Genomic DNA, 60,948 nt, shown 5'->3' with positions numbered 1-60,948 from the left:
CTGGGCCAGTTGTGCGCCGCCATATGGGACTCCCAATCACAGACGGTTGTGATACATCCTGGATTCAACCCAGGGTGTCTGTAGTGATGCCTCTAGCACAGAGATGCGGTGTCTTAGAACGCAGCGCCATTCGGGAGCACTTAGTGGGACTATCATTTGTTTTTTGGCCGGTGTAGGCCGCCATTCTAAATAACAGCATTGCTTGCTGTTTGGGGTTTTAGGCTGGGTTTCTGTACAGAACTTTGAGAAATCAGCTGATGCAAGAAGGGCTATATAAATAAATTTGATTTTTCAACAGAACAATGACCCAACACACCTCTAGGCTGTGTAAGGACTATTTGACCAAGAAGGAGAGCAATGAGTGCTGCATCAGATGACTTGGCCTCTACAATCACCTGACCTCAAGACAATTGAGATGGTTTGGGATGAGTTGGACCGCAGAGTGAAGGAAAAGCAGCCAGTATTTGTGGGAACTCCTTCAAGACTGTTGGAAAATCATTCCAGGTGAAGCTGGTTGAGAGAATGCCAAGCGTGTGCAAAGCTGTCATCAAGGCAAAGGGTGTCTACTTTGAAGAATCTAGAATATATTTAGATTTGTTTAACACATTTTTGGTTACTACATGATTCCATGTGTTATTTCATAGTTTTGATGTCTTCACTCTTATTATACAATGTAGAAAATAGTAAAATAAAGAAAAACCCTTGAATGACTAGGTGTAACTTTTGACTGCTACTGTATATATATATATATATATATATATATATACATATATATATATATATACACATATATACATATATACACATATATATATATACACACACACAAATATAATACACATAAAATAGTATAGTATGCTTTTCCTTCACTCTGCCTAGTTAAATAAAGGTAAAATAAAAATAAATGGGGAAATTGACTAGAGTTTTCAAGTTCAAGTATTTTTATTTATTTCAAACAACCAGATGAGGATGCTTCAAAAGAGCTATTATTGTTACTCATAACCATTATTGCTTTTTTCTGTTATTACTACTGACATCACATCCAGCTACGTAGTCATTAGAGGCATATTATGATTGTTATGTCAAATGAAACCAGTGACACTCAACACATTGGCACACAACCATCAAATTAATAATAAAAATATATATAAAAAAAACAACAACAAGAGTCCAAACCACTAACCACTAGGGGTACCCCAGAAATAAAGAGCCAAAAAATATATAATACTCTTATTATCATCAATAATACACCATCATCTCTAAAACAATAAATGGCAACAAAAAAAGCGAGCGGGAATTCAGTTCATGTTATTGCCTTTAGGGAGCAGTGAAAACCAAGAGGAAGTAAGAAGCGCTTGTAGTTCCCATTGGAGCGGTGATGGCAGATAGCGAGTCAAGCAGAATAGTTCATGTTTGAAGACGCAGCATTTTCTAAACTATGGCGGGCAGTTTGAAAGAGAGAAGCCGTTTTGGGTTGAAGGGAGTAAAGCAAGTGTGTGTGAACGTCAAGATTGCGCGTCTTAAGCAAAAATTTCCAGTCAGTTTTTAGTATCATCAAACACAAAATAAACTCCACACCGTCTCTACCTCTTTTTGTCAAACCCATTTCATTTGTCCTGTAACTAGAAGGCAATAGAGGTTTCAAAACCTTGTCTCTTTCCCTATATTGCTCAGTCGGTCTCCTTTTAAGAAGGACTATACTGGTTAGGAAGAGAATTGATCAGCTTGTTACATTCTATTACACATTGTGATTTATTTCTCTGTGTTACCCAACATCGCCCCTCCCCACCTCTATCGCTGAAGGCACTGTTAAACGAATGTCTCACTTGTCCTCTCTTGCTCCCTCCCTCTACACCCCTCCCAGCGTTACACCCCTCCCTGTCTGTTCCCGTGTCCGCCTTTTAAATTCGGTCTTTCCCCTGGCTCTTTGGCCCCATTTAAAAATGTTTTATAAGAGTGCACAGCGTTTCTTGGGCTTGGTCTCTGGCGGCTCCAGTGCCGCCAGGATGGCCTCATCAAACACGTTCTTCAGACCTCGCTGAGAGAGAGAGAGAGAAAAAAGAGAGAAAAAGAGAGGAATAAGTTAGTGAATTTACTTATTGACCCACTAGCCTAGTTTCACAATGGCCACAGTTGCACAAGATGGCACTATGAAATGCTGTCAACAGTAGCCATCATCCGGTATTAGTTTGAAGTGAGTAAGTATGACATCCAACAACACGAAGGAGAACAGAGTGAGAGGAAGTTAGAGGAAGTTACTTTTCAGAAACCACACAAGCCACTTACACCCACCATTTCCTGTTTCCCTGAATGAGGGCCAGACTTAGGAGATAGAGATTGTGTCTCTCACACACACAGACACGCACCTGGGTGAGGGCGGAGCACTCCACATATTTGACGGCCCGGAGGTCCCGGGCCAGCTTGTCTCCGCTCTCGGGGGCCAGGGGCCGCTGCTTGTTCTTAGCCAGCTTCTCCACTGTGTTGCTGTCGTCCCTCAGGTCCATCTGGGTTCCCACCAGCAGGAAGGGTGTACGAGGACAATGGTGGGAGATCTCTGGGACCCACTGTGGGAGAGGAAGGTGGGGGGCATATTAGGTTCTGATCCTGCATTATATTATGTCCATAGAGTATGGGAGGGTTTCATGTTGTAAATAATGTTATGCAGGTGTGAGTAATGGAGAGAGGGAGGGGAGAGAAAGAACACTAGAATCACAGGTGTAAAGACATGGGCTAGAAAACACTAGTCCCACGTGTGTGTGTGTGTGTGTGTGTATCTGGGGGTGTTGTGAAAGGCAGATGACTCATACGTTCCAGCCAATGGACACTAAAGTTATATTCCACACACACACACCTTCTCGCGGACGTTCTCAAAGGAGGAGGGCGATACGACAGAGAAACACACAAGGAAGACGTCTGTCTGGGGGTAGCTGAGTGGTCGCAGTCTGTCATAGTCCTCCTGACCTGGGGAGGGCGACAGAGAGAGACAGCAAACATTTGAGGAGTGTTCATCAAGGCTACCTTTCATATGCAAGAACAAGCCTAAATAAGACAACTACACAATGGGCTCTACATTATCTTGCGAATAATTGAGCTCAGTGGACTAACACACTAGTAGACTAACTCACAAACACAAAAACACGTTTAGACACCATGGTAAATCCTATCACTACATAGGCCAGTGCACAAGGTGAGTTACCCATGCAATGTTCAAACGCTTAGATGGCTGGAGAGAAACACAATCCATAATCCCAATGTAAGCACCATGTGAAAGTAATACAGGCAGACCATGGTGAGTGAGAAGAAGGTATTGCAAGTCGATGCTCAAGACACTGTAGTTAAGAAGAGCTCATGTAGTGGGGAGCGGCCATTTTGTTTTACCTGCTGTATCGAACAGCCCCAGAGTGTAGGGCTCCCCTCCGATCATCACGGTCACCGCATAGTTATCAAACACCTGAGAAAGAGAGAGAGAAGGAGAGAAATATAATAAATCATTAGGGATTTCAATGTAAAATGTTGAGTTTTGATTGATTTTATTTGACAGTCACTTATTTTTTTTAAATTCACATAACAAAAAAAAGATAAATTTCCAATGTAGCCCCCCAAAAAAAGTAATTGAAAAGTCTGACGGAGATTGAATAGTCCCTAGTAGAAGGTTCCAGGTGATGGGAAGGGAGTTGAGGCAGTGGGCTGGAAAGGCAGTATAGCTTGAGTGGTGGGGGCATTGATGATACAGCCAGGGAGAAACAAATGCAGTCTGACGAACAGGCCAGGAGCTCTTCATCAGGACACCACATCCGTTTCTGGCGTTCAGTTCCGCCACAGAAGCTGCTCCCCAGCAGGTATTGGTCTTGATGAAAATGTGGCACCCACCTGCATGATGCCATGGCTGCCGAAAAAGCTCTCAAAAACAACCACATGTCGAGAGTGGTTAGGAAACAGACCCTTAGCCTTCACTGCCATCACATACAGTTGTCATTCGCAGCAGATTTAAATCCAAATAGCCAGAAAACAAGCTGTCAAGCCAAACAAGTAGACTTTTAATCTCAGACCTGCAACTTTGTGAGTCATGACAACCAGATGTCAGTGAAAAAACCCCAGAGCAATCAAAACCCCCCAAATATATTTTTTTAATGTAACAAAACATGGATATTCTTTTAATAACAAAACATATACAATGGGTGTGTTTGTAAATTCACTCTGGAGTGCCACAGTGCACTTTGGGCGTCAAATTGTCCATTCGCAAATTCTAAGCGTTTCACTCTCGGAGCGTTCAGAGCGCACACTGTGGTCCTCGGCCAGAGCGTCCAAAGGCAGTCAAGCACCCAAGCTAACTGGCTAAAGGTGGCTAGCTTGCTAGCTACTTCCAGACACAAATGAGAGAACACCTCACTCTGGCAATTTTACTCGCCCTAGCAGAGCTGGTTAGGCTGTTTACATGTTATCTAGAACAGTGGTTCCCAAACTTCTTATAGTCCCGTACCCCTTCAAACATTCAAACTCCAGCTGCGTACCCCTTCTAGCACCAGGGTCAGCGCACTCTCAAATGTTGTTTTTTTGCCATCCACACACACACACACACACACACACACACACACACACACACACACACACACACACACACACATACTATATGATACATTTATTAAACATAAGAATGAGTGTGAGTTTGTCACAACCCGGCTCGTGGGAAGTGACAAAGAGCTCTTATAGGACCAGGGCACAAATAACAATAATCAATTATTTTGCTCTTTATTTAGCCATCTTACATATAAAACCTTATTTATTTGTTCATCATTAATTGTGAATAACCCACCACAGGTTAATGAGAAGGGTGTGCTTGAAAGGATGCACTTAACTCTGCAATGTTGGGTTGTATTGCAGATAGTCTCAGTCTTAAATAAGGCAAGAAGGCAAAAATAAAGCAAGAAACTTTGAGCGCAGCCCTATCCAGAAATCTGGCAGTGGCTTCTGATTAAATAAATATGTCACAGAATTACTATTTGCAATTTTGATGAGGCTCTCTTGTTCAGATATCAGTAAGTGGACTGGAGGCAGGGCATGAAAGGGATAACGAATCCAGTTGTTTGTGTCGTCCGTTTTGGGAAAGTACCTGCGTAATTACGCACCCAGCTCACTCAGGTGCTTCGCTATATCACATTTGATATTGCCCGTAAGCTGGAATTCATTTGCACACAAAAAAAATACAATGATGGAAAGACCTGTGTGTCGTCCTTGTTAATCCAGACAGAAAAGAGCTCCAACTTCTTAATCATAGCCTCAATTTTGTCCCGCACATTGAATATAGTTGAGGAGAGTCCCTGTAATCGTAGAATCAGATCATTCAGGCGAGAAAAAACATCACCCAGATAGGCCAGTCGAGTGAGAAACTCATCATCTTGCAAGTGGTCAGACAAGTGAAAATGATGGTCAGTAAAGAAAACTTTAAGCTCGTCTCTCAGTTAAAAGAAATGTGTCAATACTTTGATAACCAGCGCACTTCTGTATGTTGTAAAATCGTTACATGGTCGCTGCCCATATCATTGTAGAATTCAGAAAATACACGAGAGTTTAGGGGCCTTGCTTTAACCAAGTTCAAAACGTCTTTCAAGCTGTCAGGCAGTCCCTTGGCAGCAAGAACCTCTCGGTGGATGCTGCAGTATACCCAAGTGGCATTGGGAGCAACTACTTACACGCGTGTTACCACTCCACTATGTCTCCCTGTCAAGGCTTTTGCACCATCAGTACAGATACCAACACATCTTATGCCACAAAGCTGTCCAGTACTTTAAAAATATCCTCTCATGATATCCTGGTTTCAACTGGTTTGCAGAAGAGGATGTCTTCCTTAATTGACCCCCCATAAGCATAACGGACATATACCAGGAGCTGTGCCAGGCCCGCCACGTCTGTTGACTCATCCAGCTGTAACGCATATAATTCACTGGCTTGTATGCGAAGCAGTAATTGTTTCAAAACATCTCCTGCGCTGTCACCGATGTGCCGTGAAACAGTGTTGTTTGATGAAGACATTGTCTGTATAGTTTTTTTGGCCTTTCCCCCAGCCATATCCGCAGCAGCAGGAAGAATTAAGTCCTCCACAATAGTATGGGGCTTGCCTGTCCTAGCCACTCGGTAGCTCACCATATAAGATGCTTCTAGCCCCTTCTTATTAATGGTATCGGTTGCTTTTGTAACCGATGTGAAATGGCTAGCTAGTTAGCGGGGAGCGCGCTAATAGCATTTCAACCGGTGACGTCACTCGCTCTGAGACCTTGAAGTAGTTGTTCCCCTTGCTCTGCAAGGGCCGCGGCTTTTGTGGAGCGATGGGTAACGATGCTTCGAGGGTGGCTGTTGTCGATGTGTGCAGAGGGTCCCTGGTTCAAGCAAAGGAGAGGGACGGAAGCTATACTGTTACACTTTTATACATGTCTTACTTCTCGCTCAAAAAACTCCTGCGGCTTATTTTTCAAAATTGTCATGGTTCATTTCTAAGTGTCTGCGCAAGAGTGAAGGTTTCCCGTGAGAGTGTAACGGTCAATGTGTTTGTGCTATTTCGCTGAACACTAGATGGTTTCATTTTTATTTTTGGCAGTGAAATGAGGCTACTCAGGAGAGAAATAAACATCACCCAAATGTATAGCCCCGTTGGAAAATATAAATGTACTGTTTGAAAATGTGTTTATTTTTTTATACAAAAATTATAAAACATTTTTTAAATGTGAATCACATTTTTATTTGGTGTACCCCCGACAGCATTGCGCATACCTCTGGGGGTACGCATACCCCAGTTTGGGAATACTTGATCTGGAGCATTGGTGACTAACTATGCTGCTGGCAAGAATTGATTTACGTTTTTTTGCAGATGTTTACTGACACCGGTCATATTCAATAGCTGTTGCACGTTCGGAAATTCCTCAGTTATTCTGCGCTCTGGCACACCCCGATGAGAGTGCTCTGAAATTTGAGTAGATAGCCAGAGTGAATTTTCTAACAACCCTCAGACAAGTGTGTGCTGAGATCGGGAGTAGATGGCCAGCATGAATTTACAAACTCAATCAATATTTACAGAACTCTCTGCCTAGGCTACCTTCCATGGCAACCATGGAACTGTCTGATGAACATGGAGGCAGTGCTTAAAAGTTAAAAGCCAAAAGTTACTCAATATTTTGATGTTCCTATACTGTTGTCAGTGTTAAGTGTGCTCATTCCCTATTAGATATCAGATGAGTGAGTGACTGGTTGCCTCGTTCCAAACCTCTGGAAAGTCTTGTACTATACAGTAGAACAGGGTTCACCAACTGGCGGCCATGGGCCATGATTTCATTTGTCCCCCCAAGTTTTCGGGGGCAATTTTTTTTTGTATTTTTAATTGTTGGACATAAGAATAAGAAACCAGAAAATCTGCTCCAAGTCATTCTAATTTGGGATATCTGTTCCAAAGTATTCCCACGCATTATAGAGAGATACATTTGTGTATATATAATATAGTGTAAGCAAAGTTTGAAATTATTATGTTTTGGGATTCTTGCGTTCAATTTGCAGTAATTATGTACCGCCGGCCCCCTGATCATCCGCTCAAGAAAAAAAATACATAAATAAATAAAAATGTAAGAAATGGCCAGCGGATGAATCTAGTTGATGATCTCTGCAACAGAAAGTATTGTACTATACAGTAGAGCTGCGCGATATGGCCAAAAATTGATATCGGGAACTATTTTGCTCGATAACAACAAATACATACACACACACATATATATATATACACACATACATACCTTTAAAATATTTAAGGGACATATACTTTACATTAGCAAGCAGGGCTCTACACAGTTGTTTTCCGGTGCCAAGTAAGACAACTGAGAGGGTAGCCTATGATTCAAGCTGTTTCATCCAACATATCCAGGAAATGCATCACTGATATTTTGATGTGCAACCTGGCAAAATTGGATCCAGAATTATCAGATTTATTGTGGGCTATTCAGAGAATTTGCCGGCATCTTTGTGCACATTGGCCTATATTATTCACCACCTGAGGAAGTGGACACTCTTCGCTAGATTGCCAACGCTAAATATGATTTTGTTGCTAGATAGATTAATCTATTAGCCTACATGGCTATCAGTAAATATAGGCTAATGTCCTACAAAAACTTTACAGCGCTAGGCTAGCCTATTCATTCCAAATCAAAACGAACTATAGTCTACTCCGGTTGTAAAGTGGTGCCATGAACCCAATATTAAGGGGTGAGAAATACATCATATACTCTCAGATATCTGTGACTCTCCTCTATGGAACTAGAACAACAGTAGTTGCTTTGAAAACTCTTTTCCACGCAATAGCCTTTTTTTAAGCAACTTTCATATGCTTGTGCTTCTCAGAATGCAACGCTCTCTCATCCGTGAGCACAGTGGGGAGAGGGAATAAGAGTCAGCACCCGACAGTGAAACAGGGAAAATAAGATACTTTCATAGCAGGAATCAAAATAATGCATAGGCTATTACTGTTGGCCAAATCATTGTTTTAGAACAATTGAAATGAACTGGACTCTTCTGGAGTCTTTCCACAGAGCGAGTTTACAGTTGGCCTACATCATACCTGGTACACGTGTGGATACAGGAATACTAGGCCGATATTCCATCATACTGAACACATGGAAATCCCTTTTTTTGGGTTCCCTCCACAGAACGGTCTATGACACAGAGTGGTAGTTGGTCAAAGGGATCCATGTTGTCAACTAAGTAAGCCTTGATTTAAAACATGTGGAAGACCTACAATTAGCTACGTATTGCATAGGGACACTACATAGATGTGTGGCGCCCCGCCATTCATAACTTGACACAAGTTCTTGTGTTGTGTACGTAGGGTATCGTTTAGGTCGGAGACCGAATGTTTCACAGTGTTCTTGTTTCTCTTTAAGGTGCCTCCCACTAGAGGCAATGAAACAACCGACTGTTCAGTAAGAATAAGAAACAGTCTGACTCAGCTCATTTATATGTGCTGAAGAAACCACTATGCCTTGTCCCAAATGCTGCTGAATGGCATCGCCATTTCTCATGTTTCGTCTCCGTCGCACAATGCTGGTTGACTCCCATAGGGCAGGTTCATGGGCAGTATAATTTCCAAGCTTATCTTTAGGTCAGCAAACTTAAGGACAATTCTAATCCTGTGCTCCAAACACACTCTCTTTAGCCCAACCAGTGTTTCTCCTACCATTACTACCATTGGGGCTCCCGAGTGGCGCGGCGGTCTAAGGCACTGCATCTCAGTGCTAGAGTCATCCCTACAGACACCCGTCCCTACAGACACCCAGGCTGTATCACAACCGGCTGTAATTGGGTGGCGCACAATTGGACCGTCGTCGTCCGGGTTTGGCCGGTGTAGGCAGTCATTGTAAATAAACATTTGTTATTAACTTCTTTAGGATAGGGGGCAGCATTTTCACTTTTGGATGAATAGCGTGCCCAGAGTGAACTGCCTCCTACTCAGTCCCAGATGCTAATATACGCATATTATTATTGCTATTGGATAGAAAACACTCTGAAGTTTCTAAAAATGTTTGAATGATGTCTGTGAGTATAACAGAACTCATATGGCAGGCAAAAACCTGAGAAAAAAATCCAAACAGGAAGTGGGAAATATGAGGTTTGTAGTTTTTGAACTCACCCCTATCGAATACACAGTGGGATATGGGTTATTTTGCACTTCCTAAGGTTTCCACTAGATGTCATCCGTCTTTAGAACTTTGTTTCAGGCTTCTCATGTGAAGGGGGGCCGGATGGGACTATTCAGACTATTTCACATGAGAGGTAGCTCTTGTTCCATTGCTTTTCTACAGACAATGGAATTCTCTGGTTGGAATATTATTGAACATTTATGATAAAAACATCCTAAAGATTGATTCTATACTTAGTTTGACAAGTTTCTTCGACCTGTAATATAACTTTTTGAACTTTTCGTTCAACTGGACCAGATCGCACTTTTGGATTTGTTTACCAAAACGCCCTAACAAAAGAAGCTATTGGGCATAAATGATGGACATTATCGAACAAAACAAGCATTTATTGTGGAACTGTGATTCCTGGGAGTGCATTCTGATGAAGATCAAAGGTAAGTGAATATTTATAATGCTATTTATGAATAATGTTGACTACACAACATGGCGGATATGTATTGTGTAACATGAAGTCCTATGAGTGTCATCTGATGAAGATCAAAGGTTAGTGATTAATTTTATCTCTATTTGTGCTTTTTGTTACTCCTCTCTTTGGCTGGAAAAATGGCTGGGTTTTTCTGTGAGTTGGTGGTGACCAAACACAATAGTTTGTGGAGCTTTCAATGTAAAGCTTTTAATTTTTTAAAATCAGACACTGTGGCTGGATTAACGAGAATTTTATCTTTAAAATGGTGTTTAATACTTGTATGTTTGAGAAATTTGATTTATGAGATTTCTGTTGATTTGTATTTGGCGCTAGCAGAACCCCAGTCCTAGACAGGTTTAACTGACTTGCCTTAGCTTCTTGGATATAGGGGGCGCTCTTTTAATTTATGGATAAAAAAACGTTCCCATTTTAAACAAGATATTTTGTCACGAAAAGATGCTCGACTATGCATATAATTGACAGCTTTGGAAAGAAAACACTCTGACGTTTCCAAAACTGCAAAGATATTGTCTGTGAGTACCACCGAACTAATGCTACAGGCGAAACCAAGATGAAATTTCATACAGGAAGTGCCCCAGATTTTGAATGCGCTGTGTTCCAATGTCTCCTTATATGGCTGTGTATGGGTCACGAATGAGCTTAGACTTTCTGTCATTTCCCCAAGGTGTCGACAGCATTGTGACGTATTTGTAGGCAAATCATTGGAAGATTGACCTTAAGAGACTACATCTACCAGGTGGCCGCTTGGTGTCCTCAGTTGCAATTATTGCGTAATCTCCAGCTGCGTGTATTTTTCGTTTGCTTCGAGGAGAAACACAGCTGCCACGAATGATTTATCATCGAATAGATATGTGAAAAACACCTTGAGGATTGATTCTAAACAAGGTTTGCCATGTTTCTGTAGATATTATGGAGTTAATTTGGTAAAAAGTTCGGCGTTGTAGAGACTGCATTTTCTGATTTTTTTCTTAGCCAAACGTGATGAACAAAACAGAGCGATTTCTCCTACACAAATAATCTTTTTGGAAAAACGGAACATTTGCTATCTAACTGAGAGTCTCCTCATTGAAAACATCCGAAGTTCTTCAAAGGTAAATTATTTTATTTGAATGCTTTTTGTGAAAATGTTGCCTGCTGAATGCTAGGCTTAATGCTATGCTAGCTATCAATACTCTTACACAAATGCTTGTGTAGCTATGGTTGAAAAGCATATTTTGAAAATCTGAGATGACAGTGTTGTTAACAAAAGGCTAAGCTTGTGAGTGAATATATTTCTTTCATTTCATTTGCGATTTTCATGAATAGTTAACGTTGCGTTATGGTAATGAGCTTGAGGCTATAATTATGCTCCCGGATACGGGATTGCTCGACGCTAGAGGTTAAATAAAATAAATAAAAATGTTACTTAGGTGGGGTGCGAACAAGTGACTAAAAATGGTGTATCCAGTTAACGTTGCTTTGGAAAATGTTGATTAGTGTTAAACACTCGGTATTCTATTTAAAAAAAGAGTCTTATCGCTGTCACCTGGAAATGAGTAACAGTGTTAACTTCTATTACTTTAGTGGACATGTTTGTCTTTGTAATGTGGAAGTAATGTGGAACATGAGGGACATTCCTTCAATTTGGGTGGGAGATTCCAGACAACATTCCAGCCTTGTAAAGTCACTAAACCACCAATTTACCTTCTTCCCTGGCTGTCCACTACCTGTTTCACTTTAGTTTGAGTCAACTGCCATTTTTCTTTTAAGGGATCGCACCTGGACGACAAGGAGAGGAAGCCATTTCAGACTATTGAGATGCACCCACAAGTCATGCTTGCTAGAGTTGGGGTGCATCTCAATGGTCTAAAATGTCTTCCTCTCCTTGTCACCTTTCCTTTAATTGCACTGAATATTATTGAATACTAGTGTTGCATGGTACTTTTTCAATACTAGAACATGAAAAAAAGTTTGGTACTAGAAGCTGTTACTTTCGGTCCTTCTATCAATATCAAAATGTGTCTCACGTCGTCTACTGATTGAGAGATGATCAAGCCCGTCTATCAACACAGTTGATTTTCCCTTTTAGCGCTGTACAGAAGCGCTAACATGCTGTACAGAAGTTAACACATTTGAATAATGCAACACAGCATGTAGAAATGTTGCAACTGCTAATTACTGTTCGCAAAACAATGTCCATTTCAGGCTAGAACACTTTACAATGCAAGAGGCTACCGATAGCTTCCAGCTTTGTAGGCTAACTGTCCTTGCTAGTATACAGCTGAAGCTAAACATCAATTCACAACCCTAGTATTTTGTTTGTGATAATATTCAAATCATAAAGCAAAATATGCTGATTTCAAAGCTTATTGTCACCATTCAATCATTTCCAACACTACTGATCACCGTCTGAATATGAAAAAACTGGAGAGGTGATAGCAATTTCCCAGGAAGTAGTCTGCCTATCATAGGCCTATTTCTTTCATCTCTCATACGTGTTTACACATCAGTGCAGAAAGATGAACGCGAGGAGGCGAGGTAGACACTTTCAACTATTAAGATGCAACCATGCACTTCAGTCTTGTACACACCCGTGGTCAGCTAATCGGTTATCTGATCCAGAGGGAGAACAGTCTGCCTCTATTGGGTTGAGAAACCATGGGAGGCAGGGCTTCTTAGGGCAGTTCAAGTTCAGACATAAAAAGAGTGAGGCGTTGGGGCACGTAGCGGAAAGGCGAGGCACGGCAGACCGAACACATTGAAGAGCAACCAAGCAAAGTAAAAAAAAAAAAAACACATCTCTGACCGTCATGACAATAATGTGTTTGGACAGAGCTAGGCCTAATGCCACAGAGAATGGTGGGTAAAAAAATAAAAAACCTGCCTCTACAATTGTGACTGTACACACTACACCAATATTCAGATGGTTCAACTCCCAAATGCAGTAGTACAAGGACTGTATTCACCAATAAATGAAATGTTATAAGAATGCACTACATACATCTAATATAAGAATACATTAGGCTGTTGTAGGTTCTCAGCCTACTTCTGTACATGTATGACGTGTAAGACTATTTCAATACCTACCAAATCAACCAGTAGCATTGTTTCTGAGGATTTTGAGAGTAATCTGCTTAGAATCAAATTGCCACGTGATTCTTATGAGAAGAGTGCACTGTTGAACTGCACAGACAGACAGAGAAACGTCATGGAGAAAGTTGGGTCTGTTTTTATGGGCCAACAACATGAACACACCCAGTTGAGCCTGACTGGGCAGAGGACAGAGGGCTGAGTCGACACACTCTCCCTGTCAGTCTCTGGTACAGCACAGTGCTGATTACTGCCAGAGACGGGACTGATAGAAACAGCTACTCATCACACACCATCTGCAGCACCCCATTGCTGTGCTGAGTCCCAATGCTACCTCATGGATGTGCACCTGGATAACACCCCCTCAGGGGGAACTCAGTTCAGGGTCTCAACTTGGTAGATTACACAAGGTGCAATTTCTAAATGTGGTTGTGCATCAGCAGTTTTTCTCCTGTTATGTCAGTTAATTAGCCAATATCAGCTAAACATGTTTAGATTGCTAAGTTAGCCGGCCGCTAAACTACCTAAACGTGTTACCATCCATTTCTCATCCACTTATATGCAGATGATTAATACTCCCCTGGATTGGGGGAGTATATGCAAATGTCTTATACTCCCCTGGATTGGCCCCTGCCCGGATCTTGTGTTAAACGCTCTACAACAAAGCTTTCTTAGTGTCCAACAAGCTTTCTCTGCCCTTAACCTTGTTCTGAACACCTCCAAAACAAAGATCATGTGGTTTGGTAAGAAGAATGCCCCTCTCCCCCCAGGTGTGATTACTACCTCTGAGGGGTTTGAGCTTGAGGTAGTCACCTCACACAAGTACTTGGGAGTATGGCTAGATGGTACACTGTCCGTATCTCAAAACATATCAAAGCTGCAGGCTAAGGTTAAATCTAAGACTTCGTTTCCTCTATCGTAATCGCTCCTCTTTCACCCCAGCTGCCAAACTAACCCTGATTCATATGACCCTCCTACCCATGCTAGATTACGGAGACACAATAAATAGATTGGCAGGTAAGGGTGTTCTCGAGTGGCTAGATGTTCTTTACCATTTGGTCATCAGATTTGCCACCAATGCTCCTTATAGGACACATCATTTCACTCTATACTCCTCTGTAAACTGGTCATCTCTGTATATCTGTCACAAGACCCACTGATTGATGCTTATTTATAAAATTATCTTAGGCCTCACTCCCCCCTATCTGATATCTACTGCAGCCTCCAGATACAGCACCCGTTTGGCCAGTCACATTCTGTTAAAGGTCCCCAAAGCACACACATTCCTGGGTCACTACTCTTTTCAGTTCGCTGCAGCTAGCGACTGGAACGAGCTGCAACGAGTTCTCAATCTCTTCATTCAAAGATTCCATCATGGACACTCTTACTGACAGTTGTGGCTGCTTTACGTGATGTATTGTTGTCTCTACCTTCTTGCCCTTTGTGCTGCTGTCTATGCCCAATAATGTTTGTACCATGTTTTGTGCTGCTACCATGTTGTGCTGCTGCCATGTGTTGCTACCATGCTGTGTTGTCATGTGTTGCTGCCATGCTGTTGTTGTCGTCTTCGGTCTCTCTTTATGTAGTGTTGCGTTGTCTCTTGTCGTGATGTGTGTTTTGTCCTATAATTTTATTTAATTTATGATTATTTTTAATCCCAGCCCCCATCCCCGCAGGAGGCCTTTTGGTAGGCTGTCATTGTAAATAAGAATTTGTTCTTAACAGACCAGCCTAGTTAAAAAAAGGTTAAATAAAAGGCATGGTTGTATTACCGTCCGGTGGGGGGCATTGATTTTGTTAGTCAGTTTCACTCAGATATATTAAAAACGGCAAATATTCCTCTCCACCCTAAGGCAAAATGTGTTATGTTGCAGGAAATTAGCTATAAAATGTTATGGCTGTGTGTACGCAGACCTGTGATCAAATGCTGCCCCTCATGATGAGTTCACATTTTTGTGGCCCCCACCCCCATTAAAGTTGCCCATCCCTGGTCTACCAACTGTATTGATTTATTTCAGTTGGACTGAGTTGTCTGTTCTCATCCCTATTTGTCAAATAGTATGAAACGGTGTGAAAAGCTGACTCATGCTCTTTGGTCCATAACCACTTCCATTCAAGTTTGGCTCTTCAAGGGGTTCCTCTTTTCAGTTCGAAAACAAATACCTTCTCTCAAAACCCATTCTATATTTGAGATTCTACACAAGCCAATGATTGGTAACTCCAGCCACGAAGAATTACAGACGGTGTGTGGAGGCTTTTGCTCATGCTCAGCACTAAACACACCTAATTCATCCAATGGTTGTTTCAAATGGATGAGTTGAATAAGAGATGTGATAGAAATGGTCTGGAACGAAGGGCGCAAAGTGCGGCGGCTCCTGTTGCATATCCCCTAGCCTAGACACTTGACAGACCCAGACACTCCGCCAAGTCCCGCTTGAGACCTTTCTCGACAACACTCCAGTGCCACTCACCGTGGGGACGTATTCAGAAGGGAACTTGTTGGTGGTGTAGGAGATCAACAGGCAAGTCTTTCCCACCGCACCGTCACCCACCACCACACACTTTATGGTCTGCATCTGGAGGGAAGGAGAGAGACAGACAGACAGACACACGGTTGAATATGCTGACGCAAGTGAATCTGCACTCTTTTGGCAGCTGTCTTCATAACTTATAGACAGACACGTCTTGTCGATCATCATCGGTTTATCACACTAGAGATTAGAGGTCGACCGATTAATCGGAATGGCCGGTTAAGTAGGGCCGATTTAAAGTTTTCATAACAATCGGAAATCTGTATTTTTGGGCGCCGATTTGCCGTTTTTTTTTTTTTTACACCTTTATTTAATCTTTATTTAACTAGGAAAGTCAGTTAAGAACAAATTCTTATTTTCAATGACGGCCTAGGAACAGTGGGTTAACTGCCTTGTTCAGGGGCAGAACGACAGATTTTCACCTTGTCAGCTCGGGGGATCCAATCTTGCAACCTTAACACGTCAACGCAATAACGACCTGCCTCTCTCTCGTTGCACTCCACAAGGAGTTACGCCAAGGTAAGTTGCTAGCTAGCATAAAACTTAGCTTATAAAAAACAATCAATCATAATCACTAGTTACTACACATGGTCATTATCTAGCGTGTCCTGCGTTGCATATAATCTGACTGAGCATACAAGTATCTGACTGAGCGGTGGTAGGCAGAAGCAGGCGCGTAAACATTCATTCAAACAGCACTTTCATGCGTTTTGCCAGCAGCTCTTCGTTGTGCATCAAGCATTGCGCTGTTTATGACTTCAAGCCTATCAACTCCCGAGATGAGGCTCGTGTAACCGAAGTGAAATGGCTAGCTAGTTAGCGCTAATTGTTGTTGTGTTGCTGGTTATAGCCCAGGGAGGAGCGAGGAGAGGGACGGAAGCTATACTGTTACACTGGCAATACTGAAATGCCTATAAGAACATCCAATAGTCAAAGGTTAATGAAATACAAATGGTATAGAGGGAAATAGTCCTATAATAACTACAACCTAAAACTTCTTACCTGGAATATTGAAGACTCATGTTAAAAGGAACCACCAGCTTTCATATGTTCTCATGTTCTGAGCAAGGAACTGAAACGTTAGCTTTCTTACATGGCACACACTTTACATGGAACATATTGCACTTTTACTTTCATCTCCAACACTTTGTTTTTGCATTATTTAAACCAAATTGAACATGTTTCATTATTTACTTGAGGCTAAATAGATTTTATTGATGTATTATATTAAGTTAAAATAAGTGTTCATTCAGTATTGTTGTAATTGTCATTATTACAAATAAAAAAATAAAATTTAAAATAAAAAACATTTATTTATTTAAATTGGCCAATTAATCGGTATCGGCTTTTATGGTCCTCAAATAATCGGTATAGGTGTTGAAAAATCATAATCGGTCAACCTCTACTAGAGATGAAAGATATTAAGAGGGAGAGAATTATTAATTTTTTAAACATCATGAGGGTAGGCACGAGAGTGAGAGCAGACACCACCATTGTATGACTCCTTGGCTACAGCTCCGACAGTGTGTATGTGAATAACAAGTGATAAGAATGCCACACATCTTAATAGCTCAAGTGCACACAATAGGCGGTCAGACAGTCCAAACACGGGTGGCTGTGTAATACACTGTTTACAGCACAAGGCCCTGTGAACAGTATGTTTCTCAGCAATACACATACCTGCTCATTTGGTAAAAAAAAAAACAATAGCAATGACAGGAAGAGGCTAAGTGAGAGGCTCCACTCCCGTCAAAATCTGTCCACACGAGATACAGCGATAAGCAGACAAAGTGGAGACTTTTTGTTTGGAGGTCTGTAGCTAGGTTTCCATCATATTGACGACAGATTTATGTGAATATCCAAGTACTGTAAATAAATAAATAAAATATGCGCATTCTCCCACCAAAGATGTTTCTCCATCAAGTTGACTTGTTACGGATAAAAGACTGTGCGTGATGACGTAGTGCACATAAAAATGACTTGAGGTTAAATTCCCATGTACCGAAAAAAAAAAGAAAATAAGTATTTTAAACTCTGCTGATCGTTTTGTCACAACAAATGTTGCAATATATAGTGAATGTGCCCACTCTGGTCTTGGCACGTGCGTGTTAGCCAACAACTCGCAGCTACAGTAAGGGTAGGCTACCTACACGATAAGGTTATTATGGAAAAGAGCGAGAGTCTTTTAAATTTGTCAAACGCTAGCCAAGCATCGATCATCATGTCACCAGAATAAGACCCTCAATATTTATTGGAGGGGAGCATCAAGTTCATTCCCGTGCACATTCGCCACCCTGTGAAGTTCATCATAAGTTGCTCTGGATACGAGCGTCTGCTCAATGACAAAGATATTAATGTAAATAACTTATTTCAGCCTTTTGTCCCCAGCACAAATTGTACTAATGATCATGCTGTTCAATCCTCTTAGAAAAATGCCACACCTGTCAGGTGGATGGATTATTTTGGAAAAATGCTCACCACCAGGGATGTAAACAAATGTGTGCACAACATTTGAAAGAAATAAGCTTTTTTTGCATATGGAACATTTCTGGAATCTTTTATTTTAGCTCACGAAACATGGGACCAACACTTTACATGTTGCGTTTATATTTTTGTTCAGTGTAATAGTAGTTTCGTAAGTAGTTTTCGTTGTTACGAATGACATAAGTGGACGCCCACGCAACTTTGAGGAAAAACTCATTTCGTAGTTGTGTTGGATGTTTACATGCGTATCTTCCCTCTCATTGGCTAGAATGTTCACAGCTGATCTTGCCTCCTCCCGAGTGCCGGAAGTGGATTATCAATCCTCGTAACCAGTGGTGATATGAAATATTAGCGATATTACTGTGCAATTTAGGACGTTTGTTCTCTCTCCAGAGATGGCAACAAAAAAAGCATTTACCGTCGGTTCCTGGTTTCAAACAGCAACAAATCGACACTAACCACGAGCCTCAGTGTTTCTACCACCACAGAAACATATCCTGGACCTGCACAACTCATCTCGTTTAACAAATAGGTAAAATCTTGCATAATTTGGTCAGATGCTCGAACTGCCCACAAGCGATAACAGGACCAACAAATTAACTTCGCAATTGGGACAGTGCTATCATGAGTTCGCTAACAGGTCAAGGTGTATTTTAGGACTGTGGCTTAGCTAGCTAACATAAATTGGTAACGCAACACCTCGCCACAACAAAATTTCCAAGGAAAGATTCCAGGGGGACGTCACTTTTGTCTGCTCTGTGATTGGACGACACAGACCGTAATGCTGTATGGGATGAGTAGTTTGTTTGCCCCCCCAACTCGGGTTCGCCCAGCAACGAGCCATTGTGTACAGATAGATGACTAGTTGCGGAAGTGGCGTCCTTGATCAACCAAATCTAAACTATTATATTTCACCAAAATAACATTTCCAGTCAACATTGGCATATCCAATATCTCGAGGAACAATACTTACGACTCACCAGGTTGAGTTTAAAAACGTTTAAATCCAGGTTTTTCCGCCTGTGGGCTGCCATTGTAGTACATTCTAGATCACGTAATCTACCACAGGCGAAAATGGGAGACCCTGGATATAAATCTGTTTTAAATGCTTATTTGATAGGCAAGGCCACATTGTAAGCATTGCTCCTAGAGATATTGGATGCCACTGACAACTATTTTGGTGAATCAAGGATGCCTGACTACGGAAGATTCCGCAGCAAGCCATCAGTCTAAACAATGGCTCGTTGCCGGACGAAGCAAGTATGTTCAGGGTATTGTACCCTCATAATATATCACCGTTTAATGCAATTTTTATATATATATATTTTTTATTAATGGTTCACACCGGAAATGTGTGTACCTATTTTACGTTAGAGAACTACGCGACCAGCATGTTTTTAAAATTGTATTCTTAACATGTGGGTGTGTCAGTCCTGGAGCCATAACCGCGGAAAGACGGGCCGCTTGGAGCCTTGTTTCGACAACGACTCCCATTGTTAGGGCAGAGACAATACCACCTAGTCATTATAGAGTATGTCTGGTTTACATCACATTTTCGTCAATGAGGGTCTTATGATTTTTTGGGGTGGGTTGTGGGCTTGGATAGGAGTAAGACAAAGATAAGTAATTAGCAATGCCAGTTCGAAATGTTGTTCAATAAAAACAGAACACATTCTGGCTTGCAGAGGTGCTGTGTGAGACCTGTTACCCCCTCAAAAGTATAAGGCATTTTATCACACTGAATAGCGCTATCACAGTAGTATTACAGGCTAGCCAACCACAAAAAAAATACATTTTCCTAAGAGTTGTCATTCACTATAACATACCGGCATGAATTGTATGGACACAATTAGAACTTACTAGCTAGTTAATTAAATTGTTAGCATTTTCCAACCTTGCTAGTTAGCCAACTACTGGCTGTCACTTCCGCATACAACGCGCGAGGTAATGACCGTAGCAAGCTAACATAAAGAAGAGAAAAAAACATGGAAAGTTAACCATACCAAATTTCAACTAGAGCTTGCCAACCCTACTAAAAATAGCGTTTTATATCTTGGCTATATCTCGTTAGGCTAACGTTACCTTGCTAGCTAAATTCCAGACACGGCCTGTAAAATCATTTCGGCACAATCATTTCAGTGTCATGTCTTTTTTTTTATCTCTCTCTATATAACTAAGCAAACAAAACAAAAACGAATACCATTTCCCCAATCTGCTATGACATTCTTAGGCACTTAGCTAGTTAAAAACAACAAACGAAAGCTAGCTAACGTTCTTAGCAGCTTGCTAGGGTTAGCTAGCTGTCAAGCTATTTTAAAATAAATACATACACTAAGTTCTTCCAAATGTAAAACTTAATGTAAAGCGTAAATGTGTATTATTTCAACATAACATACATTTAACGATTTATTTCATATGAATCACAGATTTAAGATTGCAAAAGCTTAACATTAGCTACCTTATCAGTCCACCACCAGGCGTTGTTAGATCTGGGGTTCGCTCGCGAGAGCTCACTGTAAAGGAGGCGTGTCATACAACCCAGCCCTCAGTATTCTTGATGTTCATCCAGCTGTGGCTGAACAATGGCATGTAGTTAGTATATACTACCTTTTTATCTACCCTCCCTCTTAGTTATTATATAACAACATCTAGAGCGTAAAAGAGAGACATCCTCTATGAAGACTACCTACATTGTCCTTGGCAAGTGGTGAGACCTTTGAATAGCTTTTAATAGAGCATGCAGGTGATCTTCAGTGGAGAGGGGTTGACATTGGTAACATGGCAACACCACGTTTTTCACTAAAATAATTTCAATCTGCAGTATTGCTTTACTGATCAGTGCACAGTGAGTCTGTACATGTTTAAGTTCAGAGCAAGCCTGGACCTGCCTGGTGGTGAGGCATGCCACAGGAGAGTTAGGTGAAGTGGGTACTGAATGCTATTCTAGCAGGAATAAGTAACACATTTTTACCAGCGTGCTACTTTGTGAGCATAGTGAATGAAGGAGAGGATAGCTTGCCTGGCTACCCAAAGTCCTTGCTCCTGCCAAACGCTAGCCAAGCTCAGACGTTCGTTTCCTCTCCACTATAGAGTACCACAGTATGAGTCATAATACCCATAAAACCTAGCGGTGAAACAAGGAAATGGTTTCAATCGTTTTTCCACCATTCATTTTTCCTATAGGGATTTTAGAAACACTTAAAATAAGGTCTGTGTTCCATGTAGGCTTACCCTGGTGTGACATTTTGATAACCGTGTAAATCTCGTTAGGACAAGGTGACTTATCAATATATTCACATGTATCCCCCCCCCCAAAAAAAAAATATACAAAATGAAATGCTAATTAGCTGCTAATGTGGCTATCATAAAGAACTACAAATGCCTTGACGATCTGGATGAGACTGCCGAATTGAGGCAAAGGTACGAATCTCTGGATGAGCTATCTAATGTTAGTTCAATTTAGTCATGAATAAGTTGGCTACATTTCTTTAAATTGACAATTCTGTGAACTTTCTTGTGCAACTTTTAATTGACACAATACCTGTTAGCAAAGGTATCAGCTAGAGATGAGGTGCAGGGATCTGTAGTCTTTCATAATGCCCATTTTGATGCCAATTAGCATTTTCGAATCTAAGAGTAAATAGAGACGAATATATTGATGAAAGTCACCTTGTCCGAGAGAGATTTTGAGAGAAAAAAAACACTTTATATCGGAGTGCCTATCTGCCCTCTCATTGGCTAGAATGGTCCCACCTGATCTTGCCTCCTCCCGACTGCCTTCCAGTTTTGAAGACATTTCAATTCATTGTTAGAGCGGCCATCTAGTCAATTTAATGGGTAATCTGCGCCTTCAATAAACATGAACATGAACACATTCGGGGCAGTCTGATTGGTCCAGAAACCAATGGGTTGGGCCACAGCCAGAACACACCTGTGTGAAGTGGTCATCACCAGTTACCACAGCCACAAAGCCTATTTCTACAATTTCTCTTCTTAAAGGTGCAATATGCAGAAATCACTCTGCCATTTCCTGGTTGCATAAAAATATATTTTTAGCTGTTTGAAGCTGGTGTAAAAGATGCAAAAACTTAAGAACTGGAAGCATAGAAATAGCGCACAAGAACAGCTTGCCCGCTTCTTGAACTTGCTTTCAATGAGAATGACAGATCTAAAAATCACATTTCTATGTTGATTTGGACAGGCCATCCAAAGAGTTACATATTGCAGCTTTAAAATGTGATTTAAACCTTACCTCACCACCCCTAACCTTAACCACACTGCTAACCTTTTTCCTAACTCCAACCTTAAATTAAGACCAAAAAGCATTTTTCCCCTATGAATATTTCAGAATATAGCCCATTTTGAGACTTTGTAGCTGTGCTATCTAGTGGGAACCGGGTAAAGCGGAGGTTTGAAAATTCGTCATTGGCTTTGATGCTGTGAGTGGTTAGAGATGATTCAATATCTGATTACCTTGTTTTGTACAACACCCCTTGTTCCCCTCCTCACCACAAACAACTTCAATGATGGCAGTCTCCGACTAAAGGATGTAGCAAGCAGCGGAAATAATTTAGTGTGAGTCGTCAAGCTAGAGGATAGCAGGGCTGTGGCATGAACCTCCATCTACAAGACAAGCCTGATACCTGTCCTGTACGTACCATAACATTCAGGCCCAAAAATACTTTTTTTTCTTTATGGGCCTTCAGAGTGGCGCAGCGGTCTAAGGCACTGCATCACAGTGCTAGGAGGCAGGCCTACAGACCCGGGTTCGATCCCAGGATGTGTCATGGGGAGACCCATGAGGCAGCGCAGAATTGGCCCAGCGTCGTCTGGATCAGGGGAGGTTTGGCTGGCCGGGATGTCCTTGTCCCATCGCGCTCTAGCAACTCCTTGTGGCGGGCCGGGCGCATGCATGCTGACTTCGGTCGCCAGTTGTACGGCGTTTCCTCTGACACATTGGTGCGGCTGGCTTCCGGGTTAAGCAAGCAGTGTGTCAAGAAGCAGTGCGGCTTGGCAAGGTCGTGTTTCGGAGGACCCATAGCTCTTGATCTTCGCCTCTCGATGGGAAAAGACTGTAACTTCATTAGAATCTAGTGCGTTATACCAATGCATTATTTCAAATAATGGCTATGAATACAATTTGTGTTTATTTGCGAATCTTTCTCTTTCCTTTGCTTTCTCTCTCCATCCATTGACACGGACGCACGCACGCTGCCCTAGGAGAGGAGTCCATGCAGACTCCCCTAGCTGTCACACTGGCTCTCTGTCCACTGGCCTCTCATATACCACTGTGCCTCCCCTGACATCTGCACCTCCTCTGGCTCCCTCTGTCCTCACAAATAACATAGATGCACACAGACACACACAAACATTCCAAGAGGAAATGAGAGGAAGGAGGATGGGACAGCAGCAGCTGCGTGGACTGAAACAGAGGTTGGAGAACCAGACGTGTGACCAGAGGGCGGACAAACTGTCAATCAACCATGATTAAAATAGCAGTTGGATAGAAGCACTTTCCCTGTACATCTCTCTCACTCCCTCTGCTCTTTGCCTCTCTCTCTCTCTCTCTCTCTCTCTCTCCTCTGTGTGTGTGTGAGATGGGTGTCAAGGACATTGTTTTCGTATTCCAAATATAATCCCATTAAACTTGGCCATTTAGTTATAGAATTTTAGATCTCTAACTCATCATCTGTCTAGGCATACCCCTTTAAACACATACACACATGGAATGTACACTATCCCTGACACACACATGCATGCATATACATCCACAGGAATGCACACACACATGCATGCATATACATCCACAGGAATGCACACACAGAAACACACACACACACACGTACATGCATGCTCAGGAATGAAACTTTCACTGGCACACACACGAATGCACATACACACAGAGGAATTCCCACACACGTGTGTGTGTGTGCACAAATGTGCACAGACACACACACACACACACTACTTCCACACTATTTCACCCTCACCTCCTGTCTATCTGTATAACCGTCAAGCGGACCAAAAACATTAAACCCCTCCAGTAATCAACAACTTGCCATTTTTAAGGGCATGACATTTCGTGGATGGTTTTGCATATGAGCAAAAACACATTTGAAATGTTTTAGTATTTCTGTGTCATTGTTCTCTTACAGCTTATATATTATATTTTTCAAACAAGATAATAGTAGTAATTTTGATGTATGCTATTCAATGGGGCATACAGTCAATGTTTCCAAATCCACTTTGATGCTCTAAAAGTGCAACGATGCTGTTCACGGTGCTTAGTGCCGACACAGTAAGTCATATCCACTCGGTGGCCAGTTTAGTAGGTACACCCATCTAGTACTGGGTTGGACCCCCTTTGCCTCCAGAACAGACTAAATTCTTTGGGGAATGGAAACATTGCTCACTTGGTATCAAAGGGCCTAACGTGCCAGGAAAACATACCCACACCATTACACCGCTGCCACCAGCCTGTACCGTTGACACCAGGCAGGATGGGTCATGCTGTTTACGCCAAATCCTGACTCCCATGATGCAACAGGAAGTGGGATTTGTTGGAACAGGCAATGTTTTTCCACTCCTCAATTGTCCAGTATTGATGATCGCGTCGCCACTGGAGCGGCTTCTTATTGTTTTAGGCTGATAGGAGGGGAACCCGGTGTGGTCATACCCGATCCGTGACAAGGATCGACGAGTTGTGCGTTCCAAGATGTGCATCCGAGATGCGCCGTTATTTGCCTGTTAGCTTGCATGATTCTTGCCATTGTCATTTGACCTCTCCACAACGAGCTGCTTTCGCCCACAGGGCTGCCTCTGACTGGATGTTTTTGTAAACACACTGTTGTGTGTGTGAAAATCCCGTCCGTTTCTGAGATACTGGAAGAGGCTCGCCTGGCACCGGCGATCATACCATGCTCAAAGTCTCATAGGTCACTCGTTTTGCTCATGCTAAAGTTCAATCGAACAGTAACTGAATGCCTCCATGCCCATCTGCCTGCTTTTATGTCTGTAGGAGCGATCCATTTTCTTGAACGGGTTGGTGTACGCAATAAACTGGCCATTGAGTGTATAAGAAATGTAGGTGCATCATTGCTGTGCCTGTGTTTAGTATAGATTATGTAATAGTGTATATAGATGGTGCCTTATATACCGACTACACTGCCTTTGCAGGATCATGAAAGAAAGAAAGATGACAGAGAGATGAGAGAGAGGAAAGAAATAGATACGAGAGAGATGAAGCTAGATGAGAGAGATGAAAAAAAAGAGATGAGATGAGAGAGAGAGAATTGAAGCTAGATGAGAGATGAGAGTTGAATCTAGATAAGAGAGAGAGATGAGAGAGAAGGGGGTAGACAGACCCTTTCCACTTCTTCCTTCCCCTCTCTATTTTTACAGCTGATTTGCAGTTCCAAATGCAGTACCCTGTCTTTTTCTCTCCGATCCACCTCTCCTCTGTCCCCCTTTCCGTCTAATTAGTCAATCCCCTTGACCTCCCCCCCTCTTCCCTCTCTCCTCTTTTCTCAGCATCTTATTGTGAGTCATCCCGTCATCCCCTCCCCCTTCTGTCACACATTTTACCCCCTCCCTGTTTTCCTCCTTTGCTCTCCCTCTCTCTCCGTTTCTCCCCCTCCCTCTGTTTCTCTCCCTCTCGCTCCCTCTCTCTCCAGTATTTTCTGGCTAGCCCTATTAGGCGGAACATACAGACGTCAGGTAACGATGGAAAATCCTCATTCTCTTCTCTTCCTCTCTATTTTCATTCTCCAGACTTTCTGTCATCCCCTGTTTTATTCCTGCATCTGGTATTGATTGCATCCCAGTAGCAGAGATGTTCTGTGTTGGAGTGGGTTGGGGTGATGCTGCTGCTTGCCTAGTTCTGTATGTGAGGTGTTACCGTTGTGTATGCTAACTAATGTGTCAGCCCTGGCACTGAGTTCTAGGTATTTTATTGTTTCACTGTGAATGTGTGTGTGTGTGTGTTTACTGTGTATACATGTGTGTCAGTTTCTATAAGAGCATTTTTGTATTGTCTGGGTTCTTTTGACGGTGCCTCTCTGTGTATGTGGAGAAAATGTGATTTGTGTTTGAACTAGCAGGTGTGTCTGAGGCAGGTAGAGGAAGGGAGAGCTCTACACGTCTCTGTGTGTGTGCGTGTTTGTGTGTTTTTGAGAGACAGTGAAGGGGATGAAGAGAGCCTTGAATGTCTGTATCACTATGTGTACGGATGCGTGTGTGTACAGTGCATGTGTGAGAGAGAAGAAGAGGGATAGTGTCAGCGTCTGCAAAAGTGTGTGTGTGTGTGCCGTGCGTTAGACTGCTATCCATGCGTCTGTGTCAGTGTGTGTCCAATCTGTGCCAATCCTGCGAAAATAAGCCTTCTGCTTCTCTTTCTCGCTCTCCCCCTGCTCTCCTTTTTACCACACCAACCTTCTCCTCCATCTCTGAATCTCCTCTGTTCTTCAGCCAAAAGGAGGGATTTAATTATTTATCTATTTTTCTCCCCATCACCCCAACCCCTTCCCTTCTCCCTCCCTCTATCTTGCTCTCTCTGGGTATTTGTGCTGAGTGCTGCAATCTACAGTAGGTTCGGTGTGGACATGGGTGTCCTCATAAGGCAAGCTGCTGGGCGGGGGGGGTTATATAACTTACGGCTGCATTCATATGAGTCCCGATAAGGGGGCTGATTGATGATGGGCTGAAAGTGGATAGGGATTTATGCATATTGTGGCACCATTAAATTACAAGCATTTACCTGAACAACATGTGGTTAAATACATTCATAGTGACTGAAAACATAGGGGCTGAAAGGAATGTATGATATATTTGTCCACCACAAAAATGTCTGTGGAAAACACACAGCGACGTTCATACGTTTATCGACAGCAATGCTCAGCTGCTGCAACATTTCAGTCTTTTTGTGAAAACAGAAGATTACGTAGCTGTGCAGTTCTGGAGGGATCCTTGTTATTTTGTTGATCCAAATAAACGACTATTAGGGGCTAATTACTATTAAGAAGGAAAATGATAATGACATCATATGGGTACACCATAGGGCAGGGATGGGCAACTTTGATGGTGGTGGAGGCCACACAAAAATCTGAGCTCATCTTGAGGGGCTGCAGTGGCTCGCGGGTCTGCGTACCCACATCCGTACCCACATCCATACGCACACATGCAGTCAGAGCCCAGCCCTGCATATTTTTATCTCTGCCCCATGGCAAAATGAGTAGAATTGCATGAAATGAGTTATAAAATTGCAAAACCTTCTTAACTGTGTATTTCTGGATAAAGCTTGTCAAGGTGGGCTAGGCGCTGATAGTCCGATCTTGACCAATGGCAGTGGCGGATTCCCTGTGTCTCATGGAGTCGTGAGCCAGGTGACTAGGAACGATATTGTCATTTGGCTTGAGTCACTCACCACCGATTCCACAACTCTCAGTCCTGATAGAGGAATAGTGTCTTGAGTGAGCAGTGTTTTTTTTTTTTTTTTCATGGATTCCATCTAACCTTCTGGCACACGACATTGTAAAATCAATTCAATTCCTACTGTTGGATGTCTTGCAACTTTACATGTTGGAATGCTCTCATAAACCATGACGGGTTTATAGCCATCGTAATGTCCCTCTCTCTGCACACTTGCTTTGCACTTTCATTATTCATTTCCTTACTGTATGCGCAAATGTAATGGTAAAAATAGATCTCTTCCCCCCTCTCGCTCTTTCTTTCTCTCCTTCCCTTCGCTCTCGCTTTCACAGGATGTCAATTGTGAGCATCATTGCGAGGGAGATCCTGGACTCCAGAGGAAACCCCACTGTGGAGGTGGACCTGTGCACAGAGAAAGGTGATCTCTCTCATGCCTGTCTGCAAAGCTGGGCATCACACCACACAAAGAGAGCTAAGACTAGCCAAAAGCTATGATAAATTCTATAGAGGACCTCCCTCACCTCTCTCTCTCTCTCTCTCTCTCTCAGGTCTTTTCAGGGCTGCAGTGCCCAGTGGAGCGTCCACAGGTATCTATGAGGCTCTAGAGCTGAGGGATGGAGACAAGAGCCGCTACAAGGGCAAAGGTTTGTTTGTGTTCTTGCGCTCGCGAGTCCACCTATATCTAATGCTGGAGCAAACAGATTTATGTTTGTCCCTCCTTCACCGTCTTCTCTCCTATCTGCCTTCTTTCTCTGCTCCTAGGTGTGCTCAAGGCAGTGGGCCACATCAATGACACTCTGGCTCCTGCCCTCATAGCAACGGTGAGTTGGGGACTGTGTTTTGCCAGCTAGGTGACAGTGCTCATGTTTTAGTGCGAGTACATATTGATCTGCAGATAACCATCACCTCCAGATGGACTTTTCAGGAAGCTGAGTGGATGTGATTGACCTATCCAGACAGGCGTAGATAAACGAATGTGTGAAGATGGACCAGGGACAGTGGAAGGAAAAAAAGAAAATGTGTTTTATGGTCACAAACACCAGATAGGTGCAGTGAAATGGGGATGTGTTGGTATGAGCGATTTAAGAGCACGGAGTAATTGTTCTCTGTGTGTATCTATGAATCAGACAGCTGCGCCACAGACAGAGAGAGAGATTTATGCCGAGGCAGATTTGAGGGGACAATAAATCTTAGGATGCAGTCAGCCAGTAAAAATGCATTGATGCAACGTACGAAAATCACATTGCCATTGTGCTGCACTTATAGAACGTAGGAATAGGATGCATGTAGAAATGAGACAAACATCTTAGAACTTAATGATGTTGTACTCTGATTCTTTACAAGACAATCTGATATAGCTATGATATGTGCAAGAGGTAATACTTTTGAGGGTTTGGCTCCTTGCTCAAAGGTGGCTGCAAATATGAGATCTTTTTTTGTGTGCAGTCGCCATATATGTTGCGGGTTATCCGTCCATTTTGTTGAAGAAGAGAATTGGTCCTCGATGACATATCAATTTAAATAACGTTTTAATATGCTTATAAATATATGTCCCATAGGGTATCAGTGTTGTGGAGCAGGAACAACTGGACAACACGATGATTGAAATGGACGGCACAGAGAACAAGTGTGAGTCTCCAGGTTCCTACCAGAGAAACAGATCGAATGTGTCAAGCTGTATCCCCTGATCAATTCAGGTCCACCATTAACTGAGAGAATGGGCTTTTGTCTGAACCTAGATTTTGGTAGCCCTTTTGGAATTGATCACATTTCCTTCATCGTCGACAGCTCAGTTTGGTGCTAATGCTATCCTGGGAGTCTCCCTGGCCATTTGCAAGGCTGGTGCAGCGGAGAAAGAGGTCCCCCTGTACCGTCACATCGCTGACCTGGCGGGAAACACCGAGCTGGTGCTGCCAGTTCCAGTGAGAGACACTACTTATATAACTGTCATATCAGAGGAGGAGGTGGTGTAGCATAATAACAATAATTAACACTGAAACATAATGGTATGTATGATAAAAGTAACAGATATGAAAAAAATATGGGAAATGTACTGCACCATACCTGCTGAACATGGGTATTGGCCGAACGGCTAATTCCCTTCTGTCTCCTCTCATCTCCTTTCCAGGCGTTCAACGTGATCAACGGCGGCTCCCACGCGGGCAACAAGCTAGCCATGCAGGAGTTCATGGTACTTCCTGTCGGGGCGGAGTCTTTCAGGGATGCGCTACGAGTGGGCTCGGAGCTGTACCACACGCTCAGGGGGGTGATCCAGGAGAAGTACGGCCAGGATGCTACCAACGTGGGGGACGAAGGGGGATTCGCCCCCAATATCCTGGAGAACAGTGAGGGTAAGTGTAGCAGAGTTGATTTAGAGAATCACAGTCCTGTGAGGGGCAGACCTGCCTGAGACCGATAAGCCCAATTGTCAACCTCGGACTACAGGGACTTTAATGATAAACTCAGCAAAAAAACAAACGTCCTCTCACTGTCAACTGCGTTTATTTTCAGCAAACGTAACGTGTAAATATTTGTATGAACATAACAAGATTCAACAACTGAGACATAAACGGAACAAGTTCCACAGACATGTAACTAACAGAAATGGAATAATGTGTCCCTGAACAAAGGGGGGGGTCAAAATCAAAAGTAACAGTCAGTATCTGGTGTGGCCACCAGCTGCATTAAGTACTGCAGTGCATCTCCTCTTCATGGACTGCACCAGATTTGCCAGTTCTTGCTGTGAGATGTTACCCCACTCTTCCACCAAGGCACCGCATTTCTGGGGGGAATGGCCCTAGCCCTCACCCTCCGATCTAACAGGTCCCAGACGTGCTCAATGGGATTGAGATCCAGGCTCTTCGCTGGCCATAGCAGAACACTGGCATTCCTGTCTTGCAGGAAATCACTCACAGAACGAGCAGTATGGCTGGTGGCATTGTCATGCTGGAGGGTCATGTCAGGATGAGCCTGAAGGGAGGGTACCACATGAGGGAGGAGGATGTCTTCCTTGTAACGCAATGACAACAAGCTCAGTCCGATGATGCTGTGGCACACCGCCCCAGACCATGACAGACCCTCCACCTCCAAATCGATCCTGCTCCAGAGTACAGGCCTCGGTATAACTCTCATTCCTTTGACGATAATCCCGACTCCGACTATCACCCCTGGTGAGACAAAACCGCGACTCGTCAGTGAAGAGCACTTTTTGCCAGTCCTATCTGGTCCAGCGACAGTGGGTTTGTGCCCATAGGCAACATTGTTGCTGATGATGTCTGGTGAGGACCTGTCTTACAACAGGCCTACAAGCCTTCAGTCCAGCCTCTCTCAGCCTATTGTGGACAGTCTGAGCACTGATGGAGGGATTGTGCGTTCCTGGTGTAACTTGGGCAGTTGTTGTTGCCATCCTGTACCTGTCCCGCAGGTGTGATGTTCGGATGTACCGATCCTGTGCAGATGTTGTTACACGTGGTCTGCCACTGCGAGGACGATCAGCTGTCCGTCCTGTCTCCTGTAGCGCTGTCTTAGGCGTCTCACAGTACGGACATTGGAATTTATTGCCCTGGCCACATCTGCAGTCCTCATGCCTCCTTGAGGCATGCCTTAAGCACGTTCACGCAGATGAGCAGGGACCCTGGTCATCTTTATTTTGGTGTAGAAAGGCCTCTTCAGTGTCTTTAGTTTTCATAACTGTGACCTTAATTGCCTACCGTCTGTAAGCTGTTAGTGTCTTAACGACATTTCCACAGGTGCATTTTCATTAATTGTTTATGGTTCATTGAACAAGCATGGGAAAACAGTGTTTAAACCCTTTACAATGAAGGTCTGAAGTTATTTGGATCTTTATGAATTATCTTTGAAAGACATGGTCCTGAAATGGGTCCGTTTCTTTTTTTTGCTGAGTTTATAATGGTTAAGCCGTTCGTTAGATTCCCGAGCGAGACATCCGCGGTACAAATCTGTTTTAAAAACATTTTGCTATGTGCTCCACTGAACACGACTCTGGTAACCCTTTGACCAGAGTTCAAATTATACATTCTCTTGGGGACTGTTTGAAAATAGTGGACTGTGCCAATGTTAATATACTATATGTGCATTTACCCCACTAGACAAAATCTTCTCACCCACAAACTACTCTACGCTACAGAAATTAAATCCTAAGGTAGTAATGAGTTTGCAACCTGCCTCTGTGACCGTGTCTGCTCATCTGTATGTTTGTCACGACGTGTTCTCATATTTCCCAACAAGCCAAGGCAATGTGTATCAGATGATCTTTGGACTGACACTGTGTGTGTGTGAGTGCTTAAGCTTGTACTTGAGCTTGCATTGGTGTGTGCATGTATGTGTGCGATAACACTGGGCCTTGGGCTAAGAATGATGCCGCTATCCCACTATTGAATAAGTAGCTAGGTGTGACAGGAAGTCAGAACCCTGGCAAGATCAAAAAAGAAGTGTGAAAAGCCTAAAGGAGTGTCAGCTGTAGCCTCTTAGAATATATTTTGGTCTGTAGTATCTCTCAAGCATCTAGAACAGAATCGTGTGTGTAGTCTTGCAACCTTTCTGCCTCACTCTCAACCCCACCCCAGCGTGGATACTTGACTATTTCTGCTTTCAGCAACACAGCAGCATCATCTCACCAAACAAACGACAAGACAAGTTGGCTAAAGCAGAAACGGAGTGGTTCAGATTTTTATTAGACCGATTATGATTTTTCAACGCCGATTCACCTTATCGGAGGACAAAAAAAGGCGATACCGATTTTTGAAAATGTATTTGTAAAAATGACAATTACAACAATACTGAATGAACAATTATTTGAACTTAATACAATACATCAATAAAATCAATTTAGCCTCAAATAAATAATGAAACATGTTAAATTTGGTTTAAATAATGCAAAAACAAAGTGTTGGAGAAGAAAGTAAAAGTGCAATATGTGCCATGTAAGAAAGCTAATGTTTAAGTTCCTTGCTCAAAACATGAGAAAATATGAAAGCTGGTGGTTCCTTTTAACATGAGTCTTCAATATTCCCAGGTAAGAAGTTTTAGGTTGTAGGTATTATAGGAATTATAGGACTATTTCTCTCTATACCATTTGTATTTCATATACCTTTGACTATTGGATGTTCTATATAGGCACTTTAGTATTGCCAGTGTAACAGTATAGCTTCCGTACCTCTCCTCGCTCCTACCTGGGCTCGAACCAGGAACACAACGACAACAGCCACCCTCGAAGCAGCGTTACCCATGCAGAGCAAGGGGAACAACTACTCCAAGTCTCAGAGCGAGTGACATTTTAAACGCTATTAGTGTGCACCCTGCTAACTAGCTAGCCATTTCACATCACATCGATACACCAGCCTAATCTCGGGAGTTGATAGGCTTGAAGTCATAAACAGCAGAGCTGCTGGAAAAACGCACAAAGGTGCTGTTTGAATGAATGCTTATGAGCCTGCTGGTGCGTACCATCGCTCAGTCAGACTGCTCTATCAAATCATAGACTTAATTATAACATAATAACACACAGAAATGCGAGCCTTAGGTCATTAATATGGTCGAATCCAGAAACTATCATCTCGAAAAAAACGACGTTTATTCTTTCAGTGAAATACTCCGTATATTATCTAACGGGTGGCATCCATCAATCTAAGTATTCCTGTTAGATTGCACAATCTTCAATGTTATGTCATAATTACGTAAAATTCTGGCAAATTAGTTCACAATGAGCCAGGCGGCCCAAACTGTTGCATATACCCTGACTCTGCGTGCAATGAACGCAAGAGAAGTGACACAATTTCACCTGGTTAATATTGCCTGCTAACCTGGATTTCTTTTAGCTAAATATGCAGGTTTAAAAATATATGCTTCTGTGTATTGATTTTAAGAAAGGCATTGGTGTTTATGGTTAGGTACACGTTGGAGCAACGACAGTCCTTTTTCGCGAATGTGCACTGCATTGATTATATGCAACGCAGGACACGCTAGATAAACTAGTAATATCATCAACCATGTGTAGTTATAACTAGTGATTATGATTGATTAAGTTTAATGCTAGCTAGCAACTTACCTTGACTTCTTACTGCATTCACATAACAGGCGGGCTCCTTGTGAGGCAGGTGGTTAGTGCGTTAGACTAGTTAACCGTAAGGTTGCAAGATTGAATCCCTGAGCTGACAAGGTAAAAATTTGTCGTTCTGCCCCTGAACAAGGCAGTTAACCCACCGTCATTGAAAATAAGAATGTGTTCTAAACTGACTTGCCTAGTTAAATAAAGATTAAATAAAGTTGTAAAAAATAAAATAAAATCGGCAAAATTGGCATCCAAAATGACCGATTTCCGATTGTTATGAAAACTTGAAATCGGCCATTCCGATTATTCGTTCGACCTCTAGTTCAGATGCTAGGTAGAGTCTACCCTTACACCCTTCCTCTCTCGTTCTTTATTTCCTTCCCTCCTTCTTATTTCTGTCTCTCCCTTCAGCATTGGAGCTGATAAAGACAGCCATCGAGAAAGCGGGCTTCACGGATAAGGTGGTGATTGGGATGGATGTGGCGGCGTCCGAGTTTTACCGCGAGGGGAAGTACGACCTGGACTTCAAGTCTCCTCCGGACGCTAACAGACACATCAGCGGAGAGGAGCTGTCAGACATCTACCAAAGCTTCGTTAACGACTACCCAGGTAGGCAGACGGTTATCTGACACCTACAAGATTGTTAATTCAATCGAACATGAATTTTATTTATTTATTTTATTTGAGAGTTAAACAAAAAAACACACACAGTGCATTATTTTTTAAAAACTAGACAGTGATAACACAATACCTTTGTCCCCTTTGTAGTGGTGTCCATCGAGGACCCATTTGACCAGGACGACTGGGCCGCCTGGTCCCGCCTAACCGCTTCCGTGGGCATCCAGGTTGTCGGGGACGACCTGACGGTGACCAATCCCAAGAGGATAGAGAAGGCTGCCGAGGAGCGGGCCTGCAACTGCCTGCTGCTCAAAGTCAACCAGATTGGCTCTGTCACTGAAGCCATCCAGGCGTAAGTGACCCCATGTCACATGACCCCACGTCACATGACCAGTCAATCAATCACGTTGATATACTTGTATATAGATGTCAATCTCTGTCACTTGGCCGGGCTAGGTTGTCCTTGAAAAAGAGATGAATTACCTAGTAATATATAGAAGGAACACTATGATGCTCTATAACAAGGTTATGTAGCTCTAATGATGTAGGTCCGTGGTTCCTCACTCTGGTCCTTGAGTAACCCCAACAATAGCATTTTTATTGTAGCCCAGGACAAGCAGCTGATTCAACTTGTCAACTAATTATCAGGCCCTTTAACGAGTTGAATCAGGTATGTTTGTTCAGGGCTACAACAAAAATGTGTGCTGTTAAGGGTACTGGAAGACAAGAGTTTGGGACCGCTGAGGTAGGTAATTCTGATAAAATGTCACGGTCTTGGTTGGATCTGATATGATTGTCACGGGTCTTGGTTATGTGTAATTATAACCGACTTGTCCGGAAGGACCCATACAGATCCGAACGCGACTGCTGCAGTAGTGAGAAAGAGAAATGTTGTAATTTATGCTGCTGCTCTTGTTGGCCAATCATGAGTCGTCAAAGAGGCAATAGTCTACAGTCATATAGAGCCTGGCTCTTTCTGCAAAAGTTAGACATCTAATCAATGGAAGATGGACGGAATGAAAAGTTAAAGGAGATGGATAGACTACAATGACCAAGAGCCAACAGATACTTAATATTCTGAATATAGAGTTGTTGTTATTTGTAACTGTAGGATTATAAAGTGAATGCAATGCAGCTAACGTTAGCTAGCTTAATTAGCCTCTCCCGGTTTGAAGCAGTCAAGACAGGTGCAACGTCATCCTATTTGATGATAAATAACCTAGATTTGGCAGCTATTGGTCTACTATAGCGCAAGTCGGCTGGTTGCTGTCTCTCGTCTCTCGCTCCCTCCTCCCGGTGTCACCCGCTCAGGGTACGGCCCCTCCCAGCTCCGGTTAATAAAGTAGCTTAAAAAATGACTTTACTGCTGCTTCCCTCACTTGGATCGGACCGGGTCTGGATCCGACTAGGTCTATACGGAACGGGTCTCTATATTTACAAAGCCCCAGGTCCATTTAGGAACGGATCCAAAATACCTTTAGTAGGTAAGGTTCAAGTAAAGTGTGATGTCATTCATACACATTTATGTAGCATCAATCATCACGTCTGTCTCTTGGCCAGGTTGGAAGTCCTTGAGCAAGAGATGTCAATGGTGGTTACATGCTCAAATAAAATATAATTTAATTAAGCAAATAATGAGCTTTTTTACATTCACATGATCATCAATCAGTCATATTTATATAGCCAATACTTCCATCTATATACCTGTCAAATGTTACAACACTCATAGCCATCAATCATTGACATTTTACAGCTATCCATCATCTATAACTGTTGTCATCAATCTTGACCATAAGTACAGCCAACGGTCATTGAAAGTTGTTCAATTAAAATGTATTAATATAGCCGTTAATCACTTAGAATCCTACATTCATTTAACTATCCTTTTTGGTACCCTCTCTGATAGTCTATCGCCCACACCCCACCTATCCTCGTCGTTGTCTCACGCTTATTCTACTCTCCATCTCTCTCTATCCCTCTCTCTTTATGTCTCTTGCTTACTCTCGGTTTCTCTATCTCTCTCTATATATATCTGCCTGACGCCTTCTCTCTCCCTCTCAGGTGTAAGCTAGCCCAAGCCAATGGCTGGGGAGTGATGGTCAGTCACCGTTCGGGAGAGACAGAGGACACTTTCATCGCTGACCTGGTGGTGGGGCTCTGCACTGGACAGGTACACACTCACTCAGAGAGATGCGGAACATTCCACACAGACACAGAAGTCCCTGATCATTATACAAATCTGACCACAAAATTGTATCGCTTTCACTAAATTTGTTCTAATTCTCCCGCTCTCTCTCTCGCTCTCTCTCTCTCTCGCTCTCTCTCTCTCTCGCTCTCTCTCTCAGATTAAGACAGGAGCCCCGTGTAGATCTGAGAGGCTGGCCAAGTACAACCAGCTCATGAGGTCAGTGGTCAAACATGATCGTCTTTAGCTATCCTGACAAATGCTATTCAGTGGCTTACATTGCTTCTTGATGGAATTTGCACCTCAAAACAATAAATCATTTTTACACTGTGTGTACAATTCATTAAGGAACACCTGCTCTTTCCATGACAACACCTGCTCTTTCCATGACAGGCTGACCAGGTGAATGATATGATCCCTTATTGATGTCACCTGTTAAATAAGGATTTGTAAGCCTTGAGACATGAGAATGTGTATTTGTGCCATTCAGAGGGTGAATGGACAAGACAAAATACACTGAACAAAACTATAAATGCAACATGTAAAGTGTTGGTCCCATGTTTCCTAAGCTGAAATAAAAAATCCCAGAAATGTTTTTTACGCACAAAAGTGTATTTCTCAGAAATGTTGTGCACACATTTGTTTATATCTCTGTTAGTGAGCATTTCTCCTTTACTAAAATAATCCATCCACCTGATAGGTGTGGCATATCAAGTTGCTGATTAAACAGCATGATCATTACACAGGTGCACCTTGCACTGGGGCCACTTTAAAATGTGCAGTTGTGTCACACAACACAATGCCACAGATTTTTGGAGAGTGTGCATTTAGCATGCTGACTGCAGGAATATCCACCAGAGTTGTTTCCAGAGAATTGAATGTTAATTTCTGTCTGTAATACAGCCCTTTTGTGGGGAAAAACTCAACTCATTCTGATTGGCTGGGCCTGGCTCCACAGTGGGTGGGGCCTATGCCCTCCCAGCCTACCCATGGCTGCACACCTGCCCAATCATGTGAAATCCATAGATTAGGGCCTAATGAATCTATTTCAATTGACTGGTTTCCTTATATGAACTGTAACTCAGTAAAATCGTTGAGATTGTTGCATGTTGCGTTTATATTTTAGTTCAGTATATTTAAGTGCTTTTGAACGGGGTATGGTAGTAGGTACCAGGCGCACCGGTTTGAGTGTGTCAAGAACTGCCAAGCTGCTGGGTTTTTCACGCTCAACAGTTTCCTGTGTGCATCAAGAATGGTCCACTACCCAATGGACATCCGGGACAACGGCAGAACAGGGGTCGAAAATGGCTCATTGATGAAAGAGGACAAAGGACACTGACACGAATTGTGCAGCATAACAGACGGGCTACAGTTTGTCAACTGACAGTCCAGTACAACATTGGTGCCCAAAGACCCATAAAATAATGCACAACTCGTCATACCTTGACACGAATGGGGTATGGCAGCCAACGATGTACAGAGTTCAACTTCTTTCCTCAAAAAACAAGAACAACCACAGTTTGCTAAGGAACAAAAACACTGGACACTGGGGAATTGGAAAAACATTGCTTGGTCTGATGAATCTCGGTTCCTAGTGGCAGGACTAGGGTATGGCGAAAACCACATAAGTACATGCATCCATCATGCCACGTGTCAACATTGCATGCTGGTGGTGGTGGTGTGGAGCGTTTTCATCCTTGATAAAAGTGGAGCAACGTTTGAATGCCGCAGGATATCTGAACATCATTGCCAATCAGGTGCATCCCTTCATGGTGTATCCATCTGCAAATATATTTTTTTCAGCAGGATAATGCCCCATGCCACAAGGCTAAGATTGTCCAGGAATGGTTCCATGAACATGACAGTGACTTCAGCTTACTGCAGTAGCACGCCCAGTCACCAGATCTCAATCCAATTGAGCATCTGTGGGATGAGATGGAACAAGCTATTCGGAGTAGAGATCCACTCCCAGCCAACTTGACACAACTGTGGGAAGCATTGGAGTCCACATGAGCCAGCATCCCTGTGGAACGCCTTCGACACTTTGCAGAGTCCATGCCCCAGTGAATTGAGGCTGTTCTGAGGGCGCAACGCAATATTAGGAAGGTGTTCCTAATGTTTTATACACTCCAGTGTATTTCCATAATAAACACTGCATCTCAAAGGAATAATAATACGCTTCTATTATTGCATGTAAGCATATACTAACATATACTGTGTAGAGACCGACAAGCTACTGTTACAGGTCAACAATCCCTCAAAGTAAGAATAGGAGTAGGACCACGTTGCCCCAAGACACTGATCGAACGTCCGTTTTACTTTCCACCTTGAATGGTTTACGGTCAGGTTAGTAGCATTCAGTTACTGTAAACTGACCCTAGACCTGTACCTGCATATAAGGCCAGCTTCCACCTTGAGTGTGACGAAGCGCAGCCCAGGAGCGCAGCCCAGGAGCGTATTCATACACATCCCACTCTAAAACAGCGTCGCTGAGCTAATTGCTGTGACACTCATGCTAACACGCCAATGTCACCCCATGAGAGCCAGTCAGAGTGCAGAAAGCACCTGGGATCCGCTCAGGGTAATCCCATTGGGCTCTTAGCAGGGCAGGGAGGGCCTCTTACCTAATCATAGCAGCATTAACCGATAACAGCCACTATAACACCCAGATCACTGGGTTAATGGTCCAGGTAGAAGTTGCACAGTTCTAGAATCTGATTGTATTACATTTACATTTAAGTCATTTAGCAGACGCTCTTATCCAGAGCGACTTACAAATTGGTGCGTTCACCTTAAGACATCCAGTGGAACAGCCACTTTACAATAGTGCATCTAAATCTTTTAAGGGGGGGTGAGAAGGATTACTTTATCCTATCCTAGGTATTCCTGAAAGAGGTGGGGTTTCAGGTGTCTCCGGAAGGTGGTGATTGACTCCGCTGTCCTGGCGTCGTGAGGGAGTTTGTTCCACCATTGGGGGCCAGAGCAGCGAACAGTTTTGACTGGGCTGCGCGGGAACTGTACTTCCTCAGTGGTAGGGAGGCGAGCAGGCCAGAGGTGGATGAACGCAGTGCCCTTGTTTGGGTGTAGGGCCTGATCAGAGCCTGGAGGTACTGAGGTGCCGTTCCCCTCACAGCTCCGTAGGCAAGCACCATGGTCTTGTAGCGGATGCGAGCTTCAACTGGAAGCCAGTGGAGAGAGCGGAGGAGCGGGGTGACGTGAGAGAACTTGGGAAGGTTGAACACCAGATGGGCTGCGGCGTTCTGGATGAGTTGTAGGGTTTTAATGGCACAGGCAGGGAGCCCAGCCAACAGCGAGTTGCAGTAATCCAGACGGGAGATGACAAGTGCCTGGATTAGGACCTGCGCTGCTTCCTGTGTGAGGCAGGGTCGTACTCTGCGGATGTTGTAGAGCATGAACCTACAAGAACGGGCCACCGCCTTGATGTTAGTTGAGAACGACAGGGTGTTGTCCAGGATCACGCCAAGGTTCTTAGCGCTCTGGGAGGAGGACACAATGGAGTTGTCAACCGTGATGGCGAGATCATGGAACGGGCAGTCCTTCCCCGGGAGGAAGAGCAGCTCCGTCTTGCCGAGGTTCAGCTTGAGGTGGTGATCCGTCATCCACACTGATATGTCTGCCAGACATGCAGAGATGCGATTCGCCACCTGGTCATCAGAAGGGGGAAAGGAGAAGATTAATTGTGTGTCGTCTGCATAGCAATGATAGGAGAGACCATGTGAGGTTATGACAGAGCCAAGTGACTTGGTGTATAGCGAGAATAGGAGAGGGCCTAGAACAGAGCCCTGGGGGACGCCAGTGGTGAGAGCGCGTGGTGAGGAGACAGATTCTCGCCACGTCACCTGGTAGGATATTGTATGACTCCTAATAATGATCACTGGGTTAATAGTTGCAGGTGGAGGTGTACAGTGCATTCAGACCCCTTGACTTTTCCCACGTTGTTATGCTACAGCCTTATTCTAACATTTTATTCAATAGTTTTTTCCCCTTCACCAATCTACACACAATACCCCATAATGACAAAGCAAAAACTGGTTTTGAGAAATGTTTGCAAATATATATATATATATTTTTTTAAACTGAAATATCACATTTACATAAGTATTCAGACCCTTTACTCAGTACTTTTGGTGAAGCACCTTTGGCAGTGATTACAGTCTTTTAGGAGATGACGCTACAAGCTTGGAACACCTTGTATTTGGGGAGTTTCTCCCATTCTTCTCTGCAGATCCTCTCAAGCTCTGTCAGGTTGGATGGGGAGCGTCGCTGCACAGCTATTTTCAGGTCTCTCCAGAGATGTTCGATCGGATTCAAGTCTGGGCTCTGGCTGAACCACTCAAGGACATTCAGAGACTTGTCCCAAAGCCGCTCATGCGTTGTCTTTGCTGTGTGTTTAGGGTCGTTGTCCTGTTGGAAGGTGAACCTTGGCCCCAGTCTGAGGTCCTGAGCACTCTGCAGCAGGTTTTCATCAAGGATCTTTCTGTACGTTGCTCCGTTCAGCTTTCCCTCAATCCTGACTAATCTCCCAGTCCCTCCCACTGAAAAACATCCCCACAGCATGATGCTGGCACCACCATGCTTCACCGTAGGGATGGTGCCAGATTTCCTCCAGACGTGGCGCTTGGCATTTAGGCCAAAGAGTTTAATCTTGGTTTCATCAGACCAGATGATTTAGTTTCTCATGATCTGAGAGTCCTTTAGGTCCTTTTGGCAAATTCAAGTGGGCTGCCAAGTGCCTTATACTGAGGAGTGGCTTCCGGCTGGCCACTCTCCCAAAAAGGCCTGATTGGTGGAGTGCTGCAGAGATGGTTGTCCTTCTGGAAGGTTCTCCCTGACCAAGGCCCTTCTCCCCCAATTGCTCAGTTTGGCCAGGCGGCCAGCTCTAGGAAGAGTCTTGGTGGTTCCAAACTTCTTCCATTTAAGAATGATGGAGGCCACTGTGTTCTTGGTGACCTTCAATGCTGCAGACATTTTTTGGTATCGTGCCTCGAGACAATCCTGTATCGAAGCTCCATAGACAATTCTTTCTACCCCATTTCTTGGTTTTTGCTCTGACATGCACTGTGGGACCTTATATAGACAGGTGTGTGCCTTTTTAAATCATGTCCATACAATTGAATTTACCACAGGTGGACTCCAAGTTAAGATAAGAATACCTCAAGGATGATCAATGGAAACAGGATGCACCTGAGCTCCATTTTGAGTCTCATAGCAAAGGTTCTGTAAATAAGATATTTCTGCCTTTTATTTTTAATAAATTTAAACATTTCTAGACACCTCTTTTTCGCTTTGTCATTATGGGATATTGTGTGTAGATTATTACATTACAGCCTTATTAAAAATAAAACAACGTGGAAAAAGTCAAGGGGTCTGAATACTTTCCAAATGCACTGTATGTAACCCCAGATCTAGGATCTGATTGCCCAATTACAGCAGCATTAACCAATAATGGCAACTATATTTCCCTGATCACGGGGTCAGCTGCAGGTTGCCCCCTAGCCTAGCCACAGATCTAAATTCAGATTGCCTGGGCTTTTACCTAGAGCATATGGATGTTGGATGCATTTACCTGTTGTATCACTGTTTTCTCGTTCTCTCTTTGTCCATTCTGTTGGTCTCTTTAGGATCGAGGAGGAGTTGGGGGATCAAGCTCGCTTTGCGGGCTATAACTTCAGAAACCCCACTGCCCTGTGAGACCAGACAGACCGACAGACCGACCGACACATCACCGCCGACTATACTCAGAGCCTCTAAACTACATGCACAGAAGAACTACAGGGTAACATTAAATATGTACAGTTAACTCTGATTTTGAGACACATAGACTGATAGACAAAAATGTAAAGAGACCGACTGACTGACCAACAGACACAAAGATGAAAATAGAGACACACAAGTGTAGAAATGAAGCCTGAGGCACACCTAAGCAAGACTGAGATGAGTGTCAAAGAAGAAAAAAAAAGAGAAAATGAAACACACACAAATAATTTGTAAAAAAAAGAAATACACACCGCTGTAAACAACAACAAAAAACACTGACCGATGGCCGACAAGGACAGACTAACTAGGCGGACTGAGGAGGAAAAAAAAAGAATACATATTGTATTGCACAGTTGTTTGCTTTTTCACCCATGATGACACAAACTGAACTCTCCCTCCTTCATCCCCCTCTCTTTTCTGGCTCTGCAGTCGTCCCTTGTTCTTGTTGTTGTTTCTTGGTTACCTCCACACTCCCTCTCCTGGTGTTGCTATGATTGCAGAAATGGGCCTGTTCCTCCATGCTTGAAGTCCCAATTTCCCCTTTCCCTACTTTCCATTGATTCCTCTGTCAAAATAATTGCTGTTGAAAGACAAAACTACTGTCATGAAAAAAATACATGTGAAATAAAATTATTGTAATTTACAGTTTCAACCACATTGGTGTCTTTTTTTCAATTTTATTAATATCAGTGTTGTACAAATCTAGATCAGTTTACCCTCCCCTAATCTTAATGTTACACAAAAATGACCCTAGATCAGCATATGGGGGCAATTTCTTCCTACATCATGTAAATGGAAAGGTTTGAATAGTGAGAAAAGTAAATGACTGAAATGTTAAAACCTTTTCTGGTTCTACAACCAATGCACATACATCGCTGTGCTCTACATGTAGTTCTCAATGTAAGACACTGGAGGGCAACAGAATGCTCCCACTGTCACACACAACTTTCCATGTAGTAGTCAAATAAATACACAGCAGATGACAAACACTTGATGTAACACTATTTTGTGTTTGGCAAGTGAATTGATTATATCACATTTGTTAACTGCTTGTAAATCCAATGTTAATTTTTAGCAGCGGACGGTGGCAGAGTCAGGGATATTTTTTGTTGTTGAACAACCGTGAGGTCACTTCTACACCAAAAAAACAAACATTTTTCTTAAAGGACATTCGATTCCAAAATGCATTAATATTTTTATATGTTCTACTCCTTTTTAAACTTGAGGAAAGGTATAAATTGTTGATCTCAATGGCATTGATCTCAATGGGATCACCAGACAATTCTATACTAACCTAAAAAAAAGGATTTAGCCAGTGTATCTTAGCTAACTATTATACACTGGGTGTCAAAACATTATGAATACCTGCTCTTTCCATGACAGACTGACCAGGAGAATCCAGGTAAAAGCTATGATCCCTTCAATCAGTGTAGACAAAGGGAAGGAGACAGGTTAAAGAAGGATGTTTATGCCTTGAGATATGGATTGTGTATGTGTGCAATTCCCGAAGGAGAATGGGGAAGAAAAAATATTTAAGGGCCTTTAAACAGGTTAGTGTTGAAGTTGCCAGGCGCACCGGTTTGTGTCAACAACTGCAATGCTGCTGGGTTTTCCCATGTGTATCAAGAATGGTCCACCACCTAAATAACATCCAGCCAACTTGACAGAAGTCATCATGGTCCAGCATCCCTGTGGAATGCTTTCGACACCTTGTACAGTCCATGCCCATACGAATTGAGGCTGTTCTGAGGGCAAAAGGGGGGTGCAATGCTCTTAATGTTTTGTTCAGTGAGTGTATATCTATTGAAGGTATACTTCAGGATTTTGGCAATGAGTGTATCTGACTACTCCCCTAGAGTCAGATACACTCCTGGATACAATTTGTATGTCTCTGTGTTCAGTATGAAGGAAGTTAAGCTGTGTTTACACAGGCAACCCCATTTTTATATTTTTCCACTAATTTGTCTTTTGAGCAACCCCATCAAATCTTTTCACACCAGATCCTTTTCAGAGCTGATCTGATTGGTCAAAAGATCAATTAGTTAAAAAAATATCAGACTTGCGCTCTTTGCATTCTCTCAACTAGCTTCACCTGGAATGCTTTCCCAACAGTCTTGGAGTTTCCACATATGCTGAGCACTTGTTGGCTGCTTTTTTCACTTTGCGGTCCAACTCATCCCAATCCATCTCAATTGGGTTCATCAATTGGGTCCTCATGAGCCTATTGCATCATAGCGCTTGGTTTTTGCACCTGCCCTTGAAGACATTTTCAAAGTTCTTAAATCTTCCAGATTGACTGCCCGTCTTGTCAAAGTCATGGACTGTTTTTCATTGCTTATTTGAGGTGTTCTTGCCATAATATGGACTTGATCTTTTACCAAATAGGGCAATCTACCTTGTCACAACACACATGATTGGCTCAAATGGATTGAGGAAAGAAATTCCACAAATGAATTTAAGGCACACCTGTTAATTCAAAGGCATTTCAGGTGACTACCTCATGAAGCTGGTTGAGAGAATGACAAGCATGTGCAAAGCTGTCTAAGGCAAAGGGTGGCTACTTTGAAGAATCTCAAATATTTTGATTTGTTTAACACTTTTGGTTACTACATAGTTGATGTCTTCTATTATTCTACAATATAGACAATATTAATAATGAAAAACCATTAGAGGTGTCCAAACTTGACTAGAACTTGTAACCGATTTTAAAAGCTGTTGCATCGCTGCTAAATGAATAGGGAAAACACTGAAATCATTATGTTTAATGGCAAGAAGTGGAGGGTGCATACAATAAGAAAAGGTTCTAATGAAGGCCATTGATCAAACTATAAACTTGATGTTTCAACTTAACAGATTTTTTTAATCGTTGAGCCTTTTCAGTCATTTTGAAAAGTTATCCAGCCTGCTTTGGGTGGGTGGATGGAAGGAGCCATATTTCTGCCTAACCGGAGACTTGCCGACTTTTAGAACCAACAGAAAGACAGACGCAAGTTCACAGCAGACTAAACCATTTATTCAAGTGGTCTTCAGCCTTGTGAGTCTGCCTTGACAGTCATTTGCTGGAAAACGTTACTGACATGATTCAACCAATAAGAGAGAAAGGCGGGACTAAACCAAGCGTGAGCATGACTGCTTCTAGTGACAATGGAACTTGTACAGTCACTAGCAATACACAAAGTACTGGTCCCCTTACAGTAATGACCACATATCCTATATGGAACATCATTAAGTGCAGTGCTTATTAATATATCAGGAATGTACATTTTTAGAATGCATGTAGTTAGGATCTTCGATCTAAAGAGACATTCCATAATAAAAATCCCACCCTCACACAGAATCCGTCAATCAATGGAGACTGACCTGTATTATCAATGTGGGACTTTTACTGTGGCCGGCCCCTAAACTATAGTGCATTTCAAAATTAGTCAAATCATCCCTTGTTAACACAAGCAGGTCATTCATTGTCACACAGAAACTCGGGGAAGAGATGCAGTCACAGGACACTACTAGCAGCAGGTTAGGTTGCTTGTGCGCTCTAGACACGTGCATTGATGATGTCAACAAACTCAGGCTTGAGGGAGGCTCCGCCCACCAGGAAGCCATCCACATCGTTTTGGGAGCCCAGCTCTTTGCAGTTGGCCCCCGTCACGGAGCCTGGAGAAGGGAGGGACTTTGGTAAAAACACTCAAGTGCGCATGTAATACATACAATAATTTTATCAAAGGTTTGGGAGCACATTCATATTCTTCCAAAAGACACAAAAATAATGTTACTCATGCTGTAAGCTCCATTTGATGTCAGTAATGTGTGTTTTTGACCCCCCCCCCCCCCAACTATTCAGCCCAATACATATGTTTAGATTTCCATTAGAAACAGTGGCTCTGGGGATTTTCTCGTTACTATTAGCAGCCTGAGTTCAGTGTGGTCCCTTACTGACCTCCATAGATAATGCGGACGGAGTCGGCCACGGCCTCAGAGACGTTGGCCCTCATCCACTCCCTCAGCTTCTCATGCACCTCCTGGGCCTGGGGCGAGACAAGTTCACACATAGTGTCTTGTACAGCCAACTTTGTGGGGACACACAATTCAGTTCCACTAACCCACACTCTTTCCCTAATTCTAACCTTAACCCTAAACTCCCTAGAAATCACACTTGACCTTGTGGGGACAAAAAAAAAGTCCCCAGTTGGTCAAATTTGTGTTTGATTTTAATTCAAAATGGTCAAAAATAAACAAATAGCTTCCTAGCGAAAGCAATTTCTCAAGCAATTTTGCTAGGACTGTCTGGGAGATGTCCGAGTGGGGAGGGAAAAACTGAAAACTAGCCGTTATTGGCAGGGAGGTTTAGAACTCACTCTTATCCGTCTATCACCTAATTTACCACCTGGTGAGGTCACCAGGCAGGCCAAAACTCCATCCCACCAAGGGCTGAAATTTCAAACCACTTACACAAAAAGGGCATTATCATTTTCACAGTATAATTCCAACCTCCATCTGGAAATGTATATAAAAACACAGGAAAAAATATATATACATTTTTTTTTAAAACACATTTGACTGCACTGGGCCTTCAAATAAATAAAAAACAGAAAATACACTCTTGCAGCAGAAACAAACTAGTGCTTAATATAACCACATTTAGCATAAACCACTAGGCTGTTTCTAACAATACAACAAAAAAAACTAAAACAATGGAACTATTGTTGAAGATTTACTTAAAAACATAGTGAGCTACAAAACTATTGGCACAGACATGTTGTTTTGGCTCTGTACTCCAGGACTTTTGATTTGAAATCAATGACAATGAAGTTAAAGTGCAGACTGTCAGCTTTAATTTGAGGGCGATTTCAACCACAGGTGAATCGTTTAGAAATTACAGCACTTTTTGTACATGGTGCCCCATTTTAGGGGACCAAAAGTATTGGGCCAAATTCACTTAAGTGTATTAAAGTAGTCAAAAGTTAAGTATTTAGTTCCATATTCATAGCTTGCGTTGACTACATATTTGTTGGATGCATTTGCTGTTTGTTTTGGTTGTGTTTCAGGTTATTTTGTTCCCAATAGATATGAATGGTAAGTAATGTATTGTCATTTTGGAGTCACTTTTATTGTAAATAAGTATAGAATGTTTATAAATACCTGTATATTCATGTGGATTCTACCATGATTACGTATAGTCCTGAATAAATCTTGAATGATGAGTGAGAAAGTTAGACGCACAAATACCGTAGCATATCTTGGGAGTATGATATTTGTGCGTCTAACTTTCTCAGTCATTCACATAGAATTTCCCCCACTGCTCCATAGTCAAAATGGCGGCAAGCTTTACATCACTCCAGCCGATGCCTGGCATTACGCATGGTGAGATTGCATGGCTGGCTGTGTGCTCGATTTTACACACCTGTCAGCAACATCTGTGGCTGGAAATAGCCAAATCCACTGATTTGAAGGGGTGTCCACCAGTGGAAGCTGCTGAGGGGAGGACCACTCATAGTAGATGGCTAGAATGGAGTCAAATCGAGTGGTATCAACCACATGGAAGCCACATGTTTGATGTGTCTGATACCACTCCATTCCACACATTATTCCATTCCATCCTCCCTCAGCAGCCTCCACTGGTGTCCACATACTTGTGTACATCCAACACGTTTCTAGAGTCACAAGCTTGATGCAAATCATTGTGCGCTAGGAATATAGGACTAAATACAAAAAAAAGTTGACTCATAACACACAAGTGAATTTGGGGGGGGGGGGGGGACACTACCTACAAAAAGTGTCAATTTCTAAACGGTCACATATGGATGAAAATACCCTCAAGCTAAAGCTGGCAATCTGCACTTTAACCTCAGTCATTGTAGCATCTCCCTAACAACAATGATAACAGTTTGTGTGAATGCAGGGGACTGTGAGCCCAGCATGCACAGTGCTCGTTTCTAGTGAGCGTACTGCAGGCCTAAACATGCAGTGGTCTATAAAGATTGGATGGAAGTGGGCCATCCCGAGAAGCCAACGGGTGCCTTCACGTAACAGAATCCCGCTCACTGCAGTCATGTATAGACAACTCTTGCTAACTTAAAAAAAAAAATGAAATGCATGCGATTAAGAAAACCAATATCCATTTCCCACAGATCTGTGTGTAACTTACAAAAAATATAGTAAAGTATGCATGTTGTAGGTAAGTAAATATTGTTATGACATGGCGATGAGTCGTACCTGTTCGGGTGAGGCTGTCTTGCCAGTACCGATGGCCCACACCGGCTCGTAAGCCAGCACCACTTTGCTCCAGTCCTTCACGTTGTCTACAACAACAACTTTACGTCACTGTATGTAGATCATGATACGTTGTGTTTGTCCTACCACTAATTGCCTTAAGATGTATAATACAACATGTGGTACGTAGACTAATGGAATGGACCCCAGAGTTCGTTTTTTTTAGGTCTCAGGCAAAGTTCTGAGAAAGTGTGATGTCATTGTTTGTTGAAATGTATGTAAATCGTAAGTTGTCTATTGTTTTTGTCTATGTATGTTTCAGTCAAAAAAATTTTTTTTTTAAGTAACATTTTCAACTTAAACCAAAATAATGGCTAAAATATTTTTGGAAGGAGTGCAACAGAACAGGTAGAATATATAAAATGAAGATTTCATGGACATTTTTAGTCAACTTTCCAAAATAGTTATTCAGGAGAGAAAAAAGGATCTAAATGTTTACACTGGTCATTTAGCAGAGACTCTTATCCAAAGCAACTTACTAGTGGGTGCATACATTTTCCTACTGGTCCCCTGTGGGAATCGAGCCACAACCCTGGTGTTGCAAGGGTTCAACGCTTGCATGATGAGAACGCTTTAGATGAGCAGACTAATACATTCCTGTGATACACAGCGAACATGGGGTTTGAACCTAGCGGTTACCTGCGATGGCCTGGGTCTGGGCGTACACCACCTCCTCTGTGGTTCCAGCCTCTCTCTCCTCCAGCTTCTCTCCGATGCAGGCGATCACCCCCAGGCCACTCTCCAGGGCGTGGGCCACCTTCTGACCAATCAGCTCGTCACTCTCCCCGAACACGTGGCGCCTCTCCGAGTGGCCCAGAATCACCCACTCCACACCACAGTCCTTGATCATCACAGGGCTGAGGGAGAGAGAAAGAGGGAGAGGGATTAGCAATACATCCACTAAATAGTAGATTTAATTGAAAATGGAAATATTTTTAGTATGTCAGATTATTCTGGCATTTCTCACAGAACCTTCATTAGGAGGAAAGATGTTAAAAATCATTTTTACATTTGTATCAAACTTCCAGAGTGGGCTCTGCTAATTATGAAGGTATGATATATTTTATGAGCACCAGCAACTCAGTGAATGGGAAAATGGGTTCAAAGGGTATCTGGCTAACCAGCCAAATAGGAAAGTAGCCAGCCAGGCCTCCCCGGCCACAACCTATATTTTGGTGGCCTCTGGTACAGTCTAATGTCTTGATTCCACCCGAAATACACAGCAAAATTATGACCGTACATACATACCCCAACCAAAAGCCATGGATTACAGGCAGCAACCACACTGAGCTAAAGGCTAGAGCTGCTGCTTTCAAGGAACGGGACTCTAACCCGGAAGCTTATAAGAAATCCCGCTATGTCTTCTGATGAACCATCAAACAGGCAAAGCCTCACAGGACTAAGACCGAATAGTAATATAACGGCTCTGACGCTCGTCGGATGTGGCAGGGCTTGCAAACCATTAGACTACAAGGGGAAGCACAGTCGAGAGCTGCCCAGTGACACGAGCCTACCAGACAAGCTAAACTACTTCTATGCTCGCGTCGAGGCAAATAACACTAAAACATGCATGAGAGCACCAGCTGTTACGGAAGACTGATCATGCGCTCCGCAGCCGATGTGAGTAAGCCCTTTAAAACAGGTCAACAGTCACAAGGCTGCAAGGCCGGACCAATTATCAGGACATGTACTGAGAGCATGAACTGACCAACTGGCAAGTGTCTCCCTGTCCGAGTCTGTAATTCCAACATGTTTTAAGCAGACCACCATAGTCCCTGTGCCCAAGAACACTAAGGTAACCTGCCTAAGTGACTACCAACCCGTAGCACTCATGTCTGTAGCTATGAAGTGCCTTGAAAGGCTGGTCATGGCCCACATCACACCATCATCCCAGAAACCCTAGACCCACTCCAATTTGCATACCACACCAACAGATCCACAGATGATGCACACTCCATTGAACTCCACACTTCCCTTTCGCACCTGGACAAAAAGGAACACCTATGTGAGAACGCTATTCAATGACTACAGCTCGGCATTCAACACCAGTGCCCTCAAAGCTCATCAATAAGATAAGGACCCTGGGACTAAACACCTCCCTCTGCAACTGGATCCTGGACTTCCTGACGGGCTGCCCCCAGGTGGTAAGGGTAGGTAACACATCCGCCACGCTGATTCTCAACACAGGGGCCCGTGCTCAGTCCCCTCCTCTACTCCCTGTTCACTCATGACTGCACGGCCAGGCACAACCCCAACACAATCATTACATTTGCAGATAAGTGGTAGGCCTGATCACCGACAACAATGAGACAGCCTATAGGAAGGAGGTCAGAGACCTGGCCGTGTGGTGCCAGGACAACAACCTCTCCCTCAACGTGATCAAGACAAACGAGATGATTGTGGACTATAGGAAAAAGAGGACCGAGCACGCCCCCATTCTCATCGACAGGGCTGCAGTGGAGAAGGCTGAGAGCGTCAAGTTCCTTGGTGTCCACGTCACCAACAAACTAACATGGTCCAAGCACACCAAGACAGTCATGAGGGCACGACAAAACCTCAGGAGATTGAAAAGGTTTGGCATGGGTCCTCAGATCCTCAAAAGGTTATTCAGCTGCACCATCAAGCGCATCACCAACTGGTTGCATCACTGCCTGGTATGGCAGCTGCTCGGCCTCTGACCGTAAGGCAATACAGAGAGTAGTGCGTACGGCCCAGTACATCACTGGGGCTAAGATTCCTGCCATCCAGGACCTCTACACCAGGCGGTGTCAGAGGAAGGCCCTAAAAATTGTGAAAGACTCCTGCCACCCTAGTCATAGACTTATCTCTGCTACCGCATGGCAAGCAGTACCGGAGCGCCAAGTCTTGGTTCAAGAGGCTTCTACCCCCAAGCCATAAGACTCCTGAACATCTAGTCAAATGGCTACCCAGACTATTTGCAGTGCACCCCTCAACCCCTCTTTACACCACTGCTACTCTATCAATGCATAGTAACCTTAATAGCTCTACCTACATGTACATACTACCGCAAACAGGTTCCCCCACACATTGATTTTGTATCAGTACCCCAGTATAGTCTCGCTGTTATTTCACTGCTGCTCTTTAATACTTGTTACTTTTATCACTTATTCTTCTGTATTTTTTGAAACTGCATTGTTGGTTAGGGGCTCTTAAGTAAGTATTTCACTGTAAGGTCTACACCCGTTGTATTCAGCACAGGTGACTAATACAATTTGATTTGAATACTTATTAAATTTACCTCCCAAATTGTAAAAATGACTTTACAATTTAAATGACTGAAATTGTTTGAAGAATTCAGTATATTGTTAGTTGTTTTGGATATCGTCTAGTCCTAGGCCTACACTGAGAGTATAAAACATTATGAACAAATTATGTCAAATCCACTTCAAAATCAGTGTAGATCAAGGGGAGGAGACAGGTTAAATAAGGAATTTTTAAGCCTTGAGAAATTTGAGACTGTGCCATTCAGAGGGTGAATAGGCAAGACAAAAGATTTAAGTGCTTTTGAACAGGGTATGGTAGTAGGTGCACCAGTTTGTCTTAAGAACTGCAACGTTGTTGGGGTTTTCCACACGGTTTCCCCGTGTGTAACAACCAAAGGACATCCAGCCAACTTGACAACTGTGGGAAGCATTGGAGTCAACATGGGTCAGCATCCCTGTGGAACGCTTTCAACATCTTGTAGAGTTCATGCCAGACAAATTGATGCTGTTCTGAGGGCAAAAGGGGGGGACAACATTAGGAAGTTGTTCTTAATGTTTTGTACACTCAGTGTATAAGATCAGGACTATGTTCTATGTGAAAGAACATCAATTAAACTCATCTTCTTTAGAGATTAAAGTAATTCAGTTTTACTGCAAGATATGAACTGCCACAATGTTTGTTCAAATTGCGCATTTTATTTAAAAAAATAACCCACATCTTGGAAAAATAAATCGAAGTTGACTACTATATGAAAGTCAAAAGAAAATAAATGAATGTGCCAGAAAACAAAAGGCTAAGTGGATTTTGACTCATCTTTACAACTTATGTTAAAACATGGGACATGCGAATTCAGGGCTCTAAAGCTGACATTTTGTACAAGGAGCACAATAAGCAGCACACAAAACTGTAGGAGTATAATGAAAGTATTTGAGAAAGCGTTATGATAAGAAATGACTAAAAGTTATTTGGATTGTTCCATGCTCAATAAAGTACAAATGTACACGCAAATATTTTAGTCACATGGGTGCAAGTGTACACCCGCAGCCCGCAATTCGGGGCAGGAATGATCCCCCTCGAGCAACCCATTGGTTCCTTCACGCCTGCTGTGTACTGGATAAAACAGTGCCTGACATCTGGACGAAGGACAGTCTACTGGTCGTCCCGCCTAACGCTTCGAACACACCGACTGCGTCATTGCATCACTGCTGCATAACATTTTGCGCAACTAACGCTGGAACAGCATGCGGAAGGCTGGGGCGACACAGTGTGCTAGCAAGCTAGTTAGCGACACTGTGCTAGCTTGCTAGCTCTCCAGCTAGAACAGTGTCGCCCCCTCCTGCGCAAGGACAGGTCTACTGGTCGACCCCGCTAGCACAGCAGCTAACGTTTGTTAGCGACAGTGTTGCTCACGTGTACCGGACTAGCTGGCTCTGCTAGTACAGAGTCCTTGGCTCCCACCTGCCAAACACCTGCAGTCGTTAACAGAACTGGGGGAAACAGTGTCCGACAGGCAGGGGCTGTCTACCAGTGTACGGCTAGCTAGTTACCGTTCACATACTCTTCTGTGGGGTTTATTGGCGGCTGGCATTCAACGTTATTGTGCATTAACGTCACCTACTGTACTAGAGCGCCCCGCCTCCCCAACTTAAAAATGTACCAATAGAAGTATAAAGAGGAGTTCCTGCAGATGTAGGAATACCCACATTCAGGAACGCCATGTTGAACAATGGTGGGATTCACATGTCTGAGAGATGATATTCTCCGAAATTCCTTTGCTAGCAGCAGTTGAGCAAACTCAAGTCTGAACAACCTGGTGTAGTCGGCTGTTCATCCGAGGCTAGTGGAAAACACTGGGCTGTGAATGGTTTATGACCTGTAATATTACATTTCTATGTATAAAACGTGTCAAATCAGAGCCCACTGACATTTGACGTGTTTGAATGGTATTTTGTTAAAACAATGTCTAAAAATAAACGAGGTAAAAAAAGGGTAGTTTTGAGATTTAATTCAGAATCTAGACATGCTACATATTTGAGAACACTATAAAGAGTATAATGACGCCAAGATGTCCGTATTATGTACAGTTCAGACCATAGGTCTAAAAAGGGCCTAACATTACCAATTTCATCATGTTTTTTTCAAAAATGGTTTGATACACAAATGTAAAAAAGCATGTTAAACATCCATCCTCCCAATGAAGTTCCTAAATCACCCAATAAGGAGTCCATCTTAAACCAGTTCACAGATTCCGTCTCAAGGTGGAAGACGTGTCGTCATTATGGAGCCTTACCTGATCTCGCCTGTGAAGGCCCCCTTGGCAACTTTGTAGCAGTTCTGTGCGGCGACGCCGATCCTGGCATCCAGGTTCGAGCGGGCAAAGTCAAGGTAGACGGTGGGAGCACCACACACCACCTCTGAGTATAAGAGAGGGAGGTAAGAGAGAGGAGACATTCAATTGAACAGTTGTCAATATAATCATAGTCTTTTGTTTGGCACGCTATTGTCAATCTTGAGTAAGGACACGCACCTGATAACTCATATAACTAAGCCTAGACTACCTGGCCTGTACGCAAATGTAGGCTTATAAAATGTGCCCATTTGGGGATCAGTTGGTGAATTAAGACAGTCTGAAATTCTGTGGAGCTTCTCAACGTCTCAAGTCTGTTACATCCATTGAGAATGACAGTTCCTCAACGTAGCCGATTTGAAATACCTTTTCAGCGCTATCCCTTTTGATAACTAAAACGGATGAGCAGGCTTATTACTGGGAATTTAAAGCCCAGGTCTCATCAATGCACACAGATGTCATGGGAAACTATGCTGAGTTCAATGAGCATAGCTCTCACGAACAGCCCAGGTCCGTGCTATCCAGAATCATTGGGACGTCCCTACCCCATTGAAGTTCAAATTTAAAATGGTTGAGGTGACGATTAAAATGTAGGGTTTATGTATAGGTTATGGTAAGGGTTAAGGACGTCCCAAGGATTCCACATAGCGGTCAAAAGATACGTGACTTCAATGTCATGGTGTTATTCTCGTGTCGTTTGACGCAATCATCAGCACATCATTCTTCTGTTTAGTGATTTAAAAAAGATATATACATTTACTAGTTTCATGTTAACATGTGTGTATATGTGTATTGGTATCAATACGAATGTAGTGTCAACGTATTAGGGCACATTTTAGACGGAAGATACTGAGACAAAAATCGAATGCCGGTTACCGGTTTCATCGTTGAGGCTTGCAGTGTTCAGGGTCGTTATAAGGTCGCCCAGGCTCTTCTTGTCACCGTTCATCTTCCAGTTTCCTCCTACGAAAAATGTTCTAGAAGACATGATGGCTGGGCGTTAGACGATACCGGAAAACCGACGACACGGGCCTAGGATGCGATGCGCTCGCAACAAACAGTGGGTAAGCAGAAGCAGTCTTCTCCCCGTTTTTCTTTAAGCTTCTTCTTCTTCGGTGGGGTTTAACGGCAGTTGGCAACCAATATAATGTTACATTACCGCCACCAACTGGACCGGAGAACAAATCCATTCTACTTTGTGATAGAAAAAAGAGAATTACACTGCCAACCACTGTATTAACCCTACACTCATAAAAATACACTCCCCCCATTCCACTAATTTAACCCTATCTAATCCTTTACCAGGCCAATGGCCTGGGAGGAGGGGACAATACCATTCAACACCCCCTGTAACTCTTCACATTAAAATCTCCTAATTCCAAGTACTTCTCTGCAGCTGCCACCACAACACCTGTTTTCTGTGACTTACATACCTGCTGTACAGTTGATAACCATAGCAATGAACACTAAAAAGACAACCTTACTGAAGCACATTTCATTTATAGGCCTATTACTTTGTACTAGCAACATTCTGCAACTCACCGGGAGCCTCTTAGGATCCCTCACCATTGACCCATCTTCTTCAATTTTCTTCACTGCCGCAGCATCTGACACCTTTTCCCCACAACTTTCACCCTGGCAACCTCAACCTGCGTCTCTCGCACCAGACACTTCTGATCCCCAGCAACATGGGCATCACTACAGTTTATACACGCACGCACGCACACACACACACACACACACACACACACACACACACACACACACACACACACACACACACACACACACACACACACACACACACACACACACACACACACACACACACACACACACCACCTTTTATCTAATCTACCACCCCATTGCAGGTAGCCTAGTGGTTAGAGCATTGGGCTAGTAACCAAAAGGTTGCTGGATTGAATCCCAGAGCTGCGAAGGTAAGATTCTGTTGTTCTTCCCCTGAGCAAGGCAGTTAATCCACTGTTCCCCGGGCGCTGAAGATGTGGATGTCGATTAAGGCAGCCCCATGCACCTCTCTGATTCAGAGGGGTTGGATTCAATGCGGAAGACACATTTCAGTTGAAGCCATTCAGTTGTACAACTTTCCCTTTCCCATTTAACTCTTACAACAATAGTGAGGGGATTCAATTAAGATGCCCCGGGTTGAACCGGACTATGGCCCATTATGTGACCGGGCGAAGCCAGTGAGGGAGGTGTGCCATGCTCAAATCAACCGGTAATCTGCATCCCCTGGTCATATTGTCAACAATGCAGCATGGTGTGTATCATTCAGAAACAGAAAGTTCCTCTGTCCAGTGTCTGTTCTTTTGCCCATCTTAATCTTTTCTTTTTATTGCCAGGTCTGAGATATGGCTTTTTCTTTGCAACTCTGCCTAGAAGGTCAGCATCCCGGAGTCGCCTCTTCACTGCTGACGTTGAGACCGGTGTTTTGCAGGTACTATTTAATGAAGCTGTCAGTTGAGGACTTGTGTTGTACGAGATCTTCAGTTTCTTGGCAATTTTTCGCTTGGAATAGCCTTAATTTCTCAGAACAGAATAGACTGATGAGTTTCAGAAGAAAGGTCTTTGTTTCTGGCCATTTTCAGCCTGTAATCGAACCCACAAATCCTGATGCTCCAGATACTTAACTAGTCTAAACGCCAGTTTTATTGCTTCTTTAATCAGAACAACAGTTTTCAGCTCTGCTAACATAATTGCAAAAGGGTTTTCTAATGATCAATTAGCCTTTTAAAATGATAAACTTGGATTAGCTAACACAATGTGCCTTTGGAACACAGGAGTGATGGTTGCTGATAATGGGCCTCTGTACGCCTAGGTAGATATGCCATTAAAAAAGTCAGCCGTTTCCAGCTACTATAGTCATTTACAACATTAACAATGTCTGCACTGTATTTCTGATCAATTTGATGTTATTTTAATGAAAGAAATTGCTTTTATTTAAAAAAACAAGGACATTTCTAAGTTACCCCAAACTTTTGAACGGTAGTATATGTTCTAATTTTTAAACTAGTTTTCATTGGGAACTCAGACAAAGCATTTTTATCAAAAGTGATCACTTTTGCACGTCAAAACACAGAATCCTACTCATTATTCAATGTGCTGAACCTACGTCAAATAAAATGATCTTGTGGATGTCATGAGTTGTCAGTTCTTATATCCTTCAAGCCGACTTCAACATCGGCCAGAGGCGGGGGCCATCTGGCTCACACCGCGTAGGCAACCTAGTTCCAAATCAACATTCAGCCAGTGCAAACCGCGCCTACATTAATCAAACCCCCCCCCCCCCCACAATGTGTTCTTAATCTACAAAATATTGGCCTGGGATCCAATCTGGTAATAGCTTCAAAATATGTTTAACATTATCTTGTGGTTGTCATGAGTTGTCAGTCCTTATATCTAGAAAGGTGGTTACATTTTCACAGCCCCACTAAAACCAAAACGTGGTCGCTTATCAATGTTTCCACAGGTTGAGTAGTTATGTTTATGTTCTGTTTAAATGGTGTTTTATTATGAAGCATTGGAGTACAGCATGCAAGCTTTTTTTTTTAACAGAAGACGACAAACACAAGGTGAATGAGCAAAACAAAAACCTCACAAAAAAGAAAAGAAACAAACTGAAGTAAAGACATCTAAGTAAAACATTTAGTAATGTCCTCCAGAAAGAGGTCTGTATATGAAATACAACTGTGTACATTAGCCTGGTCAAACTCTGTTCTAAATGGTTGACTGTCAAAGCACAAATACACAGACATGGTGTTAATGCAGTATTCTAGGTTTATTAGAAAGGTTTTTCAACGAACATAGCATGTTTACAGAGTTACTGCCAATGTGTAAAAGTGCTACAAAATGCAGTTCGGAGGGAATATATTGGTATCTGATATGTAACACCTCAAGAACCTTTTTCCTGAAGTAGGATTCAAGAATGCCGGACACTCAAAGTAGAGGGATAGACAAACTCGGATGTATGTAATTGAACATGGTTTAATTTGGTTGGTGATTGGTGATGGCAGCCATTTTGGGGCAAAGACAGCGGATGCTGCTGGTTAGCATGTATCATCATAGGCCCAAAATGGCATCATACATTGGATTTGTGTGACCAAACGGCACTGTACATCAACTCTGCACTCCAATAAATAATAAATGACCTAAATGTAAATAAATGTACATATCAACTTTCAGCTAATAAGTGTGGGCTTTATACATCAAAGATCTCAAAATAATAAAAATACATCTGTAATACTAAATCTTTATTTATGTTCATTATATTTCTGTATTTATTTCACATTTTTATTGTCAAAAATCTATATGTGCAATTGTCACTCTCACCTTAGATACAAGTAGAGCATATTTTCTTCATTAATTAATTTATTATTTCAAATAATCCTATATTTTTTACGTTTGTCGTTGTCTCGGTATTGATAGTCTTAACAATAACATTAAAATTCTCATGTGTACACGTAGTGTGGCTGCATTTTGTTCTGCTGTCGATGTCATTTATACAGTATGTTCTATGAAGTCTCATTCACCACCTCTCACATTGCATACATAGATGAAAAGGAGGGGAGAGAGAGAAGGGAAGAAATTATGTGAACTGGTACGACAAACATGCTCCGCCTGATATCTCCCCAATCCCAAAATGAGCATCCGTATTTCTCAGGCTTGTGTTTAACACCTTCTCCTCTCCTCCTCTAGCTCCATCCCCCCCTCCTCCCTGTCTTCCCCTCTCTCTTTCCCAATGTCGCCTCTGGAGGACCAGCTCAGTTCCAGATCTTCAGGAAGCTATCCCAGGATCCTGTGCAGACACCCAATCCATCGTCTGGCACCCCAATGCAGCTCACTCTGTTGTCATGGCCAGACAGAACACCTGAGAGAGAGAGAGAGAGAGAGAGAGAGAGAGAGAGATGAGAGAAGAAGAAAATAGTCATCCACACTGATGCAAATGATGTAGTTCTAGTTTCTATTCCCTTTTTACCTGTGTTTCTTTGATTGACTGCCTCTCATCCAGACTTCTTTGACTATACACTTTCTCCCTTTCATTACCTGTGTTTAAACCACCCACTTATTTACATTTACATTTGAGCCATTTAGCAGATGCTCCTATCAAGAGCAACTTACAGGAGCAATTAGGGTTACGTGCCTTGCACAAGGGCACATCGGCAGATTTTTCACTCATGCCATCTATCTCCTCTTCTGCCTCCCTCTCTTTACATTGACTGTTCTCTTTGTTTCTCTCTGTCTTTACTCACTCCTTTTCATCCCTCCCCTCAGTCCTCTCCCTTCTCTCTCACTGGTTTCACCCGCACACTTTTACTCACCAACTTTCTCGGCCTTCAGAGAATCCCAGATGTTGCAGTTGAAGTTGTCGTAGCCGGCGAAGATGAGGCGTCCTGAGCTGGAGAGGGAGACTGACGTGACGCCAGCATTCAATGCAGCGTCCTGGTAGCCATTGACCTCTTGGTCTGCACGGAGGTCGTACATCTTGAGGGTGCAGTCATCGGAACCTGTGATAACTGCAGTGCCACTAGGGTAGAACTGGGGTATAAAGAAGGCCATTTCAGTATGTAGTGTTTTGTTTTGACATGTATTGAACTTGAAGGTTAGTTTGCCCGGTGAGTTGACTGAGTTAGCAAAGTACAGACTCCTTGGAAAGATTTGGTGTTGTGAAGCTAAATTATGTTTCGATTTTGGATCGCACTACCCCCTAACTACTGAAGTCACATGGGTAGTCTCAACCGGAGCTCGAAACCAGAATCTTGTACCTGCAACCCAACATCTTGACAAGGTCGATAGTTGTTGGGTTAAGGTCACTACAGTATATAGATCATTCAGAGTCATTCTGACCAGGAAAAACCCTGGGGCGTGTCTTATGTGCTCACCGCAATGGCGTTAATGTCACTCGTGTGGCCGATGAAGGTCTGCTTGCAGCCGCCATCTCTTATGTCCCACAGCTTGGCGCTGGAGTCACATGCCCCTGAGATGAAACTGTTCTGGTCTGGTGACAAGGCCAGGCACATACAGTCACCCACGTGGCTCTTGTAGATCACCTTCTGCTTGCCAGTCTCCAGATCCCACAGGCAACAAGTGGTGTCACCGGATGCTGTGAGGATCTCATTGTCGTTCAGGAAGCGGCTATGAGAAAGGTAGCCTGAGATGGAAGGAGAAAGATAGAGATGTTATTGTTTGTACTACTTATTTCCTACGTATTTGGATCTCATGAAATTTATGAACACGCTTTTAATGAATTCTCTTGTAGTTGGTCACGGAGTTGACCGTAAACCCAGTTGGTATCGGAGTTGACGATAACTCGGATGAAGCAGACATTGTACTACGATACCCACCTTCGTGTGCGTCCAGCTCCCTGAGGGTCTTTGGGCTGGCACCCTTGATATTGGCGATGGTGCACATGTTATCCAGACCTCCGCTGGCCACCAGATTGCCAGAAGGGGCCATGGAGCAACTCATTACCCAGGAGGACTTGAGGGGGACGGCATATACCTGGAGGGCAGGGAGAAGAATGCTTAACCACTCACTTTCTAGTTCGCTTTGTCTCAAGTTTAGAAGACTTAAAATACCCAACTAGCTGACTTATAGCATATAAATACATTCGTAGTGTGTAATCAAAGTCAAGACAATCTAAAAGAAAAGTGGGTACTGCTTCTACATGTCGGTGGTTGAAGTAGGGATTTACTCCATACATTTGCAAACCAAGTAGAAAGTTCTCTATATAAATCCTATGCATTAAGAGGAAAATAGTTAGAGATGT

At 43.0% G+C, this 60,948-nt stretch overlaps 4 protein-coding genes across 5 annotated transcripts in view; 1 reads left to right on the top strand and 3 right to left on the bottom strand.

The window, feature by feature from the left end:
- Positions 1-923: 923 nt before the first annotated feature.
- LOC115131640 (cell division control protein 42 homolog) lies at positions 924-20,807 on the bottom strand. Its single transcript, XM_029663494.1, has 6 exons — positions 20,701-20,807; positions 15,699-15,803; positions 3,379-3,451; positions 2,852-2,961; positions 2,367-2,564; positions 924-2,038 (listed from the first exon to the last, which is right to left on the bottom strand). The coding sequence occupies exons 1-6, from the start codon at positions 20,773-20,775 to the stop codon at positions 1,949-1,951; spliced, it is 651 nt and encodes a 216-aa protein (XP_029519354.1). The 5' UTR covers positions 20,776-20,807; the 3' UTR covers positions 924-1,948.
- Positions 19,387-42,964, top strand: LOC115131639 (gamma-enolase). 2 transcript variants are annotated; one of them, XM_029663490.2, is made up of 12 exons: positions 19,387-19,502; positions 28,001-28,086; positions 28,217-28,312; positions 28,431-28,489; positions 29,228-29,297; positions 29,457-29,590; positions 29,797-30,019; positions 34,150-34,347; positions 34,507-34,708; positions 36,418-36,526; positions 36,702-36,760; positions 42,184-42,964. In XM_029663490.2, the coding sequence occupies exons 1-12, from the start codon at positions 19,402-19,404 to the stop codon at positions 42,251-42,253; spliced, it is 1,407 nt and encodes a 468-aa protein (XP_029519350.2). In that variant the 5' UTR covers positions 19,387-19,401; the 3' UTR covers positions 42,254-42,964. The 2 variants fall into 2 exon arrangements, with proteins under 2 accessions (XP_029519350.2, XP_029519353.1); XM_029663493.2 differs by lacking the exon at positions 19,387-19,502 and adding an exon at positions 25,845-25,958.
- Positions 42,965-45,310: 2,346 nt separating this feature from the next.
- Positions 45,311-55,239, bottom strand: tpi1a (triosephosphate isomerase 1a). The gene is made up of 6 exons (XM_029663489.2): positions 55,038-55,239; positions 54,105-54,228; positions 49,229-49,446; positions 48,533-48,618; positions 46,257-46,344; positions 45,311-45,973 (listed from the first exon to the last, which is right to left on the bottom strand). Exons 1-6 carry the CDS (start codon positions 55,147-55,149, stop codon positions 45,855-45,857), a joined length of 747 nt encoding a protein of 248 aa, XP_029519349.1. The 5' UTR covers positions 55,150-55,239; the 3' UTR covers positions 45,311-45,854.
- Positions 55,240-58,150: 2,911 nt separating this feature from the next.
- LOC115131637 (guanine nucleotide-binding protein G(I)/G(S)/G(T) subunit beta-3-like) overlaps positions 58,151-60,948 on the bottom strand; it is a 6,465-nt gene continuing 3,667 nt past the window's right edge. Inside the window, exons 5-8 of the mRNA XM_029663488.2 lie at positions 60,524-60,680; positions 60,062-60,330; positions 59,501-59,717; positions 58,151-59,049 (exon numbers count right to left, since the gene is read on the bottom strand). Coding sequence (XP_029519348.1) covers positions 58,943-59,049; positions 59,501-59,717; positions 60,062-60,330; positions 60,524-60,680 — 750 coding nt within the window. The 3' untranslated portion in view covers positions 58,151-58,942. The remainder of the gene's footprint in view (positions 59,050-59,500; positions 59,718-60,061; positions 60,331-60,523; positions 60,681-60,948) is intronic.

Source organism: Oncorhynchus nerka, linkage group LG7 (assembly GCF_034236695.1).
Source record: "Oncorhynchus nerka isolate Pitt River linkage group LG7, Oner_Uvic_2.0, whole genome shotgun sequence".
Taxonomy (NCBI): domain Eukaryota; kingdom Metazoa; phylum Chordata; class Actinopteri; order Salmoniformes; family Salmonidae; genus Oncorhynchus; species Oncorhynchus nerka.
The sequence above is the reverse complement of the archived record's forward strand: the minus strand, read 5'-3'. Positions and strand labels throughout refer to the sequence as shown.

Bases quoted from the DNA above. Each gene is read 5' to 3' on its own strand.
- LOC115131639 (XM_029663490.2), top strand. From the start codon at position 19,402: ATGCCACTGACAACTATTTTGGTGAATCAAGGATGCCTGACTACGGAA. The intron at 34,348-34,506 runs GTAGGCAGACGG...TCCCCTTTGTAG, and splicing joins CTTCGTTAACGACTACCCAG to TGGTGTCCATCGAGGACCCA. The intron at 34,709-36,417 runs GTAAGTGACCCC...TCTCCCTCTCAG, and splicing joins GTCACTGAAGCCATCCAGGC to GTGTAAGCTAGCCCAAGCCA.
- LOC115131640 (XM_029663494.1), bottom strand. From the start codon at position 20,775: ATGACACGCCTCCTTTACAGTGAGCTCTCGCGAGCGAACCCCAGATCT. The intron at 15,804-20,700 runs GTAGCTAATGTT...CCTTCCCTCCAG, and splicing joins CCTGGTGGTGGACTGATAAG to ATGCAGACCATAAAGTGTGT. The intron at 2,039-2,366 runs GTGCGTGTCTGT...TCTCTCTCTCAG, and splicing joins AGTGCTCCGCCCTCACCCAG to CGAGGTCTGAAGAACGTGTT.
- tpi1a (XM_029663489.2), bottom strand. From the start codon at position 55,149: ATGTCTTCTAGAACATTTTTCGTAGGAGGAAACTGGAAGATGAACGGT. The intron at 54,229-55,037 runs GTAACCGGCATT...TCTTATACTCAG, and splicing joins AAGCCTCAACGATGAAACCG to AGGTGGTGTGTGGTGCTCCC. The intron at 48,619-49,228 runs GTAACCGCTAGG...TTGTTGTTGTAG, and splicing joins CCAGACCCAGGCCATCGCAG to ACAACGTGAAGGACTGGAGC.